At 47.1% G+C, this 71706-nt stretch overlaps 2 protein-coding genes across 3 annotated transcripts; one reads left to right on the top strand and one right to left on the bottom strand.

Moving 5' to 3' along the window:
- Positions 1–23456: 23456 nt before the first annotated feature.
- Positions 23457–27871, bottom strand: PROK1 (prokineticin 1). The gene is given in 3 exon segments (XM_032646673.1): positions 23457–23576; positions 25109–25234; positions 27800–27871. Coding segments are annotated over 3 exon segments (318 nt in total).
- A 37567-nt stretch (positions 27872–65438) lies between these two features.
- On the top strand, positions 65439–71265 carry LAMTOR5 (late endosomal/lysosomal adaptor, MAPK and MTOR activator 5). 2 transcript variants are annotated; one of them, XR_004346810.1, is made up of 5 exons: positions 65445–65502; positions 65582–67059; positions 67924–67985; positions 69880–69997; positions 70925–71260. XR_004346810.1 is itself a non-coding variant. In XM_032612135.1 (4 exons), the coding sequence occupies exons 1-4, from the start codon at positions 67025–67027 to the stop codon at positions 70983–70985; spliced, it is 276 nt and encodes a 91-aa protein (XP_032468026.1). In that variant the 5' UTR covers positions 65439–67024; the 3' UTR covers positions 70986–71265. The 2 variants fall into 2 exon arrangements, 1 of the variants encoding a protein (XP_032468026.1); XM_032612135.1 differs by having other exon boundaries at positions 65439–67059; positions 70925–71265.
- The last annotated feature ends 441 nt before the right edge of the window (positions 71266–71706 follow it).

Raw genomic sequence — 71706 nt, 5'->3', positions numbered from 1 at the left:
TTCTCCCCTCCTGCCCGCAAAGTGATCCCTGTGAGTGATATACTGGCCGGTCCTCCAGCCATGGTCAGCAGAAATTTGGGGGGAGACCAGCACCCAGCCTCCAAACCCATAACTCTGTTTGTTCTGCATCAAGTGACCTGAGCCCTGGGAATGTCTGCCCAATGCCTCATGGAATTGCCAGATCCTCTTGGGAGAAGGGTGGGGTTAGGGACCCTGCCCTGCACACACAGGAGAGCACATTGTGAGTTATGGGAAACAGCAACAGGGAAGCCCATTCCATGCTGAGCACAAGGACAGCTGTGCTTTCAGAATGGGAGGCAGAAAGGGGAGGATGGGAGAGAGGGAAGGGTCAAGGCAATCCCCAGCCCCGATGCAGAACTCGGGGCCACCGGCAAACCAAGTCTCCAGATCACTGGTTCATGCACCTTGAGATCATGTTTTGCTTTATAAATACAGTGTTAAGGAATCACTAAATAGTTGGGGAACAGGACTTGGTCAAAAACTAATAGTATTGTATCGATGTCAGTTTCCTGGCTTTGATATTTGTACTGATTTTGATTTTAATATTTATAAGGAAATGTCCTTGATTTCGGGAGATATACTGAAGTAAAGGAGCATTGTGTCTGTAACTTACTCTCTAAGAGATCAGAAAAAAAATATATATATATATATGTATATATATACAGAGGGAGAGAGAATAAAGCAGGTGTGGTCAGGTATCAACATTTGGGATATCTGGGTGAAGGTCTCAGGAATTCTTTATATTTCTGTAAATTTGAAATTATTTGTAAATAAAAAGTTTTTAAAGATTGAGATAATCTAAAGACCTCTCCAAATAAATTCCTTATTTATAACTTTGACATCCAGCATATTCAGAAGGAAGAGGATGGAAACCAAACAGCAAAAGAACCAGCTACTCAGCACCCAGGGCCCTGGTCCAGGGGAAAGCCATTCAGCTAAGGCTTTGGGAAGCAGGGCTGGCAGCTTCCTAAATCCCATTTGGGACTGTTTTTTAAGCAGGGAGTTGAAAAGAGGAAGAAAAGTGGGGTGGAAGAGAGGAAGAAAAGGATGGGAAAATTCTCTGGTAGAAATCAGGTCCCTCCCAACTGTGCCTCCAGCTTCACAAGATGCCCACATCATGACCGGACAAAGCAGGGCTAAAAGGGGACAATAAAGGTGGACAGGGAGAACACGAGCCACTGCAGGACGATGAAACAGAATCTGTGTCACGCATCTTGAGATCATGAATGTTTGCTTTATAAATAAAGTTTTAAAGAATCACTAGATAGTTGGGGAGAAGAATTGGATCCAAACTTTCAACTTCAAAAGCTTCATGACATTGGATTTGACAATGATTTCTTGGATATGATGCCAAAAACACAGGCAACAAAACATAAACTACAACAAAACAAAAAACGTTGTGTATCAAAGGACACTATCCACAGAGTGAAAATCTAACCCACAGAATGGGAGAAAATACTTGCAAACAAACCAAATATCTGATAAGGGGTTAACATCCAGAATACATAAAGACTTCCTGCAACTAAACAACACACGCCAAAAAAAAAACAAGTAACCCGAGTACAAGATGGGCAAAGGACTTGAATAGACATTTTTTCAAAGAAGATGTACAAATGGCCAGGAAGCATATGAAAAGATGCTCAACATCACTAATCATTAAGGAAATGAAAATAAAACCACAGGGAGATATTAGCTCACAGCCATTAGGATGGCTATCAAAATAAATAAATAGATAAAACAAACCCCAGAAAATAACAAAGGTTGGCAAAAATACAGAGAAATTGGAACACTTCTATATTGTTGGTGGGAATGTAAAATGGTGCAGCCACGATGGAGATCAGTGTAGCAGTTCCTCAAAAAATTAAACAGAATTATCATGATACAGCAATTACATAACCAAAAGAATTGAAAGTAAAATCTCAAAAAGATATTTGTATGCCCATGTTTGTAGCAGCAGCAGCATCATTCACAATAACCAAAAGATGGAAGCAACCTAAGGTTAGATGGATGAATGGGTAAACACAATGTGGTAGATACATACAGTGGAAGATTATTCAGGCTTAGAAAGAAAGGAAATTCCTTACAATTTGGTGGCCATTAATTTAACTTTGGGCTTTTTGGTGTATGCTAATTTAGTCAGATTTCAAGAAGATACATAGACATTTCAGTCCTCATTAATTAAATGAGGATATTTTAAGAAGTTGAAAGAGAATTTGATTTCAAGTTGAGAGTGTATTCTCTTTTAAAACCCACCTGATTATTAAATAGCTTCAACTTTATTTTTAAAAGCTGTGACTGGTTGAGTAGATGGTCCTGAAAGTACAAGTGAGATATCAACAGGCTGTGTATACAATTAAATGGTTTTATTTTCAGTTTTGCAGCACAAAACACTGATTAGTATAAGAAACAATCCACACCATTATTGGATTTTGGTTTTTGCCTGATTCAGGTGTCCCTTGAGTGATATCCCTTAAATGTTCGGGGCTGGGAGTCAGAACCAGTTTACTGGCTTCTCTTGTCCATTGCTTAGGTTTGTTCTTGTTGTCAAAACTGCTCCCCGGGGCTTCCCTGGTGGCGCAGTGGTTGAGGGTCCGCCTGCCGATGCAGGGGACACGGGTTCGTTCCCCGGTCCGGGAGGATCCCACATGCCGCGGAGCGGCTGGGCCCGTGAGCCATGGCCGCTGAGCCTGCGCGTCCAGAGCCTGTGCTCTGCAACGGGAGAGGCCACAACAGTGAGAGGCCCGCGTAAAGAAAAAAAAAAAAAAAAAAAAAAAAACTGCTCCCCGCCCCCCGTCAATGGTGTGACACATGCTCATGTACATTATGTTAAAATGAGTACAGCCTTGTATTTGTATTTTCAACATTGCCAAGGTGCTATGGGAAATTAACACAAAATTAGAAAAAACTAAACTTATTAAGAAGCAAAAAAAAAAAAAAAAGGAAGGAAGGAAATTCTGACACATGCTACAACGTGCATGAAACTTGAAGACATTATGCCAAGTGAAATAAGCCAGTTTCAAAAGGACAAATACTGTGTAATTCCACTTATATGGGGCACTTAGAGTAGTCAGATTCATAAAGACAGTAAGCAGAATGGTGGTTGCCAGGATGTGGGAGGAGGAAGGAAATGGGGAGTTATTGTTCAATGGGTATAAATTTTTCAGTTTTGCAAGAAGAAAAGAGTTATGGAGATGGATGGTTGATGGCTGCACGACAATGTGAATGTACTTAATGCCACTGAACTGTACACTTAAAAATGGTTAAAATGCTAAATTTATGTTATGTGCGTTTTACCACAATTTAAAAAATTAAAGTTCACTTGTAACTAAAAAGAAACACACGAGGAGAGGAACCAAGATGGCGGAGTAGAAGGACGTGCTCTCACTCCCTCTTGCGAGAACACCAGAATCACAACTAGCTGCTGGACAATCATCGACAGGAAGACACTGGAACTCACCAAAAAAGATACCCGACATCCAAAGACAAAGGAGAAGCCACAATGAGAAGGTAGGAGGGGTGCAATCACAGTAAAATCAAATCCCATAACTGCTGGGTGGGTGACTCACAGACTGGAGAACACTTATACCACGGAAGTCCACCCACTGGAGTGAAGATTCTGAGGCCCACGTCAGGCTTCCGAACCTGGGGGTTGGCAATGGGAGGAGGAATTCCTAGAGAATCAGACTTTGAAGGACAGTGAGATTTGATTGCAGGACTTTGACAGGACTGGGGGAAACAGAGACTCCACTCTTGGAGGGCACACACAAAGTAGTGTGCACATCGGGACACAGGGGGAAGGAGCAGTGACTCCATAGGAGTGACTCCATAGGAGACTTGCTGGTGTTGGAGGGTCTCCTGCAGAGGCGGGGGGTGGCTGTGGCTCACCGTGGGGACAAGGACACTGGCAGCAGAAGTTCTGGGAAGTACTCCCTGGTGTGAGCCCTCCCAGAGTCTGTCATTAGCCCCACCAAAGAGCCCAGGTAGGCTCCAGTGTTGGGTTGCCTCAGGCCAAACAAGCAACAGGGAGGGAACCCAGCTCCACCCATCAACAGTCAAGCGAATTAAAGTTTTACTGAGCTCTGCCCACCAGAGCAACAGTCAGCTCTACCCACCACCAGTCCCTCACATCAGGAAATTTACACAAGCCTCTTAGATAGCTTCATCCACCAGTGGGCAGAGAGCAGAAGCAAGAAGAACTACAATCCTGCAGCCTGTGGAACAAAAACCACATTCACAGAAAGATAGACAAGATGAAAAGGCAGAGGGCTATGTACCACATGAAGGAACAAGATAAAACCCCAGAAAAACAACTAAATGAAGTGGATGGATATAGGCAACCTTCCAGAAGAAGAATTCAGAATAATGATAGTGAAGATGATCCAGGACCTCGGAAAAAGAATGGAGGCAAAGGTCGAGAAGATGCAAGAAAGGTTTAACAAAGACCTAGAAGAATTAAAGAAAAAAAAAAACAGAGATGAACAATACAATAACTGAAATGAAAACTACACTAGAAGGAATAGCAGAATAACTGAGGCAGAAGAATGGATGAATGATCTGGAAGACAGAAAGGTGGAATTCACTGCCATGGAACAGAATAAAGAAAAAAGAATGAAAAGAAATGAAGACAGCCAAAGAGCCCTTTGGGACAACATTAAATGCAACAACATTCGCATGATAGGGGTCCCAGAAGGAGAAGAGAGAGAGAAAGGAACAGAGAAAATATTTGAAGAGATTATAGTTGATAAATTCCCTAACATGGGAAAGGAAATAGCCACCTGAGTCCAGGAAGTGCAGCGAGTCCCATACAGGATAAACCTGAGGAGAAACATGCCGAGACACATAGTAATCAAATTGGCAAAAATTAAAGACGAAGAAAAATTATTGAAAGCAGCAAGGGAAAATGACAAATAACATACAAGGGAACTCCCATAAGGTTAACAGCTGATTTCTCAACACAAACTCTACAAGCCAGAAGGGAGTGGCGTGATATAATTAAAATGATGAAAGGGAAGAACCTACAACCAAGATTACTCTACCTGGCAAGGATCTCATTCAGATTTGATTGAGAAATCAAAAGCTTTACAGACAAGCAAAAGCTAAGAGAATTCAGCACCACCAAACCAGCTCTACAACAAATGCTAAAGCAACTTCTCTAAGTGGGAAACACAAGAGAAGAAAAGGATCTACAAAAACAAACCCAGAACAATTAAGAAAATGGTCATAGGAAGATACATATCGATAATTACCTTAAACATGAATGGATTAAATGCTCTAACCGAAAGACACAGACTTGCTGAATGGATACAGAAACAAGACCCATATATATGCTGTCTACAAGAGACCCACTTCAGACCTCGGGACACATACAGACTGAAAGTGAGGGGATGGAAAAAGATATTCCATGCAAATGGAAATCAAAAGAAAGCTGGAGGAGCAATACTCATATCAGATAAAATAGACTTTAAAATAAAGAATGTTACAAGAGACAAGGAAGGACACTACATAATGATCAAGGGATCAATCCAAGAAGAAGATATAACAATTATAAATATATATGCACCCAACATAGGAGCACCTCAATACATAAGGCAACTGCTAACCGCTCTAAAAGAGGAAATCGACAGTAACACAAAAATAGTGGGGAACTTTAACACCTCACTTACACCAATGGACAGATCATCCAGACAGAAAATTAATAAGGAAACATAAGCTTTAAATGACACAGTAGACCAGATAGATTTAATTGATATTTACAGGACATTCCGTCCAAAAACAGCAGATTACACTTCTCAAGTGCACACAGAACATTCTCAAGGATAGATCACATCTTGGGTCATAAATCAAGCCTCAGTAAATTTAAGAAAATTAAAATCATATCAAGCATCTTTTATGACCACAACGCTATGAGATTAGAAATGAATTACAGGGAAAAAAACGTAAAAAACGCAAACACCTGGAGGCTAAACAATACGTTACTAAATAACGAAGAGATCACTGAAGAAACCAAAGAGGAAATCAAAAAATACCTTGAGACAAATGACAATGAAAACACGACGAGCCAAAACCTATGGGAGGCAGAAAAAGCAGTTCTAAGAGGGAACTTTATAGCTATACAAGCCTACCTCAAGAAACAAGAAAAATCTCAAATAAACAATCTAACCTTACACCTAAAATAACTAGAGAAAGAAGAACAAACAAAACCCAAAGTTAGCAGAAGGAAAGAAATCATAAAGATCAGAGCAGAAATAAATGAAATAGAAACAAAGAAAACAATAGCAAAGATCAATAAAACTAAAAGCTGGTTCTTTGAGAAGATAAACAAAATTGATAAACCATTAGCCAGACTCATCAAGAAAAAGAGGGAGAGGACTCAAATCAATAAAATTAGAAATGAAAAAGGAGAAGTTACAACAGACACCGCAGAAATACAAAGCACCCTAAGAGACTACTACAAGCGACTCTATGCCAACAAAATGGACAACCTGGAAGAAATGGACAAATTCTTAGAAAAGTGTAACCTTCCAAGACTGAACCAAGAAGCAATAGAAAATATGAACAGACCAATCACAAGTAATGACATTGAAACTGTGATTTAAAATCTTCCAACAGGGCTTCCCTGGTGGCTCAGTGGTTGAGAGTCCGCCTGCTGATGCAGGGGACACGGGTTCGTGCCCCGGTCCAGGAAGATCCCACATGCCGCGGAGCAGCTGGGCCCATGAGCCATGGCCACTGAGCCTGTGTATCTGGAGCCTGTGCTCCGCAACGGGAGAGGCCACAACAGTGAGAGACCCACGTACCACAAAAAAAAAAAAAAACTTCCAACAAACAAAAGTCCAGGACCAGATGGCTTCACAGGTGAATTCTATCAAACAATTAGAGAAGAGCTACCACCCATCCTTTTCAAACTCTTCCAAACAATTGCAGAGGAAGGCACACTCCCAAACTCATTCTATGAGGCCACCATCACCCTGATACCAAAACCAGACAAAGATACTACAAAAAGAGAAAATTACAGACCAATATCACTGATGAATATAGATGCAAAGATCCTCAACAAAATACTAGCAAACAGAATCCAACAGCACATTAAAAGGATCATACACCATGATCAACTGGGATTTATCCCAGGGATGCAAGGATTCTTCAATATACGCAAATCGATCCATGTGATACACCATATTAACAAGTTGAAGAATAAAAACCATATGATCATCTCAGTAGATGCAGAAAAAGCTTTTAACAAAATTCAACACCCATTTATGATAAAAACTCTCCAGAAAGTGGGCAGAGAGGGAACCTACCTCAACATAATAAAGGCCATATAGGACAAATCCATAGCAAACATCATTCTCAATGGTGAAAAACTGAAAGCATTTCCTCTAATATCTGGAACAAGACAAGGATGTCCACTCTCACCACTATTATTCAACATAGTTTTGGAAGTCCTAGCCATGGCAATCATAGAAGAAAAAGAAATAAAAGTAATACAAATTGGAAAAGAAGAAGTAAAACTGTCACTGTTTGCAGATGACATGATACTATACATAGAGAATCCTAAAGATGCCACCAGAAAACTACTAGAGCTAATCAATGAATCTGGTAAAGTTGCAGGATACAAAATCAATGCACAGAAATCTCTTGCATTCCTATACACTAATGATGAAAAATCTGAAAGAGAAATTAAGGAAACACTCGCATTTACCACTGCAACGAAAAGAATAAGATACTTAGGAATAAACCTTCCTAGGGAGACAAAACACCTGTATGCAGAAAATTATAAGACACTGATGAAAGAAATTAAAGATGATACCAACAGATGGAGAGATATACCATGTTCTTGAATTGGAAGAATCAATATTGTGAAAATGACTATACTACCCAAAGCAATCTACAGATTCAATACAATCCCTATCAAATTACCAATGGCATTTTTTACAGAACTAGAAAAAAAAATCTTAAAATTTGTATGGAGACACAAAAGACCGCGAATAGCCAAAGCAGTCTCGAGGAAAAAAAATGGAGCTGGAGGAATCAGACTCCCTACTTCACACTATACTACAAAGCTACAGTAATCAAGAGAATATGGTACTGGCACAAAAACAGAAACATAGATCAATGGAACAGGATAGAGAGCCCAGAGATAAACCCACGCACCTATGGTCAACTAATCTATGACAAAGGAGGCAAGGATATAAATGGAGAAAAGACAGTCTCTTCAATAAGTGGTGCTGGGAAAACTGGACAGCTACATGTAAAAGTATAAAATTAGAACACTCCCTAACACCATACACAAAAATAAACTCAAAATAGATTAGAGACCTAAACGTAACAACGGACATTATAAAACTCTTAGAGGAAAACATAGGAAGAACACTCTTTGACATAAATCACAGCAAGATCTTTTTTGATCCACCTCCCAGAGTAATGGAAATGAAAACAAAAATAAACAAATGGGGCCTAATGAAACTTAAAAGCTTTTGCAAAGAAAAGGAAACTACAAACGACAGAAAGACAACCATCAGAATGAGAGAAAATATTTGCAAATGAATCAATGGACAAAGGATTAATCTCCAAAATATATAAACAGCTCATGCAGCTCATTATTTAAAAAAATCCCAATCAAAAAATGGGCAGAAGACCTAAACAGACATTTCTCCAAAGGAGACATACAGATGGCCAAGAAGCACATGAAAAGCTGCTCAACATCACTAATTATTAGAGAAATGCAAATCAAAACGACAATGAGGTGTCACCTCACACCAGTTAGAATGGGCATTATCAGAAAATCTACAAACAACAAATGCTGGAGAGAGTGTGGAGAAAAGGGAACCCTCTTGCACTGTTGGTGGGAATGTAAATTGATACAGCCACTATGGAGAACAGTATGGAGGTTTCTTAAAAAACTACAAATAGAATTACTATACCACCCAGCAATCCCACTACTGGGCATATACCCTGAGAAAACCATCATTCAAAAAGACTCATGCACCCCAATGTTCATTGCAGCACTATTTACAATAGCCAGGTCACGGAAGCAACCTAAAATGCACATCGACAGACAAATGGATAAAGAAGATGTGGTACATATATACAATGGAATATTACTCAGCCATAAAAGTGAATGAAATTGGGTCATTTGTTGAGATGTGGATGGATCCAGAGACTGTCATGCAGAGTGAAGTAAGTCAGAAAGAGAAAAACAAATATCGTATATTAATGCATGTATGTGGAACCTAGAAAAATGGTACAGATGAACCGGTTTTCAGGCCAGAAGTTGACACAGATGTAGAGAACAAATGTATGGACACCAAGGGGGGAAAGCCATGGGGGAGGGGGCGGGATGGTAGTGTGATGAATTGGGCGATTGGGATTTACATGTATACACTGATGTGTATAAAACTGATGACTAATAAGAACCTGCTATATAAAATAGCAATAAAATAAAATTCAAAAATTAAAACAAAATAAAAACAACTCTCTCATGAACCAAATATAAAACGTGATATACTTCTCTTTAAAACTCACAATGTAAAAGATGGACAACTCCACATGTTACATCCTCTCTTTGAACATCTGGAAAACTAGCCCCTCCCTGGAGTGGCTCCCCAGGGACCAGCACCATTGTTAAAAAGGGAAGGACCCAGAGTCTGAGTCATGGGGTTTCCAGAACTGGAGGAGACTGACACAGCCCTCAGTCCTTGAGTGCTCACTTGGTGTCAGGTGCCCCAGACTTACCCTTGGTCATGTGATCCCCACTCCTCCAAACCTCATCATCCTCATCTGTAAACATCTACCTTGTGGGGTTTTTGTGATGATAACTGAGCCTATGTCAGGTGCCTGGTTGACAGTAGGCATTCAATAAATGTACGCTCTTATTATTATTCTCCTCTCTTCTAATAACCACCAAAGGCATACAGAGTGGATATCATTACCCATATTTTACAAATGAGAAAAATGAAGTTTAACGAAGTTAAGTCACTTACCCAGCTCCCAGATCAGAATACGGTGGTGCCAGGATTTCAATCCAGGACCCCTTTGACTCCAAAACCTGTGATTTTTCTACTCCACCCTACTTGGGCTTCATTTCATGGATGAGAAACCTGAGGATTAGTGACCCTGGGCAAAAGGAGCAAGCTCAGAAGCCCACAGGGGCCAGGCAGGTAATGCAAAAGAGTATGACAGACAGTGTAAGGAAAATCATCTGCCAGAGATTCTACAAAGAATCTTTGCTTTAACTAAATTATGGGTTAAGCATGTAACATAATATGAGTCTATAGGGTACTAGAGATTGTGTTTCCAATTCTAATTTGTAAAGTAAATATCAAAAAATAGAAATACACAATTAATTTAATTCTCTTCCAAACTTTTAAGCATGATGTATTCAACACTGTGTGGACCAAACAAATTATTTGCAGGTCAGATGCGAATCCCAGCCACACAGTGGCCACCCTGAGGCAGGTGTGGTGGAGACCCGGACATGTGTGTGGTGGGTTCAGGTGTGTCTAAACCACTACCGAACTGCCACAAAAGCAGAAATATAGATCAATGGAACAGGATAGAAAGCCCAGAGATAAACCCACACACATATGGCCACCTTGTCTTTGATAAAGGAGGCAAGAATATACAATGGAGAAAAGACAGCCTCTTCAATAAGTGGTGCTGGGAAAACTGGACAGCTACATGTAAAAGAATGAAATTAGAACACTCCCTAACACCATACATGAAAATAAACTCAAAATGGATTGAAGACCTAAATGTAAGGCCAGACATTATCAAACTCTTAGAGGAAAACATAGGCAGAACACTCTATGACATACATCACAGCAAGATCCTTTTTGACCCACCTCCTAGAGAAGTGGAAATAAAAACAAGAATAAACGAATGGGACCTAGTGAAACTTCAAAGCTTTTGCACAGCAAAGGAAACCATAAACAAGATGAAAAGACAACCCGCAGAATGGGAGAAAATATTTGCAAACAAAGCAACTGACAAAGGATTAATCTCCAATATATACAGGCAACTCATGCAGCTCAATATCAAAAAAACAAACAACCCAATCCAAAAATGGGCAGAAGACCTAAATAGACATTTATCCAAAGAAGATATACAGATTGCCAACAAACACATAAAAGAATGTTCAACATCATTAATCATTAGAGAAATGCAGATCAAAACAACAATGAGGTATCATCTCACACCAGTCAGAATGGCCATCATCAAAAAATCTACAAACAATAAATGCTGGAGAGGGTGTGGAGAAAAGGGAACTCTCTTGCACTGTTGGTGGGAATGGAAATTGATACAGCCACTATGGAGAACAGTATGGAGGTTCCTTAAAAAATTAAAAATAGAACTACCATACGACCCAGCATTCCCACTACTGGGCATACACCCTGAGAAAACCATAATTCAAAAAGAGTCATGTACCACAATGTTCATCACAGCACTGTTTACAATAGCCAGGACATGGAACCAACCTAAGTGTCCATCAACAGATGAATGGATAAAGAAGATGTGGCACATACATACAATGGAATATTACTCAGCCATAAAAAGAAACGAAATTGAGTTATTTGTAGTGAGGTAGATGGACCTAGAGTCTGTCATACAGAGTGAAGTCAGAAAGAGAAAAACAAATACCATATGCTAACACATATATATGGAATCTAAAACAAATACTGTATGCTAACACATATATATGGAATCTATTTTTTCTAAAAAAAAAATGGTTCTGAAGAACCTAGGGGCAGGACAGGAATAAAGACGCAGATGTAGAGAATGAACTTGAGGACACAGGGAGGGGGAAGGGTAAGCTGGGACAAAGAGAGTGGCATGGACATATATACACTACCAAATGTAAAATAGATAGCTAGTGGGAAGCAGCCGCATGGCACAGGGAGATCAGCTCGGTGCTTTGTGACCACCTGGAGGGGTGGGATAGGGAGGGTGGGAGGGAGATGCAAGAGGGAGGAGATATGGGGATACATGTATATGTATAGCTGGTTCACTTTGTTATGCAGCAGAAACCAACACACCATTGTAAAGCAGTTATACTCCAATAAAGATGTTAAAAAGCAAAAAAATAAACCACTACAGACAGCTGGCTACCACTCCCACCAGTTAGTGTCACTGTGGGAACCCAATGGGATGCCACAGACTTCCCATTTTCTAAGAGATACAGGAAATGCAGCTTTGGGGGGAAATATACCAACTTTTAAATACAGGTAACCATTTATTTTTTACACTGTGCAGACAAAATAAGACAGGTCTGCAGGCAGCCGCCAGCGTCGGTCTCCACGATGAGCCACTTCACTCACGGGCAGAGCCCAAAGTCAAGAAAAGTCTCTGACTCCCGGGCCATGATGGAACCAACCAGTGGTTTCTCCAGCCCAGACCAGCCCAGAACTGAAGCAGGAGGCACGGAGGAGAAAGGATGGGCTGAGCGAAGGGAGTGCAGGATGCCCAAGCCTGACACAATCCGCCTGAAGAGGCAGGTCTACAGAGAATCTGACTTCAGAGCTCACTTCTTTTCTCTGTCAGTCAGATCTTTGCCTGAAGCTACGCACAAAGATTTCTGGCAACCCCTCGTCAGTGGGAGGACTGCACAACATCCGGCCACACTAAGTAAAGAGGGTCTTTTCCTCTGAGATGAATGTGTGTTAAAAATATCAAGTATTAATCACTGGCAACATTCATTTATAATAATGCTTGTCTCCCTTTCAGCTTCCAAGTCGACACCTGGCGTGACTGCTTTGAAACTGACACCCGTTCCATCGTGGGAATTATAAATAGCCCGAGTTAAAATTTTCATTTTGAACTGAATAGACTGACTCCATGTGATGGTTTATGGAATGAAGGGACTACATTGGGCACTAAAGTCCCGGGTGGGTCTATTTGAGGTGGTGTTTAAAATGTTAAAAAAAAAAAAAAAGAAAGAAAGAAAGAAAGAAGAAAGACAGCAATGGTAGACTGGGAGGGAGGGTCCTAGAGTAGCTCTGACCTGCTTCCTCCCTGTGGGAGGTCAGCCTCCCTCCCACCTGGCCCATTTCATGATGGGTCAGAGGAGGGAGGGCACATAGGCTGTCTCATCCCATCTTGACTAAGTTCACAGTCCAGTTTCTATACTTGCTCTTGGTGACTGATTGGTGCAGACACCATCCTTTACTGAAGGGGCACAAAGCTCACTTTATATGAACAGAAGGAAAATCCCTCTATCGGCCTACAGAGCACTGTCAGTGCATGAGCTCACTGTGCCCAAGGTTGGCACCATCTCATTCTGGGCCCTCAAAAACCCTGCAAGGGAAGTCCCAGTGGGAATGCCATTTCACAGAGGAGGAAACTGAGGTTAAAAATTAGCTGCTTCCCCGAGGTCCTCCAGGTAGCAAGTGGGCAGAGTCAGGATCTGACCAAGAAGAGGGAGTCGCTGGGGTCTCCTTGCTTAATCCCTTTCCATTGTTTTTCAAGCAGCTAAAACCCCAGGCCCCCCTTTCCAGGAATTTGGATCCAGCAGCTCTGGGACAGAGCACAGGACTCTGGGTACCTAACGAGCACCCTCAAGTGATGTCCACCACCAAGGAGGGTTGGGCAGCATTGCTGTGGGGTCCACCTCATTACAACCCGGTGAGGTGGCAGAAGTCACTGTCCCCAAGTAGCAGAGGTGAAAACAGACTCTGAGAACCCCTGACCCCTCAGGGAGCTGAGTTGAGAATCTGAACCTTTGGTTCCAGTGCCACCAGGAGGGACTGGACAACCAGACAGAAGGTGGGGGTGGGGAGGGACAGAGCACCCCGTGGAGGGGAGAAAGCAGGTAGGAGGTGGGGAAAGCAGCGTCTGGGAAGAAGGGCGGGAGATGATGGTGACAGCATATGGCCCCATTTCTGATTGTCCCCAGCTCCCCAGGAGCTCAGGGCATCCCTGGGGCAACCAGCGAAGGCCTTCCTGGCCCACAGACTGCAGTCTCCATGGGTCTCCCCTGGTCCGGGGCTCCTAGGAGGGTGCAGGCTGTCCAGCGGCGTGGTGGCCACAGGAGGCCTTTCCCATGATCAGAGGTGCCCACAGGCCCTAAGGAAAGGAAGGACCAAATACCCCGGGAGCAGACTACTGACAGACCACCACTAAGTGACCTCACAGCTACCCGTTGCCAGTTAGGGCCCTGGGGCCATCTTGTCCACCGGAGGCTCTTCAGGGAGCCCAGCTGGGGCTCAGTGCCCTGCTGGGGCCAAATCCTCCCAAGAGCGTAGTCTCCCCATCCCCTACCCCCTGAGACAATCCTCCCTCTGCCCCTCCCCATGAGGCCTCCCCCAGGCGCCTTCTCAGTGTCCCTCCCTGGAGGCTAGTGAGGCCAGATAAGGCATCCTGACCTGCGCTCTCAGATGTGTGATTCCCCTCCCCTCACCTGGGAGTGAGCTGTGGGCTACCTCTGCCCCTGGGGCTCCTTACGGAGATTCCCGTCCCCAGCAGGCTCCTGGGGCGGGACAACCCCAAGCCGAGGGGCCTGGACCTTATTTTCTGCTGCCCTGACTCCCCAGCACCCCCAGCTGACACCGAGCATCCGTTTGGCAGCTCAGAGGCGGGTCTCTTGCAGCTGGGCCCCAGATGGGGGCCTGGGAGCCTATGTGGGACACGTGTTCGCCTCCTAGCGGGGGCCTTGGGGCACCAGTGCTGCCGCCTCACCTGCAGGTCTTCCTAGCACCCAGGTGGGGCCCCAGCAGTCCGCCTTCAAGTGACCGAAAATTATAGCCTTTTGGGGGGGGCCCTCTCTTTGTGTTCCTCTTCCGCCTTCGCCACTTGGGTGACTAAGGTTTTCCCAGGGACAGTCACACCCACTTTGAAATCTAATTCTGGATGGACACAGACCCAGGCCCAGCCTCTACCCCGTTCTCCCTGCCTTCTCTCCTGTCTTGCCCATCCTTGTTTTAATATAAAGGCCACACTCTAGATTTCCTAATGGAAAGTAGTCTCTCAGTCCCTTGGGGGAAAAAGTAGCATTTTCATTATATGTTTAATTTTTTTCCTCCAAAGGTTGGGGTGACAGACAGGGTAGGGCAACGTTTCTCAGGGGGTGGAGGTGCAGGGACCACCTGCATCAGTCACAGCTGGAGGGGGCTTGTTAAAGGCTCCACTGAATCTGGGTCTCTGGAGGTAACCCAGGAACCAGCATTTAACATCATGCTTTGGGCTTCTGTGCACTGAGGCTTGGAAACTGCAGGTCTATGGGGTGAATGACATTTCCTAGTTACTGGGGCCACCAGCCACCGAGATGCCTATCTCAGGGGACACACATGCTTTGGCAGGTTTAATTTGAACACAATCTGGGAAGAACCAGAATAAAATTCAGAGCCCACTCTCCTTATGCTTTTTCTAGAAAAAAAAATTGAATAACGCAGTATTAAGATCATAGCCCATATTGAGCAAACATTCCTTTGTACTTGGAAACAGTGACTCATGTGTATAAGCAGGGTATTAAGAAGCTCTTAGATAAGATTTGTGTATCTATGTTCCCAAATGGAGTGTTATTGAGCTTTTCCCACATAAGCCTGTGCTTTTATTTTTTTAATTTTTTTATATTTATTTATTTATTTTGGCCACACCAGGTCTTAGTTGCATCACGCGGGATCTTCGTTGTGGCATGCGGAATCATTTTTAGTTGCGGCATGCAAACTCTGAGCTGCGGCATGCAAACTCTGATTTGCGACATGCGTGCGGGATCTAGTTCCCCGACCAGGATCGAACCTGGGCCCCTTGCACTGGGAGCACAGGGTCTTACCCACTGGACCACAAGGGAAGTCCCAAACCTGTGCTTTTAAACGACATAATAATAATGGAGCGTGATCCTGACAAACCAGGATTTCTTCCTACCGTGTTCAAATTCTGGGGAAGGAAAACGCATCCAAGAGCAGGTTTTTGTTTCTTCCTGGCAGTTTTATGAGTTTACCTCACTGAGGAGATGCCCCAGGTAACACTGCCTTAGTGTGTCAGGCAGAAAGATCCCAGTACTGACTGTCTGAGACGTCTTCATAAATAAACAAAAAAATGTATAAAACATTCCCACAATGCTGCCAAGGGCCAGGGCTATCCTAAGCACTTTGCGTGCACTGACATTTAATCCTCACAGTACCCCTAAGAGGTAGGTAGTATTGTTACGTAACCAAACTTGGGTCTCCTTGCCTGTGCTCAGTAAAGCCAGTCTCTACCGACGCCAGTCTACTTCACCAGGTTGTGGTGAAGGAAAGTGCAGTGTTTATTGCAGGGAGTCCGGGCAGTTAAGACTCAAAGGATGCAAACTCCCCAGTGGCTTTCAGGGAAAGGTTTTTAAAGACAGAGTGAGGGAGAGGGTTGTGGGGTGTGTGATCAGCTCATGGACGTTCTTCTGATTGGTTGGTGGTGAGGTAAAGGGGGGGGTCAGCATCATCAGCCTTCCGGTTCCAACCGGTCTGGGGTCTACGTGCTTGTAGGCAGCACACAGTTAACTTCTCCCACCTGCTGGGGGTTTCAGTATCTGCAGAACTGCTCAGAGAACATGGCTCAGGCTATTATCTCCAGTGCTTGACTTTGTTTAATGGCTAAACTATTATTATTTTGTCTTGCTTGACTGTTTTCCTTTCTGCATTTTCTCACTTCTCTGATTTTACCTTTATTCTCTGGAACTCAGGGAAGGCCTAGGAGGCTAAAGTTTTTGTACAAACAAGAAGCAGGCGGGGGCTTCCCTGGTGGCGCAGTGGTTGAGAGTCCGCCTGCCGATGCAGGGGACATGGGTTCGTGCCCTGGTCTGGGAAGATCCCACATGTCGCAGAGCGGCTGGTCCCGTGAGCCATGGCCGCTGAGCCTGCACGTCCGGAGCCTGTGCTCTGCAACGGGAGAGGCCACAACAGTGAGAGGCCCGCGTACCGCAAAAAAAAAAAAAAAAAAAAAAAAAAAAGAAGCAGGTGGAGGACATGAGGAGATTTGTCCCGGGAAGACCCCATGGGGTGCTGCTCAGTTACCCTATTACTAGTATCGGCATTTTACAGACAGGGAAACTGAGGCAGAGAAGCTGAGTAAATTGCCCACAGTCCCTTTCTAATTAGCAGCCTGACCAGGGTTCAACGTCACACAGTCTTGTGCTGTTAACCACTGTGTCACCCCAGTAGCAAGGCAACTTTGCTGCTAATTCCGTGAGATTCGCCAACAGAGCAAAATGCAAAATGACAAGAAAATGTCAAGCTGCCATTTGACAGAGTTGTGTACTTGTTCCTCGGGACTTAGTTTCGTGACGGAATCTCACAGGCTCCTCTCTGCCTTGTCTCTTGTCAGAACTGTGCCCGTGCCTTCGTATTCATCAGCGTTTCTCTCTGCTTAGGCCCAGTTAATCCTCCTCACTAATCTTCAGCCCCCAGATAGAGGCCCCTCTGTCCTCACTAGGTCGGGAGCTTTTTCCTGCCCAGGATGAGGCAAGGCCCTCCGGGGGCTCTGATCCCTTTTAAGAACCACACCTATGTTTTTCCTCCAAGATGCACTAACATTTAAACGAAACAAAAGTCCCTATGATCCATGGGCAGTGGAACCTTCCAAGTAGGGGGCTGAGACAAGAAAGAATCTTCTGGATGGAGGACCTCCTGTGGCCTGGGCCCAGTGGTCCTCCTGAGGCCCACACACTGTTCTCTCAGGCTCATGGCTGGCTGCAGGCTCCCATGAGGCCCTTTCTTTATAAACTTTGAGTGGAAGTCTTCAGTGGCAACTTGCAGAGGTCGAGAGGGGCTTCAGGGGGCCAAGGGGGAAGCCGAGTCTTTGCCAACCTAAAAGTTGTTCTCTGCAGTGACTCTACGGCTTTGAGCTTCTGAGGCTAGGGATGGCCCCCGACCAGGGTTGGAACAAGGAGTGGGTCATATTTCACCCTTATTCCTACCCAGGATCCTCTGCCCGGAGCCTCTGTCCTCTGGATGTGCAGCTGCTCCAGCCCGGGCCTCCACCATTCAACCCTGAGGACACAAACAGGACTCAGACACTGCCCTTCCTTCTCCCGCGGTGGAGGCTGACCTAGACATGGATGCTTTCTAAGAGCAAGTACCAACTCGCTGTCTGCAGTGTGTCCTTCGTGTTGGTGGATGCGGTGGAGCTGGGGGATGCATTTGAGTTGACCTACAGGATACGTGGAAGTCACCAGAGATCAGAGGAAAGCAGGGCATTCCCCACAGAGGGAGCAACCTGGGCAAAGACAACGTGGCATCCTCCACAAACTGAGACAGTCCTGAGGCCGGGAAGCCTGGTGGGGAGGGTGGGAGAGACAGGGAGAGGGTGACAGGCCTGGACCACAAGGGGCTTTTCGCTCCCTGACTAGACTGGGCTTTCTCCTTTGTTGCTGAGAAGCCATTGGGGGAATTTTTCACGGGGAAAGAACCAGGGAAATGCGCTGCCTAGAAGGATGACTGGTGGACACACAGGGGTGGAAGTTAAGGGGAAACTGGAGGCAGAGAGAATAGGTGGAAGCAGTTGCCCCAGACCACACCAGGCAGGATGAGGGCTCAGACACAGCAACGGCTGGAGGGAGAAGGGGCAGGGTCGAGAGACGTTTAAGAGGTAATAGAAGCAGAATTTGGTGGCCAGTTGACAAGGAGCTCATGAAGAAAGGACAGTAGGAGACAGAAAAGTCTTAAGCTTCAGACTTGATACTAGGGGGCAGTGGAAGCACTAACCATCATGACCAGCAGAGAAAACGAAGATTTGGGGAGAGAGGCAGCTCTTCCTGTGCCGTGCCCTGGTGCATACAGACAGGCCAGTGGGGCATCCAGTCATCTTCCTCTGACCCCCATCCACCTCCACTCTCCTAATCCTGGAGAAGCCGTGAGAGGAGATGTCTTACAGGAAGATGACAGAGGCTTCCAGGAAAGAAGTTTTTAAGGTGGGACCAGACCCAAAGGGGCAATTAAGCATTTATCCTGCACTGCTTACTGTGGAAGCCCTCTTTACAGAGGTGGAAACATTGTCCCTCTAAACCTCTGATTGAATCTAACACTTGGAGTGTCTGGGGAGTGGTTCCCATCTGCTTTGAGAGGTTTCATCATTCTGATTGCTTCCGTCTTTCCCACCTCAGCTCTTCTGTGCCATCCCCATTTTAGCCAATAGATGGCACAAGACTCCACCAGTTGGGAAGGAAGGGTTGCAGCAAATAAGGGGAAGTCAGGCTGTCACTAAAGGGACCCACATCTTGAAGGGCTGCCCATTTACTTCACCTAATTCTAACTCTTAATTCGTCTAAAATATATTCTTATTATGGATATATTATTCTTATAATTTGATTCTTTTTATAACTATGTTTATGAAGAATATATCCTTGAATATAAAGAATTCTCACAAATATACTTTTCTTAGCCTCTGCAGCCTCCCCTGTGTTCTCTCCAGTCTTCAGGAAAAAATACCAGGGAACTGGAGCAGAGACCAATTATCCATTCCTTGAAATTCTGATACAGAAAGTGAGAATCGGTCCAGTTAGTGTAAAGGGAAGGTTCGGCCCATCCATGGGTCTGCAGATCTGCCAGCTCCCTGTGGAGATGGAGAGGGGGCCCCCTCGTGCCTGCAGCCACCCCGCCTCTCCGCTCCCTGCACTGAAGCCTGCAGCGATGCCCCACCCAGGTTGGCTCTGCTTGCAGAGGGCAGCAGGACTGGGAAAGGCCTCACACATAGCATGACCTGGCAGCAGCCAGTGGTTCCTGGAGATCCAAAGGACAGGATGGGCAAACTGGATTCCTGGATGTGGAAAGGAACTCTGTAGCCAGTACCTGAGCCTGAAAGTCAGGGGCAAGGAGACTCACGGGCTGGAAGAAGGGGACAAGTCCGCAGAGCAGGAGTCAGTATCTGTCAACAGAGCCAAACTGAAGAACACGCCCTGTGTGGAGCACAGGCCCAGCCTGGGTGGGTCCTGCAGTAAAGCCTGTCCTGAGTACACCCTGGGCAGATCTGTGACAGGGTCAAGGGCAAATAAGGGAAGCCAGGAGCCCCTGGACCTCAGAAACCAGTTTTCTCAGAGGCTTCTGAGAAACACAAGGACACAACGTGTTTTCATCTTTTTTTTTTTAACATCTTTATTGGAGTATAATTGCTTTACAATGGTGTGTTAGTTTCTGCTTTATAACAAAGTGAATCAGTTATACATATACATATGTTCCCATATCTCTTCCCTCTTACGTCTCCCTCCCTCCCACCATCCCTATCCCACCCCTCTAGGTGGTCACAAAGCACGGAGCTGATCTCCCTGTGCTATGAGGCTGCTTTCCACTAGCTATCTATTTTACGTTTGGTAGTGTATATATGTCCATGGCACTCTCTCACTTGGTCACAGCTTACCCTTCCCCTTCCCCATATCCTCAAGTCCATTCTCTAGTAGGTCTGTGTCTTTATTCCCGTCTTGCCCCTAGGTTCTTCATGACCATTTTTTTTTTCTTAGATTCCATATATATGTGTTAGCATACGGTATTTGTTTTCCTCTTTCTGACTTACTTCACTCTGTATGACAGACTCTAGGTCCCTCCACCCCACTACAAATAACTCAATTTCGTTTCTTTTTATGGCTGAGTAATATTCCATTGTATGTATGTGCCATATCTTCTTTATCCATTCATCTGTCGATGGACACTTAGGTTGCTTCCATGTCCTGGCTGTTGTAAATAGAGCTGCAATGAACATTTTGGTACATGTCTATTTTTGAATTATGGTTTTCTTAGGGTATATGCCCAGTAGTGGGATTGCTGGGTCATATGGTAGTTCAATTTTTAGTTTTTTAAGGACGCTCCATACTGTTCTCCATAGTGACTGTGTCACTTTACATTCCCACCAACAGTGTAAGAGGGTTCCCTTTTCTCCACACCCTCTCCAGCATTTACTGTTTGTAGATTTTTTGATGATGGCTACTCTGACTGGTGTGAGGTGATACCTCATTGTAGTTTTGATCTGCATTTCTCTAATGATTAATGATGCTGAACATTCTTTCATGTGTTTGTTGGCAATCTGTATATCTTCTTTGGAGAAATATCTATTTAGGTCTTCTGCCCATTTTTGGATTGGGTTGTTTGTTTTTTTGATATTGAGCTGCATGAGCTGCTTGTAAATTTTGGAGATTAATCCTTTGTCAGTTGCTTCATTTGCAAATATTTTCTTCCATTCTGAGGGTTGTCTTTTCGTCTTGCTTATGGTTTCCTTTGCTGTACAAAAGCTTTTAAGTTTCATTAGGTCCCATTTGTTTATTTTTGTTTTTATTTCCATTTCTCTAGCAGGTGGGTCAAAAAGGATCTTGCTGTGATGTATGTCATAGAGTGTTCTGCCTATGTTTTCCTCTAAGAGTTTGATAATGTCTGGCCTTACATTTAGGTCTTTAATCCATTCTGAGTTTATTTTTGTGTATGGTGTTAGGGAGTGTTCTAATTTCATACTTTTACATGTAACTGTCCAGTTTTCCCAGCACCACTTATTGAAGAGGCTGTCTTTTCTCTGTTGTATATTCTTGCCTCCTTTATCAAAGATAAGGTGACCATATGTGTGTGGGTTTATCTCTGGGCTTTCTATCCTGTTCCACTGATCTATATTTCTGTTTTTGTGCCAGTACCATAATGTCTTGATTACTGTAGCTTTGTAGTATAGTCTGAAGTCAGGGAGCCTGATTCCTCCAGCTCCATTTTTCTTTCTCAAGATTGCTTTGGCTATTTGGGGTCTTTTGTGTTTCCATACAAATTGTGAAATTTTTTGTTCTAGTTCTGTGAAAAATGCCAGTGGTAGTTTGATAGGGATTGCATTGAATCTGTAGATTGCTTTGGGTAGTAGAGTCATTTTCACATGTTGATTCTTCCAATCCAAGAACATGGTATATCTTTCCATCTATTTGTGTCATCTTTAATTTCTTTCATCAGTGTCTTATAATTTTCTGCATACAGGTCTTCTGTCTCCTTAGGTAGGTTTATTCCTAGATATTTTATTTGTGTTTTCATCTTATGTTTTGCATTTTCCTAGACTAGGGATTGAGGTGAGAAGGCACCATGGGGATAGTAGCCTGGCACTTAGGAGATATTCCCAGCCCCTGGTTCAGACACAGGCTCAGGGCCTCACCAGCCCATCCTTGATATGGACTTTCTCACCCACACACGGTGAACTGAGTGGCATCAAGTATTTGACACTAAACAAAAGGGACTAAATTTCAGAAAAGGGAGCTGCCACCATCCTGAGCTCACTAATGGTCTTCCCACCCAGATGCCAGCTCATGGCCCCCGTCTGCATCCAATCCATCTGAACCACACCCTCTCTGCCCAGAGCCCACTGAGCTGCCTCAAGCCCTTCATTAAAAGAGACCCTGAATCCACTTTCTCCAAAAAATTGCCCCAACTGGGTGGAGGAACTCCAGTTGCATCTCTCTCCTACCTGTACACAGCCCAGTCCTGTCCCCTCCCCACATCCCCACACCAGTGCAGCAGGAACACCATGGCCACTCGTCCCTTTTTCATGCTTTTATTCTGCAACTAGTGGTCAGTGTGCACAGCTTCCGGCATCAACATGCTGACCTGGGCAAGCCTCGGGCAGGCGCCAGATGTGAGGTGCTGAGTGAGGCTGGTGTTTCAGAAGAGATGGAGGCCAGTGATATAACGCCCAGACAAACTGCTTTGAACTTCAGGCAGACCTCACTCTCTAGAGAAGATGACTTATCTAGACGAGGGGCACATGCAGCCTGGCTGTGGTCCTGGATAGTAATGCCTCCTGTGTCTGAAATCAGTGATCGGCCTGCCCCACCCCCGCTCCTGACCCCTCCCCAAGCTGGCCAGATGCCAGAGGCCTCCTCAAGGTCACAGACATGCTCTTGACCCTTGGAAGGAGCTGTCGAAGGTAACTCCCTCATTGCCACCTAAAATGTCAACAGCTGGTTTAGACTGAACCACCACCGTCTGCGTTTCATGGGGGGGTGATGGGACTGGGGGCATCACTGGGTAACTGGTAACTTGTGCTACGAGGGGCCTTGGAGGCCTGCAGTTCTGGCCTGGGGGGCAGGCCACAGGCTGGCCCCATAGAAGCCGTCTGGAGGCCGACTGACCTCCTGGCTCCCCACGCCTTCCTCGAGCTCACCGACTCAGGCAGAAGAGTACGTGCAGGACGGAGAGAGGCAGGGCAGGCAGCTGGAGACATGAGGAAGGAATACGTTCCTGCTACTTGCAGCCCCTCGGGCAGCCTGAGCAGCGCACACAGACTACTCCCAGGACCACAGCCACCAGCCTGGACCCTGCAGGTCACCCTGTGGCGTGTGTCTCGTGGGTGCACCTGTGTGCGCTAGGGAGGAGGGGGGTAGGTAGGCAGTGTGGGGAGTGGGAATGCGACAGCAGTGGGTTGCAGGATTGGGCCACAGGGCAGAAATAAAAGTCCAAGAGAGACCACCCCAGCCTGTGCTCAGGAAGAGGCCCGGTGGGTGTCCGGAGACCAGAAAACTCCTACAAGTTGATGTTCTTCAAGTCAGTGGAGCAGTGGTACCTGCCATCCTGGCCTCTGGAGCACAGCAGGCTGGGCAGGCAGGGGCAGGTGTGGTGCTGGTGTCTTCTGAAGAAAGGGACCTGGGGAGAGAAGGGAAGAGGGTGGCACCTTCACCAAAGGGAGATGGGCCCTCAGGGCAGGAGCCTCTGGCCGGCCCAGCCCTGGCCAATGTCTCTCTGCCACCACCCCAGCACAACAAAAACAGTTTTACAGAGGAGGAAACTGAGGCACAGAGTGGCTAAGCAACATGCCAAAATCACACAGCCAACTTGTGGAGGAGCCAGGATTTGAACGCAGGCAATCTGGCTGTGACACACTGGGATCAGCCACAGCCCTAAAACCCCACAGGCCCTCACACTGCCCACCCGGGGCCCCTCGCTGACCCAGCACACGTGATCACTCACAAACTCACACCTACATCCGTAATTGAATATCACTTATAGCTCACCCATTATACTCTCCATCCCGTGTCGGGGGCCGGGTATGTAGCTACACAGGACATGGTCGCTGCCGGGTGATTCATACCCAGAGGAGGGCGAAATCACTGAGCTTTCCTCAAAAGGGCTGAATAGGAGAGGTTCAGAGCATAGGTGCCTGGAGCCTGGGCTCCAGTCCTAGGTCTGCCACTTCCCAGCTGTGTGGCAACTGACAAGTTATTTAGCTTCTCTGTACCTCAATTTATTATCTGTAAAATGGATTAATAACAGAGGCCACCACCTATGGTTGTAAAGGGGTTTACACTATAAACCTAAAGAGGCTTAAACTCGCAAAGAGCACTTAATACCAAGGGTGGCACATAGCAAGCACTCCGCATTAGCTTGTATTACCTCTGCTGCCTGCTTTGGGAATATAGATCTGTGGCTGAACCCCCTGACACACCCCAAGGCCACGAGGACTGTGCTCTGTCCCGTCTGTCTCCCCCCACCTCCTCACTCCCAGGCAGACCCTGCCAGGGAGGACCACAGCCGGAGGATGTCCCTGGGTGCAGGTGTGCTCCCCAGAGGGGCTTGAAGGGTGTCCTGGAGCACAGGAAGCCCCGGGAAGGGTGTACAAGCCCACAGTAGCTGCTGCGTCCACCTCACGTTCAGAAGCGAAGGCCTTGTGGCCTTTCTGTGCCCTCTGGGCTGGGAGCTCCTGAGGGAGCAAGGCAGGCGCTGGGCACCTGGGGCACAGAAGGGTGAACCTCCTTAAAGTGTGTGCACCAGGGGCCTGGCCAGCCTCACCCTGCCCCTCCCCCACCCCAGGCCCTGGCTGGGAGCCCATTTTACAGTCTTCCCACGTCGTGTTCTCGAGGGAAGGATGCCGTGCAGCAAAGGGCATTCAGGGGCCTCTCAGAGCTGGAATTCATCAGATCAGCAACAAACATCAGACGTGTCAGTCTACTCCCCTCGTTGTATGCATGAGGTGACTGATGCCCAGGACCCTTCAGCAAATGAGGAGCTGGGGTCCCAGCCCCCAGGTCTAACAGGCTGTGTGATTGGGACCCCACTGCACCCCAGGCCACCCCCAAAGCAAGGAGGCAGTGAGATATTCCTAGAATGGAGTCAGAACACTGCGGTCCAGTGCCGGCTCTGGCTCGTGGCCTTGTGCCCTGAGCAAGTGTGGGCAGTACCTTGTGGCTGCCGGGGTAGCACTCCTCTCCTTCCCACCCCAGCGGGGTGCACACCCGCAGCCCACGCAGCTACAGGCTGACTGCACAGCAGGTGCCCGCCCCACACTGGACGTCCCGCTCGCAGGCCTGCGGGGTGGAAGACAAAGGGGTCGTTAGTGCCCATTAGGCCCATCCCAGAGAAACCAGAAGGGTCGCACATCCAAAAGCCCTTGAGAGAGGTGCTGGGAACAGCACCCAGGCCGCGGCCTTCCGGGACACCTAGGGCAACGCTGCCCCCACGCCTCTCTCGGCGGGATGCTCAGGGCTCAGCTGGGCAGCAGACCTGGATCGGAGGAGTCCCCAAGCTCCTTCGACGTCACTCGGTAGGGAGGCTGTCCTCTTCTGACGGGACTAGAGCTTAGGAGATGGAGCTTTTCTAGCACCAGGAGATGCTCAGTGGATGCTGGTGGGATTGAATTAATTCAAATCCTTAGACGGGGGAGGGCCCCAATGGCCTGCACCCCAGGGTGTCAGTGCTGAGTTTCTGTGGATGTGGACTCTCCAGCCCTCACCTGGCAGCACTCAGGGTTAGTGCCTCCCCTGCCCATGGTGTCCCCCTCGGTCCTCACTAGAAGCCCAGCCTCACCTGTGGGTTCAGCACCCCTTGACAGGTGTTTCCCCTGGGGCTTCTCTGCTGACCTGCCTGGCCCCCAGAGAGGGATGGACCCCTCTTGGGCTGGGCTCCCAGAGCAGGGGCTAAGTGACCTGGAAGGTGCCGTCTATATAGCCACACAAGCCCACTTTAAACAAAAGCCTGGATTGGGAAAGACAGAACTGAACGGCTCCAGACTCACAGGAGGCCACACTGGAGAAGCACCCAGGCTTTCCACTTCCAGAGAAGCTTTGCAGCTTTTCTGAGCCAAAATTGGGAGCGGGATTTGGGCTCTTATTTACCAACACAAGGCCATGGAGGGCCCTCTGGCTGCCTGTGGGGCAAGGCAGGAACTGTAAGACCCGCAATGTGCTCGGCCCCAGGAGGAAAGTGAGAGATGCCGGGGCTGCTCGTCACGCAGAGGAGGTGTAGGTGGCAGTCACCTTGCCACTCAGGTCTCCAGCCTAGTGAGGGCACTTCTCACACACCAGCCGGTCCCTGAAAGCTCAGGGTTAGGGCCGAGTAGATCCCACCTGACTCTTCCACCAGAGAGGTGGGGCATCGCTGTCGCCCTCTGGGAAGAGGGACCCCCCAGGCCTGCATTTGGGATGGTCACAGTCCTGGGAGCAGGGGAGTGCCGGGATGGTAGAACGCGGCCTCTTCCTAGGGTCAGACTCAGGGCAGCAGCAAGGCCTGGAGCACAGAGGGAACAGTTCTAACTACCTGTGGTCGGGTCTGTCATGTGTGTCCTCTTATCGCAGCTTCCTCTCCTTCTGTGCTTTGCAAAGTGTCAAACTGGAGCCTTTATTAGGAAGATATTTCCTCATGTCTCAGACCTGCCTCCCACGCCCCTCCGCTCCCCCATCCCAGGCCAGACTCAGGGTCAACCCGCTGCACCCGTCCCTCTCGACGGGGTAACCACGGCTTCTATCCTCTGCTCTTACCCTCCTGATCTCCAAGCTACACAATAGGAAGACAGCCTTTGGTGGTCTACATTCATTAGGTATAATTCTGCCCTGACAGTTGTATTTATGCTCTGGGTCTCCAAAGCATTGGCTTGCCTTTGATACTTGTTCTTCTTTGAAACTCAGTCTTTTTCCTCTAAAAGGGAGAAGAAAGAAATTTCCCTTTCTGTGAACATTAAAATTAATCCAATTCCAGGAATGGTTTGGCCTTTCTCTACATTTCCATTCTCTGTGTAAAAAGTTAGAGGAAGTTGAAACAAAAGTGAATGTCCCTCTTTTCTTTTTTTTCTGGTGGCTTTTATCTGGAAAATTCTCAGGTAAGCCATTACTTTCTGTTTTGGTAAGAATTGTCCCACCACTGTCACACAACATGTGCCCGTGTGAGGGTAGGTCCAGGTGAAGCCAAACTTCTGAGAGAGAACCACAGTTGGGGTGTCTCAAATACTATGATGTGCCCGCCTGGGTGTGCCCACAGTGAGACCGGATTTCTACTTGTTATCCGACACTTGCTTATGGGTCGCTCAGCCAGATGTTGGCGTCGCCCTTATTCTTATCAGACCTGGGCACCGAGTGAAAACACATAAACCACAAGGGAAAGAAAGAGTTTCAGGACAGGCTTTCTTTAAGAGTAGAGAAAGCAGAGATTAAACGTACCCAATAGAAGCTAAATAAGGTCACAGTCTTTAAGTCAAATTGCTACGTCAATTACACTTGACATGTGGTCTAGACCATATATGAAAACCAAAGTTTACACAAAAGATAGATTGGGGGTGCTAATCCACATTCTACAAGAAGTCATTATTACACAATAGGAATCTTCTTTTGACCAAAGTTCCAAACTTCAGAATTTGCAATGCTTTCCTAATGCACTGAGAGCAGAATTTGATTTACACACAGTTTCTCAAAAGCAGATCCCCTTTAGCAGAGTGAGGTCTAACTAACGTGAAAATTCTGTGAAATGCCTCTCGGAAGTGCTGTCTGGCGGCTGGTTCCCCACGCCCTTGGTTTGCCTCCTGTTCGGTTCCTGGCTCCCAACCCATGCAGACCCCGACGTCCTCCCAAAACCCAGGGAGTAGAGAATATTGGACGACTTACCCCTGTGATCATGGCACAGTCGGACATAGTCACAAGGAGAAGCATGACTGAGACTTGCGTGGTACCTCTCATGGTCACTTTGGGGTGATGGCAAACACTGCCGTCTCCGCTCAGCCTCAAGCCCGCCAGCTGGGAAGGCCAGGCTCTCCCCAGAGATTTATACCGTCCGATCCAGGCTGCCCATGGATGCCTGTCTCCTCTATTCTCTTCCTCTTCACACTGTTATTCAGATGATCTCAGAGATGGAGAGGAGACCTGAATCCCTAATGACATCAAATCACCACCAAAACCAATAAATGAACCATCGGCGGCAGTGACGGTTGCTCTGACTCTCAGGACGCAGAGATCCAGTCCGGCTCTGTGCATCGTACCCCACAGTACTCTCTGCCTCTGGGACATCCTTCTATTCTGCTTGGGGCGGGGTGGGGAGGGCTTTGGCAATAAATCAAGGGGATTTACAGCATCGCCATTTACCCTCCCCTGCGCCAAACCGTGTGACAGACGCTCAGATCATCGGTTCCGTCACACGCAAGCCAACAAGAATAATCTGGGCACTTAACTGTCCGCTCAGCACGAGCTGGGGGCTGAGAGCACACAGTGGGAAGGCAGTGTCCCTGGTGCCCTAGAAGGTTAAAATTCCAATGGGGAGACATGAGACAGTGAGAAAACAAGGCCAAGGCTTGTGGGGTTGATGTTCCTGAAAAAACTCACAAGGAATCGCCCTCTAAGAGGCTCAGGAACCAGAGGGCAAAGATAGCCAGGCCACAGGTCCCTGTGGAAAAGACGTGCTTGGGCTGGGCTGCAGCTAAAAGGTACCAGGAGCCACGCGCCTTCCTGCTTTATTGCGTTGAGCATGAGAGTGGCCTTATCCAAAGGCGAACAAACACCGTGGATGCAGAACACCAGTCCTGGGGAAGGTGACTCTGGGCACGGCCCCTCCTGCTGTGTGGGGAAGCGCCTAGCCCAGATCTCCCCATGCCAGCCGACTCAGAGAGCTCCCAGGGACCCTTTACCAGACAATCCCCGCTTCTCTCCACAGTGATAAAAGCCATTGGCACCCAAGTTACGTCCCCCAATATGCTAAAGGTGTTATGCACAGAAATACATGAACATAAGATTTCCACAGTTTGAAGCTCTGGGAAACACTGATTACACAGTTCAACTAGCTTTTTTACTGAAGGATTTTTCAGAGCCTTTCATATGCTAACAAACATTTGAAAAACCAAGCAGAGAAATGCAACTTGTAGTTATTTCCTAAACAGATCCATCCACCAAACGCTTTTTTCTTGGAGTGTCTCAGGGGACTAGGGCTCCCACATAGACACGCTGACAGGCATTTATGAGTGCAAAGAGAGAGGACCCAGCACAGCAGCTCAGATAAGACCCCAGAGACAGACTGGGGCATCGACTTCTTATCCCAGGGTCATTAGTTTTATGACCCTGAGAATAGCGAGAATCTCTCTAAGCCTCAGTTTTCTCATCTATAACATGGAGTTAAGAGTAGCACTTACATCATGGGGTTTTATGAGTATTCGTCCATTATTTATTCGTTGACTATATATTTCTTCACAACTACTATATTGAAGGCACTGTTCTTGGTGCTGGAAATAGAGCAGTGAACAAAACAAGGTCCCTGCCCTCATGTGGGGGAGACAGGTAATAGACAAATAAACAAATAGATTTGTAATAACATGGCTAGGTTTGTGGAGTGCTATTAAAAAGGAAGGCAGGCTTTGTTATATAACAGAAACTAACACAACATTGTAAAGCAATTATACTCCAATAAAGATGTTAAAAAAAAAAAAAAAAAGGAAGGCAGGGAAGACGACAGAGCGTGACACGGGTGATACTTTAGATGGGGTGAGGGTCTCTCCAAAAAGACACTTGAGAAGCCTGATGAAGTGAAGAAGTGAGCTGGGCAGAGCCTGGGGGGAAGAAGTGGTGCAAAGGCCCTGTGGCAGGCCCTTCTTGGCCAGTTCCGGGAGGCAGTAAGGAGCGTGGTGAACAGGGGAAGGGAGAGGAGGGGATACTGTTGAAGCAGGAGCCAGGGGTCATGCCATACCAGCCTTGTAGGACATGGTAGGGGCCTGACAACAAGTGTGACGGGTGCCCTTGGAGTGTCTGGAGCAGAGGAGGGGCAGGATGTGATTTATACTTTGAAGGATCCCTCTGGCTGCTTTTGGAGAGTTAAGTGAGATGATGCTTGTGAAGTTCTCAGCACAACGCTTGGCACACAGCAGAATTTGCAACTATTGGCAATTTCTATTGTAAAAAGATGGGCCTGTCTGCCTTCATATGAAATTTTCCTGCAAGGTGAGAATCAAAATGACAAGTGTCTACAGCCCATCCGTACACCGTGGCACTGAGCCAGGCACACGACAGGAGAACCAAGACACAACCACCTGCCAGCAACTTACCAAGGGAGAAGGCAGCATGGTGCCAGGCGCTGGGAGGGGACACAGAGGCAGCCCTGCGCGCTCGGGACGCCCCACACAGACTGCCTGCCTCACACAGGTCACATCCCAAGAGACAACGTTAGATGACAGCGATTATCAGGCTAACACCCCCATTCCGCCCTCACCTCCCATTCTCACCCCCTCCCTCGCTCCCCACAACCCCCCCAAACTAATTATCCCACACAATGGCATGAAGAATGGTAACAAGAAATACCGCTGCAAACAGATCCAATAACATTGATTGAAAGCACTTTATTTCTCTCGAATACTGGTGCTTGAGGAAAAGCCAGTTTAATTAGAGGAAGGCGAGGGATAGGCAGTGACTTGGTGGAAACCCCAGAGGAGACTCCAGGGAGCTTTGGAGTTTTGGGCCCAATAACTCATGTAAGCAGACGTTCACAGAGAGCCTTCCACAAGTCAGGGCCAGGAGCTCACGGCCGTCGGGTCTAATTTCCCTCCGGAACTGAGAGCTCTCCTGTCCTCTGCCAGGTGGATTTCAACAGTATGCTTGACATGTGTTAGCCAGATGAGGGTTACTTTTTGGCTGGCAGGTGTAGTGCAGAAAAGGAGAGTGGGAAGGAGAGAAGGGCCCTGAGCTAAGCCGGCAGGAACCGGAGACCGTAGCAGGAGGTCAGAGGTGAAGACAGTGGTGAAAGCGGGGAAATGGTGACAAGTGTTGACGCTGTACTTGCCTCCCTTGAGGGAGAGGAAAGCTGGGGAGAAGATGTGCTGGGCAAACCTTTCCCACCTCCTCCATGGCCAGAGGGAGTGAGGCGGGTGGGCGTTTGTAGGAGAGAGCTGCCTCGTGTCTGGGCCGGGCCCCTGCTTCTCTGCATTAGTGCTGTGGTGCCAGTGTCACCATTTTGCAGGACTGTTTTTACAGCCGTGTGAGTGTGTGTGTGTGTGTGTGTGTGTGTGTGTGTGTGGGGTGAGCAAGGGCCACTCACTCGCTCGGGCATAGGAAAAGCCTATGACGTAGGAAAGCCCTGGGACGGAGGTGCAGGCCCAGGTAGCCCTGACCTGGCACAGTCCCTGAGGTCGCTCACCCTCCTACATGGGATAAGTTTGGCTCCTAGAGGGTCCGAGGCCCTTTCCAGCTCTACCATGAGGCCATGGCTCTGCAAACTAGAAAGCGAGTACATGTCCAGGGGCCATACTGCTCCTGCCTGAGAGTGACACATGTGATCACTTTATCAGTGGTTCGTTAGTAGTTAATGATTAAATAAGAGCTGACTCTGACTCACTGAAGAAAGAAATAAGCAATCAGGGACTTCGCTGGTGGTCCAGTGGTTAGGACTCCACACTTCCACGGCAGGGGGCACGGGTTCAATCCCCGGTTGGGGAACTAGGATCCCGCAAGCCACGCAGTGTGGCCAAAACAAGAAATAAGCAATCAAACAATGGAAACTGGAGCATCCAGGCCAGAAGTTCTTAACCTGTGGTCACAGCTCCCCAAGCAGTTGATGAACAGAATTCAGAGGATCCATGAACTTGGGTAGAAAAAATAATTGCATCCTATTATCACTAACTGCTAACTGAATTGTAACACTTTCTTCTCTTCTAACCGTAGACCACAAACACAGAAGTATTAATAGTATCTGAGTTCTTGTGACCAAGAGAAATCACAGATCTTTTAATACCATATGGCTATTGTTGCACATGGCTCAAACTATTTCTGCTCATCACTGCATTGAAACCATGGTAGCTGTTAGTCTAGACTGTGTTATTTGATACGTTAATAAGGAAGCACATATATTACCACATCACAAATTTGTTTTTAATATAAATATTTATATATTTATATATTCAATATAAATATATTTATATATAAATATATATAATATATAATTCTTTCTAATCCTACATATTTTATTTTATACATTTTAAAACACTATTCTAAGTGGAAGTCACGGGCTTCCAAGGTGCCCATAGTACAAAAATACCTAAAAAACTCCTGAAGCAGAGCGAGGAGACTTAGAGAAGAGACTAGGTTTAGTGAGGTACAGGGTCATAAGTTCAGGCTAGCCAAACTTAGCTAGGACCTTAGGCTGGACGCATTCGGGGGAAAAGTTGTCAAAAAGAAACAGAAGCAGCTGAAGCGGCCAATTAGAGCAGGCAGAGTGCACTGCCTGGGGTCACACAGAACAACAGGACTAATGCTGTTAGTGGCCGTTCCCACAAGAAGGGGTCACAAGGTGAACCGGCTCCTGATCCGGATCCAGGTAGATTCCATCCTAGGCCCCTGAGTCTCCCTAACCCACAGACAACTTGTACCCCATCTACCTCATCTTCAGAACTCGCTGGATTTTTAAAAACCAAGGACCAGGTTCCCATCAGTCCTTGAATCTTGAGTCCCCACCAAGTTACTTCCATCCCAACTGTCTAACTGAGGTTCCAATGACTGATCACGAGACCTCTTTATTCTACAACTGGAAGACGTAGTTAAATGGAAAACATGATTACAATGTATCAGAGACTATCAAGTACCTAAGAAGAAACACCCCACAACCTGGACCCGTCACCCGCGGTCACCCTGACACTGTCCACGTCACAAGCTCTCGCTCACAGCCGCTGCCCTTGAACTTACCCTTGAACGCAGCCCTGCTCTCTGCTTCAGCTTGCACCTTGTTCCTCTCCTTCCCTACACAGTGAGCTTCTAGGTAGATAGACCACCTTCCTCTCCTCCTTTCCCCTCCTCAGCCCTCTCCAGCCTCACTTCTCTTCCTCCCCCACCAGTGAAACCACTTCCTCTAAGCTGCCCTTGTCCTCTAAATGCCAAATACACAGCAGAAATTAACACCATATTGTTAAGTCAACTATACTTCAATAAAATTTTTTAATTAAAAGATAAAAAATAGGGAATTCCCTGGTGGTCCAGTGGTTAAGACTCCACGTTCACTGCCGAGGGCCCAGGTTCAATCCCTGGTTGGGGATCTAAGATAGCACAAGCCATGAGGTGCGGCCAAAATAAATTAATTCAATAAAATATTTTTTAAAAAAATAAATAGGGGGCTTCCCTGGTGGCGCAGTGATTGAGAGTCTGCCTGCCGAGGCAGGGGACGCGGGTTCGTGCCCCGGTCCGGGAAGATCCCACATGCCGTGGAGCGGCTGGGCCCGTGAGCCATGGCCGCTGGGCCTGCGCTCCTGGAGCCTGTGCTCCACAACGGGAGAGGCCACAGCAGTGAGAGGCCTGCATATCGCAAAAAAAATAAATAAATAAATAAATAAATAAATAAATAGGGACTTCGCCAGTGGTCCAGCGGTTAAGACTCTGCACTCCCAATCCAGGGGGTGCGGGTTTGATCCTTGGTCAGGGAACTAAGATCCTGCATACCACATGGCCAAAAAAAAAAAAAGAAAGAAAAAAAATTAAATTAAAATAATAAAAAGGCCAAATACAAAGCGCCATTTTCAATCCACATCTGGCACACTTGCAGGTGTTGACACAGGCACCTACTCTTTCTTTAAATCCTTCTCTTACTTTTCATGACATCGTTTTCTCCAGGTCCCCCCACCCTTCTCAATCTCCTCCAGAGATGCCCTGGGGCTGCACTCCCACTAGCCCCCTGTCCCTCCACCCGCACCCAAGGGAGCTTCACAGCCACCTACGTTCTGATGACCGCCGACTTTTCTCCACCCCGACCACCCCAGCTCCTGCCTGTCTAGCCAGCAGCCCATTGGATCTCACACGCTGATAGCCGGGCACCTCACTTACACATGCCCCTTCCTCCAGCATCCTTTATCACTCTCACGCCTAAACCCACTCATATTGCTCAGGGTTCTTAGTTGCAAATAACAGAATCAGTCTGCTGGCTTAAGCAAAAGGGAATTAATAAAGATTAGTAAGTAGTTTACTGAATGGCTTGGGGTCTGGAGAAACAGGATGGAGCTTCACATCCAGGAACAGCGCCCAGAACCACACCACAGAATCAGCTAACAAGGAAAGTGTCTCTCCCCCGGGGCAGATCGGCTGACATCCAGGCCCCACGCAGAGCCACTTTCTTCCTGCTGCTTCGTTCCTACAGAAGGGAAGGCACGCGTGGGCTGGTTACAGGGCGCAGGTCCCACACGTGCCCTTCTGCAAGGACCCGGGGAAGTAATCAACTCATAACTGAACACAGGGAAGATGTTCAAAGCTCTCGCGCAGCTACAAAGCATGGGTGCCCGCCGTCCCATCCTTCCTGCTGTGTTCCCTTCTCCAATAGTGACACCGCAACACACTCAGTGGCCCAACCTGGGAGTTTCCTAGATTCCTGAATTTCCCTGCTTTCATCAGTCATGTCATCCTGTCACTCAGCCCTCCCCTGGACCTCAGACTCTACCACCATTTCCATCTTCACCACCAGCGTCTCCTAACATCTTCCTGACTGGCCCCCTCCTTCCAGGCTTACCCATCTTCCATACAGCCCAGAGAACTGGTCTTCACTCTCAGAGATTCAGAGTTCTCCAAGGAGTCCTCACCAACCTCAGGATCAAGCCCAAACTCCTCGGGCCGGCAGCCAAGGGTATGAATGGCCCAGCCCTGCTCCCCTTCCAGCTTCATCTCCATCACCCCCACCCTCACACATTCCCCTTTCCGGCAACACAAAACCGCTCACAGGTCCTCCCTGGGCCAATCCGCTTGGTTCCTCCATACCTTCCACATGCTGGTCTCCTTCCTTCTTGTCTGGGTGCATAAGCCCTAGGTTTCCAACCCAGTCCAGCCACTTACTGATGGGTATAAACTCGCACAAGTTATCACACCTCTCTGAACCTCAGTTTTCTCTTCTGAAAAATGAGAATGATACCCTCCTCCCAGGTGCATTGTGAAAAGTACATGACACAACCGGCCAGAGTGCTTAGACACTATTACAAGTTGAAAGGTGGCCCCCAAAAGACATGACCCCATCCCACTCCAACCTGTGAATGTGACCTTATTTGGAAAAAGGGTTTTTGCAAATGTAATTAAGTAGAGGATCTTGACATGAGATCATCCTGGGTTACCCAGTGAGTCCTAAGTCCAATGGCAAGTGTCCTTATTAGGGAGAAAAGAGGAGAAGGCCATGTGAAGATGGAGTTATGCTATCACAAGCCAAGGAATGCTAAGAGCTACCAGCAGCTAGAAGAGGCAAGGGAAGATTCTCCCCCAGAGCCTAGGAGGGCAAATGGCCCTGCCCAACACCTTGATTTCAGACCTCTGGCCTCCAGAACTGTGAGAGAATACATTCCTGTTGTTTTAAGCCATCAGGTTTGGGGCAACTTGTTAGGCAGCCGTAGGAAACTAGCACAGACACTCATGCAAAGGCTATCCATCTCTTTCTGTTCCTCATCTCTTCCAGCGGGGGTCTCATCAGGGATGCTCCTGGAATGGGGACCCACACGGCCAGGTTCTGGCCACTCGACAGCACATCAAAACACCCCATTTCCTCTACAAGCAATGGCCACAGAGATGGCCTCTCTGAAGAGCAAGTTTGAATAGAGGCATTGCTCTGCCCTCACCTCGGGAAGCGAACAGACTTCTCAGACGGTCCAGAGCAAGTGAACCCAGGGGACCAGAAATAAACAGATAGTCCACCAGCTTCACCGCTCAGGGGTCAGGCAGGATGACTAGTTCTCATTTATCTTGGCTTCTTGAAGACACCCCAGGAATTTACAGCTTATGTTTGTTTGTTTATTTGTTTTTCTTTTTTTTAATTTATTTATCTTATTTATTTATTTTTGGCTGGGTTTGGTCTTCATTGCTGCACGCAGTCTTTCTCCAGTTGCGGTGAGCAGGGGCTACTCTTCGTTGCAGTGTGCGGCCCTCTCATTGCGGTGGCTTCTCTTGTTGCGGAGCACAGGCTCCAGGCTCACAGGCTTCAGTAGTTGCGGCATGTGGGTTTCAGTAGTTGTGGCTCGCGGGCTCCAGAGCGCAGGCTCAGTAGTTGTGGCGTACAGGCTTAACTGCTCCACAGCATGTGGGATCTTCCCGGACCAGGGTTCAAACTCGTGTCCCCTGCATTGGCAGGCGGATTCCTAACCACTGTGCCACTAGGGAAGCCCCTGTTTGTTTATTTCTTAACCTCTTCTAAGGAAAAGGAACACTTTTTTCCTCATGGAAATCTGAGGGCCCGGTGGCATCTGATTATTTTGACTAAACTCCTCTATCAGGATTCCTCAGGGTCTACATAGGAGCTTAAAGTCCCAGGCATTGTAAGGACACTGGTGTCACTGCCCAGATTTATGATAGGCCCGGGCTGGCCAACAGCGTCTAGAAGAAGCCAGCTATGGGAAGGAGAGGCTTTTCGTTCCACTCTTGCCAGCATCCACTGTAGGTACCACTTGGCATTTTCACTCTCAAGTCTGAGTCCCAAGGCAACCTAGTGTCTCCCTACCTCCTCACTCCACAGAGAAGGAGCTCAGCTCAGAAGGGTTATGGAATCTCCTGAAGTCACATCGCAAGACAGCAGCAGAGCCCAAACTCTCCATCCAGCAATGGCAGAGGAAGAAGAGAAGGAGGTGTAGAATGAAGAAGCCTGGTTTTGGATCCTGGCTCCGCCACTTACATTAGCCAGGATTCCCTCACTCCTCCCCTCCCGTGTTTTTGAGACGCCCAAAGGGAGAGGGCGTGCTAACACACTTGCCAACTGTGATGTCTTTCCCGGAAGTGGGACATCGGTCCTCAGCCCAGAGGGAGCCCCCATCATTTAGGTCTAAAGTCGAAAACGACAGTAACATGACCATCTTCTCAGGTCTTGGGGTTGGGACTCTTGTTAAAGAAAATCCGTGTTGATTTGGCAGAAGCCTGGAAAGGAGGCGACCATGCCTGCCCATCATAAGGTGTGCTTGTACCGCCTCAGTGCCTGGCCAGCATCAGACCCAGGATGCGGGCTCGCTTGGGAACTGCCAGGCTGGCAGATCAGCCAGTAAGGACTGAAGAAGGGACACAGAGGAGATCAATAAACTCCACTGTCTTCTCCCAGCCCCACCACATTATTCCATCCCATGGCCCCTCCCCTGTCCCACCCACCCACAAAGCCAGGCTTATTGCTGTCCAGTCCAGCCCTTTCCCTGCTCCATGGAGGTTCATATTCGAGGGACTCTGGGGCACAAGAGGGACAGGACAGCAAGGGGCCTTGAGCCCAGAGGCTTGCTCCACGGTCTGGACTTGGGCAGAATGCCTGGGGGCCCTTCTCTCTTAGACTGTGTTCCCAAACTGTGGGGATCCCAGTTGAGTTTGAAGGTTAGATGATGGGCAGGACAGTTTCCTACCCCACATGCCTTACAGTCCTTGGGTCCCACCCAGAAGTGCTGCTTGCTAATGTCCTGACCACCTAGTCTCCCCAGACAGCCCATGGGTCGTCCCCTCTCCCACCACCCTCACCCCTCAGCTTCCAGACCCTCTAGCCCTAGATGGCAGAGTCCCAGAACCCGCGCTGGCTCCCTGTCTCACCACAGGCCCATTTGTAGCCAGAGGGGGAATGTGGGCTGTTTTAGGGCAGGTCTTGAAATGGCAACCAAGCAACCGAGTAAGGGAGAGGTGAGGGGGCTTTAGATGCTTAAGCCTGGAAAAGCAGGCAGGAAGGCGACCTCAGTAGCGCTCCATTACTGAGCCGTCTACAGTATCACCTGATTTAACGCTTACCACGGTCCTGAGGAGGTATCATTACCAACTTCATAGCTGAGAAAATGGAAGCTTGGTAATTATCCAAGTCAAACAGATGGCAAGTCACAGGGCTGGAATCTGACCCCAAGTCTGACTTTAAAGGCCTACTCCCGACCACCATGCTACACGACCTCTTACGTAGGAGAAAGGCTGCTAGAAGGAAGGTGGCTGAAGCTCACTCTGCGTTGCTTCAGAGGGCGAAAAGTGGGATGACAGTGTGGAAGTTACTGGGAGAAGTTTTGAGCCCGGGACAAGGAAGATGATTCCAGCAGGTAGAGATATGAGCTGCTCAGAGGCAGGGAGCCTCTTGTTTCCAGACGTGTTCAAAACAGGAACACGGCTTACCGTCTGGGAGAGAGGCAGAGACAATTCTTGCCTTTGGTAGCTTTTAAGATCTTAAGAGACTGAATATGCCAATGGGCAGTGGCCAGACCATATATAAAAAGAGAACTCTGACCGCCAATATCTGAAGCCACCAGCCCAGGAACTCACCCCTTAGCTAGAGTAACTGGCCCAGGAAGCCGGTTAGAAGTCAGGCTTGTAGGAAGCGTGCTTGCTGTCTCTAGCAATAGTCCAACGATAACCTGCGTAAACAATCAGCTCCAGATGCCCAGGATTGGATTAATAACGAACAGCTTCCCTAATTTTTGACCAACCAGAGAAAGTTAAATATACCCCCCTAGCCAATCACACAGGATGCCCCCTGTCGGCTCACCTACAGCTTCCCTCAGCCAGCGGTCTCCAAACAGGGCACACCTGAAGCCTTCTTTTTCCCACTATAGAGCTTTCCCACTCTTCTGCCTGCCTTTGTGTCCCTGCCAAAACCCAAGGCTGGTGGCTGACTCCCTTGCAATAGTAAGCTCAGAATAAATAGTCTCTGTTTTCCTCCTTTGGTCTTTGTTCATTTCCATAGTCCTTGCGAATGCTAAGGGTCAAATGTCTGAGTGTGTGTATGAGACAGGGAGAGAGATGTGTCTGTGATTTTATGTCTGTGTCCGATGGTGCACAGTCGGTTACATAGGCAGAAACCTCCTGTTATTCTTGCTTGGTGAGCCCTGCTCCTAGGCCCAGCTCACTGATTTTCTTGACCTTGGACAAGTCCCTCATAGCAGGCTCTGTTGGGGCCTCATGACGGATGTCACATCCCCTGGGCTTGTCTCTGATTTCAGGGTCAGCTGAGATGGAAAGTTCCACACGAGCTCAGATTTACCTGTGCTGACAGGGTCGGTCTCCGGAAGACCACTTCTTCCCATCTGAGACCCCAACATCTCCTCTGCCCTGCAGGAGCTCAGCCTGCAAGTACAGGGAGTTAATTTCCACCCAGTCCCAGGACACCTTCAACCAGGAGGGTGGGAGCCAGTCGATAAATGCTCCAACCAACCTAGAAGACCCTGGAAGAATCCAGGCTGCATCAGAGAGAACACATTTTTCATTAGCATTCCCTCCTCGCCTACCTCCTTTCCCCTACTCCTCACTCCTATTTTCTAGAATCACCCCCCAAATAAACCACCAGCAACCACATGTCTCAGCCTCTGTTTCTGGGGAAACCCAAGCCAGGTTGCCACTCACCATGTTCAGACGTCACCTGCATCCTCCACAAAATAGGAGTTTGCAGACGCTGTGCCTCAGGGACTCTCCTGGGGGAGGGGGAGCTCCCACGGCTAGTGAGGTCCAGCCAAGGGCCCCTATCCTGTCCCGCAGAGCAGCTACCCTCAGCCGTCACATCCTGGGGTTCCATGTCAGTTCACTTTTTCAAAGGACTTGTGCTTTGACTTGTTAAAAGACCACTGGGCAACTGGTCTTGAATTGTCCCTTAAAGCCGTAGAGGCAGTTCTAGAAAGGAGAGCCCAGTCCCCCAGGACACCTGCTGAGGTGGAGCCCCCCTCATCTGGGTGGCATTACTGAAGCCTCCTCTCCATGGACACGCTCAGAGCCCTCTGCCTGTCTCGTCATGAGGTTACATCAGAAATACTGTATGCTAACACATATATATGGAATCTAAAAAAAAAAAAAAGGAAAAAGATGCAGACGTAGACAATGAACTTGAGGAGGAAGGGTAAGCTGGGACGAAGTGAGAGAGTGGCACGGACATATATACACTACCAAATGTAAAATAGCTAGTAGGAAGCAGCTGCATAGCACAGGGAGATCAGCTAATGTTTTCCCTGTGGGGCGATCAGCCCACCGCATAGAGGGGTGGGATAGGGAGTGTGGGAGGGAGATGCAAGAGGGAGGGGATATGGGGGTATACATATACATATAGCTGATTCACTTTGTTATACAGCAGAAACTAACACACCACTGTAAAGCAATTATACTCCAATAAAGACGTTAAAAAAAAAAAAAAAGAGGAAGCATGGGGTTAGTATGTGCCCTTGGCTGGGTATTTCCAACAAATTTCTGAACATTCCTATCTGGGATGGATTTCTTCTTCCCATAAGAGTATCTCCCAGGCACCAGAAATCTCTCTGGTTCACGAACTGGTTGGTTCCCCTATGTCAAAGCCACCCGTCTATGGGAGCCTAGCAATGTCTTTGAAGTGGCAGCAGCCATAAACAGGCTTGAGCTGCCTTGCTAACAGCAGGGCAGGGAGGTCTGGGGGACAGTTGTGCGACTTCAGCCTGCTTGCCCTCTAATTACTCCCAACTCAGCAAGAGGATGGCCCAGAGGTGGAGGACAAGGAAGGCAATTGCTAACAGCCAGAGGCCCAGAAACAGGGAAACCTGTGGTGGGCCAGACCCCCTTTCCTGGGCAGCTGGAGAGATTTCCTCCCCTTTGTGCAGGTCAGAGCAGGGACCTCTGGAGAGGAAAACCCGGCGATCAGTACTCCCAGACAGTTCCCATCTGGTCCGGTCCACACAAGCAAATTCCTAGGCATAGATGGAGCTTGAGCCAAAGAAAACTCAGGGTCAGGAGGAAGGTGGGTAGAAAGCCCCTGAGTGGCTAGAGCCCCTAATCCTGCCCCTGAGTTCTCAGAGGGGGGTCTCCTATGGTCCTTGGTTTTCCATCCATGGAATGAGGTGGACGTCCCTCTGAAAGTCACAGACTGTTAGGATAGCAGCAGCTCAGAGGTCTTCCTTCACTTTGACAAGAGGCAGGGGACTTGCTGGGCTGGGCTGTGCTGGAAACTACAGTGAGGGCCGGGACTCCTGCCCCAGCCCGGCATGCCTCCGCCTCCCAGCATGGACCTTCCTGAGTCTGACTCTGCCGGCCAGCTTTCTTCTTGCCAGACTCCTGCTCAGCCGGCACTCCCAGGTCACTACCAAAAACCGGTTTCATGGCCCTTCTTGTTAACTCAAGGCATCTGCCCTAGCCTCTCATCACCTAGCCTCTCAGGTAGGTAGGTGACACCCAAACCAAGGGACAGCACTATTACAAACAGACCTCCTTAAAAAGCTATTTCGGAGGGCTTCCCTGGCGGCGCAGTGGTTGAGAGTCTGCCTGCCGATGCAGGGGACACGGGCTTGTGCCCCAGTCCGGGAAGATCCCACATGCCACAGAGTGGCTAGGCCCGTGAGCCATGGCCGCTGAGCCTGCGCGTCGGGAGCCTGTGCTCCGCGACAGGAGAGGCCACAACAGTGAGAGGCCTGCGTACCGCAAAAAAAAAAAAAAAAAAAAAGAAGCTATTTCTATGTGAAAAATGAATGGTGCTTTTATTTCACAATGTATACAAACATCAAATCATTACATGGTACACTTGAAACTAATATAATGTTATATGTCAATTATACCTTGAGAAAAAGAAGAAAGAAAGAAAGAAACAAAGAAAGAAACAAGAAAGAAAGGAAGAAAGAAAGAAAAAAGGAAAATGATCAGTGCTCTAGAGCAGTTTTTCAAACTGTTTTACCATGATCTACCTTAAGAAATAAATTATAGCCCAGCACCCACAACTATGGATGTATGTTTATATAAAATTGAAAGCTTTCATTCAGTAATACTCATTCTTGTCACATGCAATGCACTCTGATATTTTCTGATACTCTAGTCTGTTTCATCCTTTAATGCTTGTTGCAACTCTCTAGTCAGGGATCAGCAAACTTTTTCTGTAAAGGTCTAGTTAGTAACTGTTTAAGGCTTTGAGGACCATATAATCTCTGCTGCAAGTACTCAAGGTTTCCATTGTGGTGGGAAAGCTGCCATAGACGACAGAAAAGAAATGGGCCCTGCTGTGCTCCAGTAAAACTTTATTTACAAAAATAGGTGGTGGGCTGAATTTGGCCTGTGGGCCATAATCTAACCTGATTTCATGACCACCAATGGGTTAAACCATAGTTTGAAAAACACTGCTCTAGGAGACCATTTCCCACATCTTTCCTCCTAACAGAAACCAAATTTCGTTCAGTGTGTACCTCTTCTCCACGTAGCACAACCCCCAGGGAGCTTATAAACTGTGACTCAGGAAAGTGACGGTTACTCCTCGTACCAGCGCTGGGTATACATAGGTCAAATCAGCCCATCACGTCACTCATCCAGTAACCACTGTGGTTCCAGGGTGGATGCAGGACTTAAGATGGCCCAATCAGCCTAAAGAGAAGGATGTAAAGTCTGTGCTTGGAGAGTGTTTTCTTTCTCCCAGATGATACCCAGGAGCATGGTGCCTGTTTCTCCCGACATTGGGATTGGAGGATTGGGCCTATTGGGGTAACCAGTCTTCAGAAAAACCCAGTGCTGAGGAAGACAGAGCGGAAAGATGAAAAGACTCTGGATCCCTGATTTGACCACATGTTAAGTTGCTTTAAGTCAGTGCTTTCTATTTCTGGTGGCCAAAATTACCCTGACACCAGGGGGCTTGGGCCTCCATCCACAGATGGAACCTTGCTCCATTCCAAACAGGTTCAAGCTTCCTGCGAAAGATCCATCCTCGCTCTAAGCAGCTGAGGCCTCAAGCCTCCACATCCACGGACCAGTGCCCCTCTCCCCCGGCGGTACCCGCGCTACAGAAACCAGTGGCCTTCAGGGCGTTGTAGGTTCTGAGTCTTCCCTTACACATGCTGGGAAGAGTAGGTTGGCACACTCTGAAATCAGGACCAACTCACTTCAATTTTTTATTTGAAAAAATAAAAAGGCCTCCCATTAGCCTTCAGCTGATGAAAGACAGGCTCAGCAGGAAATTTACATCTATCAAATGGGCTATTATTGGGTAATTAGACAAGGAGGCCATTAGATTGGGGTGGTTCTGATGCCTTGGTAGCTACATAAACACCTCCAAGCCTAAGTCAGAATCGATGTACTCGAACCTGAGAAAATGACACTTAGGGACAACCGATCACAAACAGCCAACTGAGCTTTCCCAAGTGAGGCAACTGCTTCAGCTACAGCCAAGCAAATAATTCCTTCATTTTGCTTCAGCATCGTCTCTATAAAAAGTTTGCCCCTAGCTCCTGTCAGTGGTGTGCTCTGAACCACCTTTGGTCTTGTGCTGCCTGATTCGGATGGATATATGTTCAAATACGCTCGAAAATTTTTAATGTGCCTCAGCTTCTTTTTAACACGGAACGGAAACTCTTAATTTAAATGGGAGACATGGGACATCCAAGCTGACTCTCCCCTTTGACCCGGGAAAGAGTTTCTCATTCAGGCTGCTAAGAGCAAGGATAAAACAGAGTATTTAACACCACTGAATTGTGCATTCAAAAGTTAATCAAGGGGCTTCCCTGGTGGCGCAGTGATTAGGAGTCCGCCTGCCGATGCAGGGGACGCAGGTTCGTGCCCCGGTCCGGGAAGATCCCACATGCCGCGGAGCGGCTGGGCCCGTGAGCCATGGCCGCTGAGCCTGCGCGTCCGGAGCCTGTGCTCCGCAACGGGAGAGGCCACAACAGTGAGAGGCCCTCGTACCGGAAAAAAAAAAAAAAAAAAAAAAAAAAAAAAAGTTAATCAAAATGATAAATTTTATGTTATGTATATTTTACCACCAAAAAGGAAAAGGAGAAGCAGGGAAAAGAGATAAGTGAGGGGCTCTGAGGGCAGCAGGGCAGGGGGCAGCAGGGCAGGGAGAGAGCATGTTGACATCCTACATAACCTCCTTAGAAAGGCAGCCATGAAATACTCCTGTGAGTCTGTTGATGTGACTTCATTTCCAGGAAGGCCTGGGTGGGGACTGGCTCTGGGGACATTAGGCTGATGAACTGGAAATACGGGGAAAGGCCTGGGACTGAGTCAGTAGCAGCAACCAAAGCCAGACCCTTCCAGTAGGCCTCTTGCTCCCACGCCCCAGGCTTCCACATCACACCCCTACCCCTACCAACACTGCCATGAACTGGGAGGCCAGGAGGAGCATCCTTTTATTTATTCATGTATGTAGGTATGTATGTATTTTTATTGAAGTATAGTTGATTTTCTATGTTGTGTTAGATTCAGGTATACAACAAAGTGATTCAGACAGATAGATACATACATACATACATACTCTTTTTTCATATTCTTTTCCATTATAGTTTATTGCATGCTATTGAATATAGTTCCCTGTGCTATGCAGTAAGTCCTTGGTGAGTATCTGTTTTATATACAGTAGTGTGTATCTGTTACTAATCCCAAACTCTTAATTTATCCCTTCTCCCTCTTTCCCCTTTAGTAACTATAAATTTGCTTTCTATGTCAGCGCCTCTATTTCTGTTTTGTGAATAAGTTCATTTGTTTTGTTTTGTTTTGTTTTTTACATCTTTATTGGAGTATAATTGCTTTACAATGGTGTGTTAGTTTCTGCTTTATAACAAAGTGAATCAGTTATACATATACATATGTTCCCATGTCTCTTCCCTCTTGCGTCTCCCTCCCTCCCACCCTCCCTATCCCACCCCTCCAGGCGGTCACAAAGCACCGAGCTGATCTCCCCATGTATGCGGTTACTTCCCACTAGCTATCTATTTTACGTTTGGTAGTGTATATATGTCCATGCTTCTCTCTTGCTTTGTCACAGCTTACCATATTTTAGATTCCATCTATAAGTGGTATCATATGATTTTTGTGTTTCTCTTTCTGACTTACTTTACTTAGTATGATAATCTCTAGGTCCAGCCATGTTGCTGCAAATGGTATTATTTCATTCTTTTTTATGACTGAGTAGTATTCCATTGTATATGTATACCACATCTTCTTTATCCAGGAGAAACAATCTATTGGGAAATTACTGTCAGCAGGCGCCATGACAGGAAGGGCAGGGAGGATGGAGAGGACTAAGAAAAATGCCAGGCTCACCAAAGCCCTTGACTTGTTTCCACCTCTAACTTGCAGGTTCCTACTAGGGCCAGGAGGAGGGAAAGGAGGAAAAGGACTCTCATGTCCCAGCCATCTGAGGCAGGGGCTCTCTGGTTTCACTCAGATACTGATGCTTGTGAGGGACATCAGAAAAAAGGCACAATCTCCCCTCACTCCACCCAACAGCCCAGCCTGGCAAATGCGGGTCTCTAAGGGGATAGGCTCTGGTGTGCGAGCAGCGAGGCTGAGCTCAGGAAGCAGCTCCTCTCTGTTCTTGGTATTTGGGAGGAGGGAGGAGATGAGGTTAATAGCAGTTATCCCTTTCATCAGCTACATCCACACTAAGCAGGAGAAGGAGCCCTGTAATTCCCTATGTCCCCATAATGACCGGCTATCTGCTCCTTCCCTCAGCTTCTACAGGCTGAACTGTAGGGGTTTTCCCTAAAAATGAAATTCCACCACGTATTACAAAATATGGGAGGTGGTCGAGGTCTCTCAATGCTAGGCAAGTAGAGTCATGGAATTAAGGTGCCCTATTTCAGAAAGAAAGAAAAATAATTTTTCTGGTTCTGGGAAGGACCCATGTGGGATTTCCAAAGAAAGTAGGAATTTAGAGATAGAGTCGAGTGAGGCCAGAAGCTAGGCAAGACTGCTGGGGGGCAAGATCCATCTTCCTGCCCCTGATGGATAGCATCTCCTCAGCACGTTGACTCAAACACACACACACACACACACACACACACACACACACACACACACACACACACACACATAGACTCACCTGAAGTGCTGCCCGTCACTAACATTTTCAATTTCGGACCTGACAAGCCAGGCTTCCTGACAGCTGGCCCAGTATCCAATCTTCCTGACGGAGCTTCATCTCCGACTAGAGGCTCAGCAGTTTGTCCAGAAACGTACTTTAGGTGTGGGAGGCAGGAGACCAGAAGGACCAGGAGATGCACAGAAAATAAGAGATGAGATAGGGGGACTCCCAGCCTGGTCTCTCATTCATAACAGTATGTATTGAGCTCCTGCTGTGTTTCAGGCATTATCCCCAATAACCCCATGAAGTAGCTATTCTTGTGGGGAGCAGGGTACAGGGTGGTGGAAGGGGCGTAAGCTTGGGAATCAGCTCTTGGATTCAACTCCTGCTCTGCCATACATCAGGTGGAGAAGCTGGTGAGCAAACAGACGATCCATTCTAGGAAATGGACAGGCTATCATCAAAGCACTAGGTTCAGCGGCGGCCAAATGAACAGGCCCCTTGGAGGAGGGGGTGCTGGAGCCAGAGGCTGAGTGGAGTTCACTCAACAGACGTGGAGAGAAGAAGCTCCAGCCAGCACGAGTCATGTTTATGAAGGCAGAAAGACAGACAGAGCCCAGTGCATTTGGGGGCAGTGCACAGGGATACAGATTGGAAGTGACGAGCAGCAGGGGTGAGACTGGAGCCTGGTCAGGCATGCTGATACAGGTAGATTTCTTCTTGTGGATGATGAAGAACTATTATATTTGAAGGAATCTTCAGCAAGGACGAGATGGATGAGTGGAGTCAAGTGTGGAGATGCTCTGTCAACCAGTGAGGCTATGTCAATAGGTGGGGTGAGAGTGGAGAGAGCCCAGCCTTAGGTGACAGAGGTGGGGTGGGACCATGGGACAGACTTGAGAAACTTGTGGGTGTGAGAGTAGGGTGAAGGGGGAGGAAGAGTAGCAGATGATGGACATTTGGAGAAATGTGTAGGAGTCGATGTAATTCACCAGTTCAGGATGTGCAGGAGAAGGAACACGCATCTGTCAGGGTCCCCACAAGAAATGGGGAGGGACTCAAATTAGGACAGGCCAGAAGACAAGGGAGAAGACAGTTGCATAGACCAGAAGGAGAGAGCCACGTAGAGGAGTTCTCCTGAGAGGTTCTGCGACCTTCTGGCCAAGGGACTGCCAACCCAGGTGACCTCACCGGGAGCATGCCAGAGGAGTAAATGCCTAGTTCCATTTTCTTCCTTTCCTCCAGTGATGTGAGGGACCTACTAGCCAAAGCCAACTGGAGACCAGCCAGCACAGGAGCCCACGGATGCCATTCCCCAGGTCAGCCTCCAGGAGGCAAAGCAAGGCAAAGAAGTGGGAGAGTGGACCTGAGGAGCAAAGAGCAGATTAGAGGGGTGCAGCACTCTGCCTGAGAGCAAGCCCCATCTCTGCTGCTCGTCACTGTGTGGCCTCGGCCAAGTCACTGAACCTCTCTGATCCTCACACAGAGGTTGGGCCTGAATACTTAGGAGTCATCAGTGGAAAGGTAGACACCTTGGCGTGGCCGCCATTTCCTAGAGAATGTGTAGTAGGGGCAGAGAGACTGGGGACCTGGGGGAGGTTGAGGAAGGAGCCCAGGGAAGGACACTGGGAAGGAGCAATCAGAGAGTGGGCAGCGTCCTCCTCTGGCCTCCTCAGCGCTTACCCCTCAACCTCTCTCACTGGATTTTGTTGTCACTGTTTCCATGTGGCTCCAGTCAAAGTGTGAGCACCTTTGTCCCCACCCCCTGCCCAGCTAGGCTGACACCTACTCAGTCCTCGTGGGTTGAGTGGCTAAGTCAAAACACTGAAGAATCTGCTTCTGAGAACTGGGGGACTGGTCAGTGGGCTCCAGCAGAAGGTAGAAGACAACCTGAGGTTGGAGTCAGGATCTCAGGCTGAGGAATGACCCCAAGACCTTGCGTCCACTCGATGGACACCTACTAGGGATTGTGAAAAGGAAATCAAAATGGAGTCGGTTTTGGTAAGTGAGCTCTCTAAAACAGAGCCAGGAGGCCTCTGAGGAAGTGTGACTTATGCACGTCCCAGCCTGGGTGGAAGCTGAACTTTTGACCACTTAGTGTCCTGACAAAGACATCCAGAACTTCTGCCAGAAACTCAAGATGCTTATCGGACCCTAACCCTAAAACAACCCGTGATGGTCTATCCCTGAAGGACAAATATTTCCTTTCTTGTGTCAGAAGGCAGCCTCATGGCTCTTGCCTTTATAAGCCCCTGATTGTTATTTTTCCCCAGAACACTTTTTCAGTTTTACCCAAATCTTTCTCCCAAACTGCAATTCTTAAGACCCCAAATAAAGTTCTTTGTTCTTTGCAGCCTTGATACTGGTTATCGTGCAATAGGATTACCGCGTGACCGGCGCCGTGCTCAAGACTAGAGGCTCTGGCCTGTGCTCGGAGAGACGGCCACCAGGGTAAGTGTGACAGTTCCCCACAGCAGAGCCATCCACGTGGCCTCACTGAGCGCAGACCGCTGTTAGTGGGATGTGGGCCGGGGCCGGGTGGGGGGCGGGGGGTGGTATTAGGCAGGTTGGAAAGTGAGGGAAGTTGAAAAGCATCCTGGGAATGAGCAGAGCCTGATTTTGGAGGGAGGGGGGAGCGTGTGTGGGAATGTGCAGAAATGAACTCAGTTTAGTGTTGTTTAAAGTTTTTTTTAATTTAGTTAAAAATTCAATGCAAGAAGGAGTGAGAGACCAGATTCGGTGGGTAAGCAGGCAGGAGCTCATGAAGGAACTGAGTGCCCAAACTTGGACTTTTAATCAAGTTCAAGACAGTGGGGACCCCTGAAGGGTTTTGAGAGGAGAAGAACATAGTCAGGTGTGCTCTGGAGTGGCCTGCTGCAGGGGGAAGGTTAGCAAGCATCACCCAGATGGTCGTTATAACAACACGTACTGTGAAAAGCTTCTCTGAGTGCAGCTTTTGCACTTGCAGACGCTAGCAAGGTCCCAACCCACCTGGCTGGGATGCAAAGTCCAGGTCCCTGGTGAGGGCGAAAACACAAGGAAGAAAACATGAAACAGTTCGTCTTCTCCTACTAGGAACCCATCCACCTGGAAGAGCTAATATAAGTGCAAGACCCAACACAGCCCTCCTGCCCGCTCTGGGCTGTGCCATTAAAAACCCAAAAGGCTGTGGTCTGTGAGCTGCCGTGAGGAAGCAAATGGTTGTTTCCCAGTCCCCGGAAAAGAGTGAGCTCCACAGTCCCTCACACAGGATGAGCCATGGAAACACGTGGAAAGTAAAAACTCAGGGTGGTCCGAACACGGCGATGATGGAGCATCAGAGCAGACAGCTGCAGGAGCCACCTGCCCGCGCAGCCCGTGAGGACACAGAGGCAGGGCCTCACAGAAAGGAAGCAGGTATCATTTCCAGCCGGTGCTGACTGAACAATACAATAAATGGAAGCTGCTCTATATTGGGTCATAAATCTGAACTGGCCAATTTCCCACTGAAATAAGTCAGCTGCATCCTCCTGGAGCACCCCGGGGGGCCCCTGGCCCAGTTCAGGCCCTGCATTACTCTCTTCTTCTCATGAAAGAATAATCCTTCAATTTCTCAAGCCGCAGAGAGTATGTGGGTGATTGCTTTAATATTATTCTTCAACCCATGTTGAAATATTTCATTAAATAAAAGCAGTTAAATTAAAAACAAATAATTCTCTTGGTGGCATATTGGGGACCCTCTTCAGCCGAGGGACATTTTCTACTTTCTTCTATTTTTTTTTTCTCATGTAAGAGTTAGCAACTGGGGCTTCCCTGGTGGCGAGTGGTTGAGAGTCCGCCTGCTAATGCAGGGGACGTGGGTTCGTGTCCCGGTCCACGAAGATCCCACGTGCCGCGGAGCGGCTAGGCCCGTGAGCCATGGCCGCTGAGCCTGCGCGTCCAGAGCCTGTGCTCCACAACGGGAGAGGCCACAACAGTGAGAGGCCCGCATACCGCAAAAAATTAATAATAATAATAAGAGTTAGCAAATGAACATAACTTTTCTTGAGAACATCTTGAGATCAGCAGGGTATGGAGTGGCACAGTTGAATCCTTTAAAGTAGGGGGTCTTGGGAAGCACAGCCAGCCAGGGGTCACTACTCGACCCGAGGGCATGGGCCAGCTGCAAATCACCAGGGACAGAGCTCTGCCCCTTGCCTACCCTCAGGAAGAAGGAAACCCCAGCCCCGCTTCAAGCTGCCCTGCCTAGAGATGGAAAAAGTCCTAGGGCTGGATGAGGAGCAGGCAGGAGCAGAGGCTGCCTGTGGCAACGTGAGAAGAGTCATATCAAGTCTTAAATCAGAAAATGGTAGGAGCAGAAAAAGACGCGTGGCTCTCCTTAACCCAACTTCCTCCATCTCCCTCCACCTTTCTGGGTTAGTTTCTGATGTACAGCAAGGTGTATACATATTCTTTTTCGTATCCTTTTCCATTATGGTTTACTACAGGATAGTGAATATAGTTCCCTGTGCTATACGGTAGGACCCTGTTGTTTATCTATTTTATATATAGTAGTGTGTATCTGTTTGTTAATCCCAAACTCCTAATTTATCCCTCCCCACTCTTTCCCCTTTGATAACCATAAATTTGTTTTCTATGTCTGTGCATCCGTTTCTGTTTTGTAAGTTCATTTGTATCATATGTTAGATTCCACATATAAGTGACATGTGATATTTGTCTTTCTCTTTCTGATTTTCTTCACTTAGCATGATCATCTCTAGGTCCATTCATGTCACCTCAAATGGCATTTTTCATTCTTTTTTTTAATGGCTAATAGTCCATTGTATACATGTCTAACATCTTCTTTATCCATTCATCTGTCGATGGACATTTAGGTTGCTTCCATGTCCTGGCTATTGTAAATAGTGCTGCTATGAACATTGGGGTACATGTACCTTTTTGAATTAGACTTTTCTCTGGATACCTACCCAGGAGTGGGATTGCTGTATCATATGGCAAATCTATTTTTAGTTTTTTAAGGAACCTCTATACTCTGCCCTCATTCTTATTGGGAAAAACAAACAGACAAACAAAAAAGGAAATCCTGCCTATGATTATAAACTAATTCAGGAAAGTCAAATGATTTCATTCCATACGCCAATGCTGATTGATTATAATGGCTGCCTAGAGGAATGTGTTGAGACTGGGTCTGAAGTCATCTCTGGGCTCCGTGGGAGAGAGCGCCAGCACTGACTGGTGATGTCTGTCATGCGTACAGGATGGGAAACTGTTGGCACACGTGCCATGTATTTTCTAATCACGGGACTGTGCTCAGAAATAATCCATTTATACTGGATTTATCCTTGAAAATATCAATGAGATAACAGCCGAAGGCTCAGGATCAAGGGAGTTTCAACTCCTAGTAGGAGGCCCCAGTTACGTTTTTGTCTCTAATCACAGAAGTGAATTCTATTCTAGCAGTGCATTTAGCCTCCTGGTTCAGGTCAACGAGTTGGAATTACGGTTCTTCCTTTGAGAGCTATAGGTTGTTGGTGCGGGGAATGGGGTTATGACTCATCAACGTTTTCCCCAGCTCTAGTGGTTCATGAAATAAACTGCTTAAAACAAACAAACAGGGCTTCCCTGGTGGCGCAGTGGTTGAGAGTCCGCCTGTCGATGCAGGGGATGCGGGTTCATGCCCCGGTCTGGGAAGATCCCACACGCCACGGAGCGGCTGGGCCCGTGAGCCATGGCCGCTGAGCCTGCGCGTCCGGAGCCTGTGCTCCGCAATGGGAGAGGCCACGACAGCGAGAGGCCCGCGTACCGCAAACAAACAAACAAACGAACAAAAACACCTTTTGGCAAAGAGGTCAGGGCTGAACCTTGGAAAGGCTGCCCAGGAACATTGCCTCCTGGACTGCCAATCCTTTCTAAGGACGTGGCCCCCCTGGGTGGCCACCCTGGGCGGAGGCCAGGTGACACATAAACATGGGCCAGGATAATTCCCGTAGGCTCAGAGGATTCACCACAAAGTGAAATACTCTTCTTTTCCCTCAGTTAATGGTTCATTTCAGCTGAAAATAAGACCTAGCATGTGCAGGTCTCATGGTCAACAGTTCCTACCATGTCCATGCAACAGTCCTTTGAGAATTCTTTCCCCGAGGCCAACAATTAATTCCCTTTAGGAAACAGGACTGGAGTGGCTGGAAGGGGGTCAGCCATCCTAACAGGGGTGGGCCCCATTCTCTGCTCTTGCTGTTCTGGTTCCAAATCCAGTATGGACAGAGGGGTGTGTGCACACAGTCTTGGAGCATCCTTGTGGGAAAGGCGCTCTCTCTCTCTCTCTCTCATAGGATTTGAACAAGATAACAGGCCCATCCTGAACACAGTTCGATAGATTTACAGACAAAAGGAGTATGTGTCACTTGCAAAGCAAGCCCCTCAGTACCAAAAAGCTCAGTCTGCTGGAAAAGGCTCCGTGTCCCCCTGGGGTGCAGCCCAGAGAGGAGGCATATGGCTGGACACAGAAGAAAACAAAGTTGGGCAGAACATGCCTTGGATGAGTTAATGAGCCCAGGACTGAAGCTCCTTTATTGATGTGGGGAAATGTTAACATTATATGGCTAAGTGGAAAAAGCCGGAAACAAAAAAGAATATACAATGTAATCCCCATTTTACATGTGTGTCTGTGTGTGTGTGTGTGTGTGTGTGTGTGTGTGTGAAGGCATGGACACACACAAAGAACAAGATGGAAAAGAGAGGAACTAAAATGTTCACATTTTATCTTGGCAAGGAGGAACTGCTAATGACCCTGGGTTTGGTTTATTTGTCTTGGTGGTTCTTTTGTCTTCATACGTTTCTACATTTTCTGTTTTCTATTTGCGCACACGTTCTTTCGGTAATAGAAAATGAAGTAAGTGTTACTTTAGAATAATTATAAAAGAGTGGGAAAGGGAATAATAAAAAAGAACATGAGTATTGGAATTATTTAGAACTAATAATAATCCTCATTCTGTCCCATCTTAGCTGGTATCCTTGGACAAATTATCCTCCCTGGCCTCTGGTGCTCTCCCTAAAGCACCTACACAGTACATGCTTAGACAGAGAAGGCAGACCTACTGTTTTTATGGTGGTTGGTTATTGTTTTCAGAGCAAGGGTGCTTAGCAGCCAGCAAAAGATGATTGTGGTGCTAGGGAGAGATTTTTGGTTTCCCCTGCTGAGACCGAGAGACGGTCTAGAGTGGACGTGAGGCAGCCTGGTGGATGCCAGGAAATGGTGCAGCTGGGAGGTGCCCACACTCACCATCCAAACCCTCCGCAGTGCCTCCAACCCAAGCATGGGGAGTGCAGACCAGCAGAGACCTTTGGGACCTGGTCAGCAAGATTCCAGCCGCATCCGTGGCCATGACTAATGTGAGCTGACATTCAAGAGTCTGGGACACAGCCAGCAGACATTTTCTTTGTGAAATACTGTGTAAGTGCTTATGAGTAGGGGGCCAAGCCAGGCTGGGAGGGGGGATAGATGGATTCACCTGCAAGTTGTTGAGACCCACAGCCAAGTAAAGTGGCTGGATCTCCATGGCAGAGGCACGAGGGACACAGGGGATACCAGGATGGGGCTGAGCATGGCTCCAAGGGCTTTGGGGACATCGTGCAACGTGGGAAAGATCATCCACAGTGGCCCAGCAGCTTCTGCCAAAAGGAGCAGTCCCAGGTCCATTCTGCCGTGTAAATCTGGCTCCAAAACGCTCAATTTCAGCAAGAGCTCCCCAGAGTTCCCAACTGGGCACATAATTTCACCTTCTTAATAAATCACCGGGAGTCCTCCTGTCCTAAGAAAAACAAGAAGAGGAACAGCCAGAATCTGTCAAGAAATTAATTGAAAACAGCAAAATAAGACAATATAATTCCTTTCTCAAGGGCAGCCTTGGAAGTCGGGTACTGTCCCTCTGAGGCCTGCTAACCCAGGGGCCCCCAGCTGCTGGGAGGAGGTGCTCCGGCCTCCAGCAAACTGTAGCTCTTCCCTCTCTAGCAAAGCTACAAACAGCACATCTTTGTGCACCTCCCAACCCAGGAGCCAGGGCCACAGATATCATGTGGCATCAAGAATGGCTCTTCTAAGAAAAGCTAGAAAAAAATGCCTCTGTGTATTATGTGCACCTGAAAAAGGCGCTTGTGTGTGTTCATTATATGTTTCATTTATGTGTTTGCATCCTTTCTTGTGTGATGATGACCAAACTAGGATCCGAGCAACTTAAAGCTGGACGGAAACCCTGAGATTAGACAGCACCCCCAGTGCCCAGCATTGCACCCAGGACTCAGGTGCCATGTCCTCATTTGATGGGTGAGACTATGGTCATGGTCACAGACACAGTTAAATGCAGGTCTTCTGCTCCCAAGTGGCTCTATCCCATTGGTCCTTCTTCAGTTCCATTCAGCAAACCAGAGCACACAGTGAGAAGGCAAAGCTGAATAAGACAGAGCCCCTACCCTCGAGGGGCTGGTGGGAAAAACAAGGATGTACATGACTGTGATGATAAGAAATAATACTAATAATTCAAAACCTGGAAATAAGGCCACAAGAGGACAGTAAGTCCTTCCAATGTCATTTGGTCATTGTTTCGCAAGTCCACCCAAGGATTATTTAATCACCCAGGGGAAGGTATCTTTGTTTAATGGCTATTTACCATAAATTAAGGGCTCAGACTCTGTGAAGTTACATGTTAACTTGTAGATCATGTCCAGTAAAGATATAAATAATGTCTATTCAATAGAAAGCATAACATTAAAGACTGATTTTTTTAACTGCCTTGTAAGACATTAACCAGTTGTTTTGTTTTTAATTGGGGTAAAATACACATAACATAAAATTTTACCATCTTAACCATTTCTAAGTGTACAGCTGTGTCATTAACTATATTCACATTGTGACCATCACCGCCGTCCATCTCAAGCACCCTTTTCATCCTGCAACACTGACACTCTACACCCATTAAACATAACTCCCCATTCTCCCCTCCCACCAGCACCTGGCAACCAAAGTCTACTTTCGGTCTCTATGAATTTGACTATGCTACGTATCTCATATTAGTGGAATCGTGCAGTACTTGTCCATGAGACTGGTTTATTTCACTTAGTATAATGTCCTTAAGTTTCATTCACATTGTAGCATGTGTCAGAGTTTCTTTCCTTTTTAAGGCTGAATCATATCTCATTGTACATATACACCACATTTTGCTCATCCATTCGTCTGTCCATGGACACTTGGGCTGCTTCCACCTTTTGGCTGTTGTGAATAATACTCCTATAAACTTGGGTGTTCAAACATCTGTTGAGACTCTGCTTTCCGTTCTTATGTGGATATATATCCAGAAGTGGAATTGATGGATCATATAATAACTCGACGTCTAATTTTTTGTGGAACTACCATACTGTTTTCCACAGTGGCTGTCCTGTTTTACATTCCCACCAACAGTGCACAAAGGTTCCGATTTCTCCGGATCCTTCCCAACACTTGCTACTTTTTGGTTTTTTTATTCTAATGGGTATATGGTATCTCATTGTGGTTTTGATTTGTACTTCCCCAGTGATTAGTGATGTTGAGTATCTTTTCATGTGCTTATTGGCCATTTGTATATCTTCTTTGGAGAAATGTCAATTCAAGTCCTATGCCCATTTTTTAAACCAGGTTGTTTGGGTTTTTTGTTGTTGAGTTGCAGGAGTTCTTTTATATAGTCTGGATATTAACCCCTTATCTGATACATGATTTGCGAATGTTTTCTCCCATTCCATGGGCTGTCTTTTCACTCTGTTGATAGTGTGTTTCCATGCACAAAAGTTTTTAATTTTGATATAGTCCAACTTATCCATTTTTTTCTTTTGCTTCCTGTGCTTTTGGTGTCATATCCAAGAAATCATTGCCAAATCCAACGTCATCAAGTTTTTCCCTTATGCTTTCTTCTGAGTTTGATAGCTTTCGCTTTTCCATTTAGGTCTTTTGATCTGCTTAGAGTTAACTTTAGTACATGGTATGAGGTAAGAATTCAACTTCATTCTTTTACACATGGGTGTTCCACTTTCCCAGCACCAGTTGTTAAAAAAGACCATCTTTTCCCCATTGAATGGTCTTGGCGTGCTTGCCAAAAATCATTTGACCATACATGTGAGGGCAACCAGTTTTGTTCTCAACCTAGATATTTTACTTGAACATTTCCTTTTAAGTGCTTGTAAATACCCAGTTCCTCAAAATGCTCTTTGAACCAGCTTTGCCAACTTATTGGTTCCCTCATTCATGAATTACTAAATCTTTGACACCTGCCCATTCCACATTTTATGAGAGCCATGTTTTTAAATGTGTGAACATTATGCTTTGCCAGTAACATACAAAGTGCTGTGGGTGTCGGGGTGAAGATCGTCTCTAATCGAGGGATCCAGACACCTTTTCACTTTTGAAATCAGCCTGATGATTAATGGGTAGACTTTTGCCAGATAGACATGGTGGTTTGGAGCGAACATTAAAGACCGCGGAAACAGCAGGAAGAGTGTTTTCCTTCCTGTTTGCTTCCTTTCTTGTGTGTCTTAGCCAACAAAGTCTATTGGCCAACACAGATGTGACACTTCCCATGAGAAAGCCTTAGGGGAAAAAAAGCCTCTTGCCTCTTTCATATGTCATTTCTCTTCAGGACAGCTCCCTGCTACAGCTCCAAGTCCTCTCAAGCCTCCACCTCCACCGCACCCCCTTCCCCTACCTGACAAGAGGCTAGAAAGGGCCTAGGCCTTTCCATCCATACTTTAGATTCATCTCTGATTCTGCCTGAACTAGGGAATTGCATTTCCTGGCTGTCTCCATCCCACCACATGGGGCCTCCATGAAATATCTCCCTGACAGACTCTAAAGGTTACCAGCATCAATCACAGGGATAAACAGCAAACAAGCCCGAGACAGAGCAGCCACCTCTGTCTGATCCAAAGTGGTATTAATTAGAAACCTTAACTTCTGGCCACAGAGGATAAGAACTGCCGCCCTCAAGTGACCTTTGCCTTGGCAGAGTGTCCCCAGCCACGGCTGGCGGCAAAGCCCCTCTCTGTGGGGATCTTTACTCTGCAGGGTGCTTCTGTCCCGCTTGAACTTAACGCTGAGACTTGTGTTCCCTGAGGATCTCAGGTGTGCACATCCCTCCTTGGGTTTTTTTTTTGTGTGTGTTACGCGGGCCTCTCACTGTTGTGGCCTCTCCCGTAGCGGAGCACAGGCTCCAGACACGCAGGCTCAGCGGCCATGGCTTATGGGCCCAGACGCTCCGTGGCATGTGGGATCCCTCCCAGACCGGGGCACTAACCCGTGTCCCCTGCATCGGCAGGCGGACTCCCAACCACTGTGCCACCAGGGAAGCCCCCTCCTTGGGTTTTTGAGATCACATTGTTGTGGCCCCCAGGCCATTCCCACCTGAGCTTCCTAGCCCATGGCCGTGGCATTTCCTCAGGCTCTCGGCGGCCACAGCAGCCTGTACGGTGGCTTGACACTGGATGTCCCAGCTTCTGGCTTGCTGAGAGGCTGTCGCTGACCTCCCCCTCCTCCACGGGAACCCATGCACAGCGGTAACCCAGAGGAGCCTCAGCAGAGCCTGTGCCTTGCGTGCTGCTGAGACCCATGGCCTTGGGCCTGCCCACTCCTCTACCGCTCCCAGAGCCTCAGCTGTCCAGACACCCTGACTGAGGCCTCCAGGCATCCCAGCCCCTCAGACTTGGCTCAGCCTCTACCACTGGTAAAGACACCTCCCCGCTGGGGTCAGCAGGGCTCCCTAAGGGGCTGACCAAGGAAGGAGTGAGTGGAGTGAAGACTCAGTGATCTCGAAGCAGGGCTGCTGGGCTACTTTCCTGGCTGGGTAACCAGTGTGTTCTCTGAGTGGTTGAGGGCAGACTCAGGGTGAGCCAGCCTCCACCCTTTCACCCTTCACTAGCTGAGCAACCTTGGGCAAATCACTCAACTTCTCTGAGCCTCAGTTTCCACATCCGTAAAATGGTGCTCATAATAACACCTCAGAAAGCTGCTCGATAGTAAATATAAAACACTTAGTACAGCACCTGGCACTAATCAATCCTCAACAAATGTTAACTATTTCTTGGGGGTCAGGGGTGGGTTTTGTCCCACTTGTGCAGTTGTGTGTACACAAAGAACACGAAGTCCTAGGGGAAGGACAAGTGGAACAAAGGCCAGAGATCGTGCAATTCATTTCTCCAGGCCTTCTCTTTGCTGACCAATGTTTCTACCAACTCATAGAGAAGGCTGTCCTACTTTCATATTTGCTTGTCCAGAGAGTGATAAACTGTTATCTCCTTAAAGTCATCCAGCCTGCGTTCAGACGGGCCCTTCTCCACCTTGACAGATGGGATTACATTCATCCCCCCTCCCCTTTGGCAACTGGAAAGATCAATGAGACATTAATCTCCCTGACTCTGACTTTCTCCTGGGGGAAATGCTGACAGTCCAGAATTAATGTGTCAATTGATTTACTCCTGGTGTCTAAAGGAGTAGACAAGACAAGTCCTCCCACTGCTGGGAGGGGAGATGGGGAGAGAGCAGCCTCTGGCCACTTTCTGGGTCCGGCTCACAGGCCTGTGCTGTCTGGACAGGTTGAGGAGACAGTTGCAGAGAGACTGATTCACCTGGGATCTACATCCTGGAGACTGGCCGGCCCTAGCTCTGGAGTCCCAAAGCCATGGACACTCTCAAGTTCTACAGCCTTGACAAGCTATAGACCCCTCCAGACCTCAGTTACTTCATCCACAAAATGAGGATGGAGATCCCTGATGGGATGACTGTGGAATTAACAAGAGATAATGTGTGTGAAGAGATGTGCTTTGTAAATGTTAATTTTTTATCTTTAAGTACAAGAGTAAATGCAATGTTCTTGAGTGAGAAACCAACCAAGTTTACAGATATTAAAACTGAGGCCTAGAGAGATGAAATCCATTTTCTTTTTTTTTTTTTGCGGTACGTGGGCCTCTCATCGTTGTGGCCTCTCCCGTCGCGGAGCACAGGCTCCGGACGCGCAGGCTCAGTGGCCATGGCTCACAGGCCCAGCCGCTCCGCAGCATGTGGGATCTTCCCGGACCGGGGCACGAACCCGTGTCTCCTGCATCGGCAGGTGGACTCTCAACCACTCCACCACCAGGGAAGCCCTGAAATCCATTTTCAGTCAGGTAAGTTATGAAGACTGTCCACTGCCTTCACTGCTTTTGACACTGTGATTGCGTCCCTGCCCCCACTTTCTACTGGTTCCTTAGGAGCTAGAATAATGGACAGATGAAGGGTTGGAGAGGGTCACTTTCCTGAGATTTTCAAAGGGATTCCCCGCCTAACAGAACATTTGCCGGACACTTTCTGTGTGCTAGATGCTTTTCTAGGGACCGTGGAGGGCAAAGACAACACACTCAAGTTCTGATAAGCCCTTGACCTTGAGGGTTTGGTGTTTCTCTTTTCATCCTTCTCTCTCTCACTCACTCGTTCGTGTGTCTTCTCCCTCCCAGAAGCAGCCCTGCCTGCCCCACTGAGTCCTTTCCTTACAATGTGGCCCCAGACTCGGGTCTGGGCCAGACACTCAGGTAATGATCATTGGTTCGAACAGCTTCTCTTACCCAAAATAAAACTTGGGTTTTGTTTTGTTTTTTTCCATGATCTCTAGCTTATTTACTGTATAGAACATAAACTCCTTGAGTGAGGAAGCTCTGCCTGGTTTATTACTACTACCCACATAGAATTTGGCAAACTAGGAGTGAGAAATCAATTTTAAAAAATGAAACTACAGATCTACAGTGAGGACACGGCACGAAACTGGCGGACATACATACTCTGAGATGCATTTCATGGCCCTTATCTCTAGAAGCACAAAGCAAAATGACCAACCTCTCGAATTCCATATTCTTATACTCAAGCAGAAGAAAGGGCAGATAGCTCTCCCCTCCCCTTGCCAGGGCGTGGAACTTTGCCCGGTAAAGTTGCTCTCTGAGGTATGGAAGGAGCCGTGTGTGCCTCACCTAAGAGCTCTCCCTCACGCAAAGAAGGAAGCCCCCTCCCTGTAGGAGACACTTGAAATGCTCTCTCGCCGCCCAGCCCCAGGTGAATACCTTTGCTTTCCTCAGGCACTTGCAGAACAGATATAGAAAGCAGACATTTCCTCTTCAGCCTCCTTTGCAACTAAAGCCAGGGATGTGATCCAGGCTGCATTGCTTAAACTTACCCACACAAGACTTCAATTCAGAGGCTCTGGGAAAATTCCACTTTGCTGGCAAGGGCAGCAGCAGGGGGGGTCTGGCCTCGGGGGCGTAGCGGGCATAGGGTTAGGTTCCTGCCACAGTAATGGCCTTGGTGCCGCAAGCTGTTGTGGGCTGCTGCAAGACCAGTGGCAGGGGTGGCATGGTGGGCTTGGAGCTTTGTCACTGGAAGCTTAGACTGAGCTCTCCAGCCCTCCCAACAATTGGGGAACCGTGAGCTACCCAGTGTCATTTTAAAATTTCCTTTCCTACTCTATAAGCCAAAGTCAGCTTCTGTTGCTTGCAACTAAGAGCCCTGAATGACGGTCTAGTTCAACTTTGCCTCAGCTGTCATTTCCTGAGGTCCTGGCAACAATAGCAGCTCTCACCTGTTCACCGTCTGCGGTGGCCCCAGAGACTGTGTGAGGGCCTTCACATGCATCGTCTCATGGAGTTCCCACACCACTGCTATGAGGTGGATACTATTCTTATCTTCAGGGAGAATTGAAAAAAATCTGAGATATCAAGGCATTAGAGGACTTGTCCAAGGTCTTACAAGAGGGTAATTCAGTGTTGTAACAATAGGTAAGCTCCCGAAGCTAAATTGAGATTCCAAGAGAGATGGTGGCAGCCAACAAAAAAGCTTCTCGCTCCGCTCTTCATGGCAGGATGTGCAGAACTAGATGGGTCATCTTGTCTTCACGACATTCTCTACTCTGAAGTAAGGACCAGTAACACTTCACTAAGTTCGTAGACGCTGAAATAAAGACACGAAGATATTTCACTGCCCAAGAAGGATTTTTCCAGGACAGTGGCAGACATGATTGACAAGGGAACACATTGTTACCCCACAAGCATGTTTTCTGAAACTCCCCAGGGGCTAAGGGAGTCCATGCTGGGTAGACAGTGAGGGGTAGCCAAAGAAGCTGAAAGCCTGCATTTAACTAAAAGCATCAGTGTGCAGGTCGGCACTGCAAATACATTTTAATACAAGTAATTTCTTTCCCATTCATTTTCAAGCACTTATTTCATTTACACAATCCCAAGGGCCAATAAATCTTGGCATTAAGGCTGATTTGATGTGTGATGCAGACAGTCTAATTAAGGATAGGGTATTTTATCAGCTCCTCTAAATTTCCTTTTCTCTAGTCTACAATTTTTTATACTGGGCTGATCTTTTTTTTATTCATAAGGGTCTCATTCCCATTTGTCATCGCTGCATCAACTGGGCATCTAATGAAGACTTGGATATGGAAGTCTGCATCTCATCTGTCCTCAGTAGCAAAATTAATAAAGCAGCAGGAAAACAGCTTCCTGAACTGAAATGTCCTTGGCCCACCCTGAGTCATCTAAAATATATTTTGCTTGGGGCAAAATTGGGGCTTAGCTATAAACTTTAGGAGGCAGTGCTCAATTTCAACTTCCATCCACTGATAGCCTGTACCCTACTCCCCTGCCCAACCCATTGCTTGGAGAGGCTTGGACCAGAGTGGCCAGAAGCCTATTTTCCCACTATCCCCTCTGCACACATTTATTGAGCACCTTTTATAGGCCAGGCTCAGGGAGATATAAAACAGGCTCTAGAAGGCCACAGTCAAATGGGTCATGCCACCACTGTTGGCCAATGCAAGAAAAACATCTTAGTTAGCCAAGTATCAAGGCTGGGAGCAAGCTGGAATGATTATCTGCCCTACCCTTTTGCCTCTGAGAGGGTGAGCCTCCCAACCAGTTTCTCTATAATTAAGGGCTGCCAAACGCCTGTGATCACAGACATTGACTTGTAGACTTTATGGATATATGAGTATATTGGTTTCCCAGGGCTGTCATAACACAGTACCACAAACTGAATGGCTTAAACAACAGAAAGTTATTGCCTCACAGTTGTGGAGTCTAGATGTTCAAATTCAAGGTGTCCTTCTGAGGGCTGTGAGGGAGGGATCTGCTCCAGGCCTCTCTCATTGGCTTGGAGATGGCTGTCTTCTCCCTCTGTCTTTTTACATTGTCTTCCCTCTATGAATGTCTGTGTCCAAATTTCTTTTTATAAGGACATCAGTCATAGCGAATTAGGGCCCATCCTTATGACCTCATTTTACCTTGATTACCTCTGTAAAGACCCTGTTTCCAAATAAGGTGACATTCTGAAGTACTGGGGGCTAGGACTTCAACATATGAATTTTGGGGAGACACAATTCAACACGAGTGTCTCTAAAATTGGTTTAACTGGGCTTCCCTGGTGGCGCAGTGGTTGAGAGTCCGCCTGCCGATGCAGGGGATGCGGGTTCGTGCCTCGGTCTGGGAAGATCCCACATGCTGCGGAGCGGCTGGGCCTGTGAGCCATGGCCACTGAGCCTGCGCGTCCGGAGCCTGTGCTCCGCAACGGGAGAGGCCACAACAGTGAGAGGCCCGCGTACTGCAAAAAAAAAAAAAAGAAAATTGGTTTAACTAAAGCTCTAAAACAACCTGTAGCAACACAATATAGTTAGAACACTGCATGGAGGGTTAAGAATTCCATGTTCAAGTTCTAAATTAGCCACTTCCCCTCTCTGAGCCTCAGATTTCTTCTCTAGAGAATAAGAGAGCTGGACTGGGCCTCCAGAACCCTCTCACGTCGCCGGGATTGTGTTGCTGATGACGTAAGAGAAGTTGAGGCAGCACAGGGGGCAGGTTAATGGTGAGGCTCCACCACTCACAAGCAGGCTGGTCCTGAGCAAGGATGGATCTTCTGAGTCTCAGGGAGTTTTTTTAACTCTTAAATGAGGACAGCGACAATAGCTACTTCAAAAAGGTTCTCGGGACTAATGAGGCCTGTGAAACGCCCGGCACGCAGCTGTCCCTCCATGTGTACGAACTGCTAAGGGTATTACTGCTCTTATTACTATCAGGAGTTAGGCTTTGGATCTAGCACTCAGCTCTCAGGCAGTGTCCACGATCGGAAGACAGGGGTCTGCACCCCAGTGTCCTATCCAGTAGCTCGTGTGGAGTGAGAGGCTTTAGCTGGCAGGACTCTTGTGAACCTTGTGACATGCCTTTCGCCATCTCCACCTTCCAAATCCCATCCCATTCCATTTGGCTTTTCACATTCATGTCATTAGGGTTAGGGCTAGGATTTCAGGTGATTTTTTTTTCTCACTGTTTTATTAACTTTACACACCCTAGAAAAGTATAATAACACATATTTCATCATCTCATTTAAATGCAGCCCTGCGACCTCACACCCATATGAACACTAGATTGCTTGAGGTCTGTAGTGGTCATTCGGCTCTTATCGTCTTTGAACTGTTAGTTATTTGCTCATGTGTGTCCTCGCCTAGACTGTAAGCAACTTGAGGAGACATATGGGTCTTCTTACTGAGATTTAGCAAACCTTATTGATTGGCTCCCACAAAGCACCGGCCCTCTTACATGAAAAATCTCATATCAACCTCCCCACAACCTGATGAGGCAGGTAATGGTGTTACCATGTCACAGATGAGCCCCTGAGGCTTGGGGGTCACATGTGTAGGCAGTGGCTAAGCCAGGATCCAATTCTACATCGCCTGACTCCAAGGCCACCAATCTAGCCTAGTGCTGTCCTCAGCAAGCTGTACCAGCTCAGGAGGCTCGTGGGTCCCTGTAACTCACTTAGGATGCTCCAGCCTGAGCAGAGTTTTCCATGGCCTTGGTGCCCCCTGGTGGCATGTGAGGGCTCGTTCCCAGCCCGGCTTCAGGCTCATTCCACTGCAGGCCTGCGACCCCTAAGCACTTGAAAGAGTGACCAAGGGGGCTGGCCCTGGCACAGCAGGGCCCTCTGCACCCAGGGAAGGGCTAGTGACACTAGAGTGTCACTTTTTAAATGGACTGCCCCCGCCCTGAGGATTCTGCTCCTGATAGGTCAAAGAAGAGCGCTTAGGGTCTCAGGCCAACAGCCGTGAGATGACCTACAAGGTTTGGTTCACACCACCCAGCTTCTCATCTCCCCTTTCCCAGTCAGGACATGTGGGCATGGGCAATCTCTGCAGCACCCTCCTGGGATTTCCATTTTCCAAGAGCTTGCTTATGGAGTGGGGGAGGGAGAAGAGGATAAAGGTGGTTAAAGCTGAGGACTTAAACGCTTCTTTACATAACACAGTCTTTTTCTCAAAAAACCCATCAAGATTCTTCGGTAAATATTACTGGAGTCCTATTGTGCTCCACAGCGCTCAGGATGCAGAAATGGAGAAAACACCCCTTCTGTCTTGAAAAGTAAACATATAAAAAATTACAATGCAATGAGGCAAGTACTCTGATATGGGTGTCCTGGGACTTCTCCTGTCACACCCAAGATGGTTATCAGTACTCAAAACTGAGAATAAAGAATCATCAAATACCTCACAAGCTGAAGTAGAAAACAATTAGGGGTCAGACACCTTGTCCAACTAACCATCACTCCAGCCAACAGCACTTCCCCAGCTTATATAAGCCACCGCTCCTTCTGCAGGGACAAAACAGCAAGAAGACACAGAAAGAGGGGGTGGTGTGGAATAGCCTGCCTTCCCACCTCCGGAGCAACAAGGATGTTTGAGCCAGCGGTCATCCTCTTCCTACGTGCTCATTTTCCCCTTGGAGGCCTTCCTTAGCGCGTAAAAAGTGATCACCAAGCTTTTCCGGGAATCCTATAATCACTGATCTGGCTTTGAGATAATCACAGATATCCTAGAGCTGCATTAACCAATGGTAGCCACCCATCACACACACAGCTATTGAGCACTTGAAATGTGGCTAGTCTGAATTGAAACACGCTGCTAGTGTGAAATATACACCGGATTTTGAAGACTTAGTCCGGGGTGGGGCAGGGGAATGCAAAACATCTCTGTATTTTAAAACTCGATTACATGTTGAAATGATAATATTTTGGACATAGTATTTGGATAAATAAAATATATTATTAAAATTAATTTCACCTGTTTTACTTTTTTTTAGCGTGGCTACCAGGCCATTTAAAATTACAGCTGTGGGGCTTCCCTGGTGGCGCAGTGGTTGAGAGTCTGTCTGCTGATGCAGGGGACGCGGGTTCGTGCCCCGGTCCGGGAGGATCCCACATGCTGTGGAGCGGCTGGGCCCGTGAGCCATGGCCGCTGAGCCTGCGTGTTCGGAGCCTGTGCTCCGCAACGGGAGAAGCCATAGCAGTGAGAGGTCCACGTACCGGAAAATAAATAAAAATAAATAAATAAATAAAAAATAAAAAGAAGGATAATAAAAAAATAAATAAATAAAAATAAATAAATAAATAAAATTACAGCTGTGGGTGGCTCACATTCCGTTGCTATTGGACGTCGCTGCCCTGAGGGTTAGAAAGCCCGAGCTGAGATGCCCCAGTCCAGCAAAGCTTACACCACATTGGGACCACAAGGGGGCGGTACTGTGGTGCCGAGCTGCCTGGGGCAGGACTTCAGCAGCAAGCAGGCCGGCTCCTCACATTTTCTGATGCTACCTTTTAAGGGTAGTTTTAAACAGCTTTTTCTAAAATTTAAATGGCCCATATTATGTGACCCCGAGGTTAATATAAATCATTTCTCTAGGGCAGGAGTCTAAAACTCCTGAATTACAATATTCAAGACTGGAATTTTAAGGCAGCTGCAAGTTTCTCACCATCACAGCTAGGGAATGAAGAGGGACTGTGAATTCAAGTCGAGAGAAGCCTTAAAGCTGGGCCCCAGAACAGAAGGTGGACTGTGAGTAAAAGCTGGAGGTAAGAGGGTTGGAGAAAAGGTAGCTCCAGGAGTGATGTTAGGAGGACTTAAGCACAAGGAGTGGGTATTGGCTTATGGGCGATGGGTGACCTCTGGACATACTCCCATTTTCATCAAAATGCTACCAATCTGAGTGTAAATTGTTACCACCTTTCTTCGGGGCAATTTGTAAGTGTATTTTAAAAGCCTTAAAAATGTCAATATCCTTTGACCCAATAATTCCATTCTAGTAACTCATAAGGAAAATTTTAAACTGCACAAATATTTGGCTATAAGGATATTCATCCAGCATTTGTAATAGCCAAAGAACCCAAAATAACAATAAAACTATAAGCAACCTAACTACACATTGATATGGGTTGGTTAAATCAATTAACAGTTATAATATGGACTATTTTGTAAGTGTTACAGAGGTTGTGTAAATGAATACTTACTGACATGAAAAGACATTTATGCTAAATTCTGTGAAAAGGGTCAGCTACAGAATTGTATGTCCAGTATGTGTGTCAATTTTGCTTAAAAAAGAAACAACATTAAAAGCATACATCTGCAAAGACAATTGGCTGAAAGAATATTCTCCAAGGGATTAATAGTCATCTCTGGACAGAGGCTATGGGTGGGCTTTCTTTCCTTATTTTTTAAAACTGCTTTTATAATTAACTTTTTAAAAGATTATTTATTTATCACAAGTGACACGTTCTTTCCCAAGCCCTCCCCAAAGGGGAAGAACCAACGTTTTCGTTAAAATCCCGACACTTTCCCCATACCTATTAGCATTGTTCCATCTCGTCCTCTAGTCCCTGTGTCCAGTCTTTTCCCCTATAAGCCTGGGGACCCTTCACCGGGGTCCTGTGTCTCTCTTGTCTCTCTCTGCCCCACCGCCTGTATGAGACCCCGTCGGACCGCCCGGGTTGTTGTAAAACTTCAACAGGGTCTGGCCCGACTTCTTGGAGTCGGTGGAATTGTAATCCAAAGGTCTGTATGGAGGAGACAAAGGGACAGGCCAGGAGGGCGGCTCCGAGGGACGACTGCAGACCTCCCTCCCACGGCGGCATTCCGCGCCGTCCCCTCGCCTGTTGCACAGGCAGCAGAACCTCCGCCCGGCTCGCGGTGGCGGGCGCGTAAAGATGTCATCCTGGACACAACGCGAAGGCTGCGCCACGAAGTTTGTCCCTTTGGAGGCACCGTTCCTGCCCACGGCCCGCTCGCGTCATGTGAACGACCGAGGGGCACCCGAGACCAGCGGCGGAGAAGGAGGCGACTCGCGGCGGTATGGAGGCAACTTTAGAGCAGCACTTGGAGGATACGTGAGTAGTATTCTCGTCGGCGTGTCCTGGGGTCGCGGCTGGGGGATTTGAACGGGACAGAGGGCGCGAGCTGCGAGCGCCGGCCAGGCGTCTTGGGGACGCCCTGTCCCGGGGCCTCCGGTGTGGGTGCGGAATGACCCGGAATTAAATCCCGCCGGGGCTCCGCACACTCCCTCCAGAGCGGGTCTCTGCGGCCCGAGCCCAAACCCGACTCTCGTGCTGAAATTGCCCGGACAGGGTCGTTCTTCGGGAATTTTAGGAACCGGGTTCGTTTGGGAGAAGGAAGTACCACTTGTGCAGAGCCCTGCCTTATAAACATAAACACACACAGCGTATTTCCTTCCGGGTGTAACCAGTTACTTGCTGAAAAGCATCCGTTAAACTTTTCGAATGAGTAATATCTACGGAAAATCCAAAGTTGGAAAAATAGAAGGCGTACAGGGAAACACCTCCCTCGCATCAGTGCCCCTCAGCTTCCCACTACTCCTCCAGGAGGCAGCCCGTGTTACTTAAGAGTTTTTCAACAGTTGTTTCAAGTGAGTTAGTATGTTAACATATGCATTTTTAACGAAGGCAACAAAATCCCGACTGTTGCAATGTTTGTGGCCCTCCAGAGCTCAACAGTACCTGGGCACGGTCTTTATTCTCATGAGAGAGAAACTGGTTTAACTATTTAAATCAGTTAATTGTAATTTAATTTTTCTTGGGACGTGGCGGGGGGGGGGGGGGCGATAGTGAAAAAAGATTAACACATTTCAAGCACTACAACAATGCCTGGTACAGAGAAAGCATATTTGTGTTATAATTATTTAAATTCATTTTCCCACATCATTTGCTTTCTTCTTCCTGCGTTCCTGGAATTAGAATGAAGAATCCATCCATTGTTGGAGTCCTGTGCACAGATTCACAAGGACTCAATTTGGGCTGTAAGTATCTCACATCAACCCTTTGGTGGATTGCACAGCATTTGATGTTGACTGGGAGCCTAGTGTGCTATTATTCTCTAGTTTTTATTTCCTGTTACGCTGCCACTTTCTGGGGACTTTTGCAAGCGTAGAGATCAAAATTAGGAAATTGAAACTTCTCTATAAAGGGAGAAATGTTCCTTGCAGTTCTAGCACTACAGAGTCGTTTCTACTAAAGTAGTATTTAAATCATTTTAAATTGGGTCTAGAAAGGACTTCAGACAATGACAGAAGTTACCATTTATTGAATTTATGCCATATGGTGGGACTGTGAAGCTTTGTATACATTATCTCTAATTTTCACAATAACCCTGCTAGATGGGTGGTGTTACTTTTTAGTCCGACGTCACTTAAGAGTAAGTGAGTAGGTAGTAAAAATGGGGCCTGCAGGGTTGGACACACCTAGCTTCAACCCCTTGCTCTTCCACTTACTAGTGGTGTCAGCTTGGACCAAAAAGAACCTTTCTGAGCCTCAGTTTCTTTACTGAGTTGTTGCCTAATAAGAATTATTATTATGGAATTGAATTTATTGAGCTCTTACTATGTGCCAGGCACCGTTCTAAGTGCTTTGTGTATACTAAGTCATTTAATCCTCATAACAACCCTGTTAGGCAGATAAAGAAATGGAGGCACAGAGGTTCACTAACTTGCCTAAGGCCATACAGCTAGTAAGTAGTTGAGCTAGGATTTGAGTCTGGCTCAGAAGCCTCTTAATCAGAATACTATAAAATTATATATGTAAAGCACTCAGCACAGAACCCAGACATAATGCTCAATAAATGGTAACAATTACTGATGAGAAAATAAATCCAGAAAGGTAACAATGGAAGCCTTCAGCTAAGTAATGTCAGAACTAGTAAACCCAGGACACCTTGCTCCTTACTCCTCTGTACTGCAGGACTTTTTAAAGCTCTCAATTTTTGCTGGGAGGGTAATTGAAGGAAGTAGTCTGTAACTCAGGTTTTACACACAAATCAGTTTAGTTGGAAGAAAAAAGGCAGATTTTTTTTGAGGCACTTGCCAGGCTCACAAAGGAAAGGCTGAAATTCAAGTGCAGAAATGTAAAACTAAATGTACTCCTTCAAGAAAACTTCGCCCAAAAGACTGCACTGTGTGTCCAGTTAATGTTTTATGTAACAACAGTAAATGCACCAACTCTGCCATACTGGCATGTCTATTACCTGAGTTAGTTTCAGGCAGATGGGCTTGTGTTGCCTTTATATACAGAAAGATATTGTAAACTTAGTAATTACGTTTTGTACCTGACATCCAAGATTTAGTTATTATCTACAGGCTAAAACAAACATTAGTAAAAAGCCAATTCTGTTGCTATTTGAAAAACCAGTTTATTCTAGTGGAAATAATTGCTCACAGAATATTTATACATGCTGTTAAGGTGATCTTACAGCCAAACTCCTGAGTAAAGATCTTTATATCCTTTGAGGTTGATCTCAGTAAAAGGAAATCAGATTTTCCATGAGGAATTAATTAGTTTCAACAAGTCTCTTGCCCTTACTGGTTTTTGTCAGTCTCACCTATGAATTTCTTCGTTTCAGTTTGCTTTCAGATTGACTTGAATTACAGCTTCCTTATATGCTTGAGAAGGTGTTTAGAGATGGTGATGGGAATGACTTGGAAAATTGAGTGTTATGGCCTTTTACTGACTTAAAAGCTGTTATTGGCTTTCTCACTGATGTAACCACTGAGTATCAGGGCAGAATCATTATATGTCAGTACCTAACCTAAGAGACCATGAGCTGAACCTTCTTTTTGTGAATAATTCAATTCAGTTCTACTATACGTCTATACTCATTTTTGGACAGTCAGGCAACGTGATATCATCTCTGTCTTCCAGGCCGCGGAACCCTGTCAGATGAGCATGCTGGGGTGATATCTGTTTTAGCCCAGCAAGCAGCTAAGCTAACCTCAGACCCCACTGATATTCCTGTGGTGTGTCTAGAATCAGATAATGGGTGAGTAGATGGCAGCAGATCCCTTCCTTTCCTTTTCATTCAGAAAAATCAATCCCTGGGAAACTTGACTGGGGCTTGCCCTGTGTTCATCAGTGATTTCTCAAAGTATGTGGAGGAAGGTTCCACCCTTTGGACCACAGGAGCAGATGGATTGATCTCTAAAGCTAATGTGCTTTCACACCACAAAGACATTTAAATGAAGAGTAAGAGTCGTCACGAACTATCAATAAAAGAAGCAATAAATAACACAGAGGAAGACTAAACAAAGAACAGAAACAATGTCTGTAGTAATAGAAATACCAAAGACATTCCAAGTGAGGGTCCTCAGAATAATAGTAAATGAAAAAAGCAGAACTATGCACAGGGACTTCCCTGGTGGTCCAGTGGTTAAGAATCCACCTTCCAATGCAGGGGATGCGGTTCGATCCCTGGTCAGGAAACTAAGATCCCACATGCCGCAGAGCAACTAAGCCTGCACGCTGCAACTACTGAGCCCACGTGCCACAACCAGAGAGCCTGTGTGCCGCAATGAAGAACCTTCGTGCTGCCATGAAAGATCCCACTGTGCTGCAACTAAGACCTGACACAGCCAAAAATAAATAAAAATTTTAAATAAATAAACTATGCACATTATGATCACAGTTCTGTAAAGTGAGAAAAAATGTATATATGGTATACATGCATATTAAAAAAGGAAAATATTAATAGTGGTTGTCTTTGAGTGATAGGATTATAGAATTAATTTCGTTTTTATATTTTATACTTTTCTGTATTTCCCAAATGTTTTATTGTATTTAGATATTGCTTTCATACATAGAAAAGTAAGTATTATTTATTTAGTTGTGTCCTAAACCAAACAGCATCTTTAATCTTACGTCGACTCCCGCTTGCAACACTTTACTGAATATCTTCCACTTTGCCTTTCAGGAACATTATGATCCAGAAACACGATGGCATCACAGTGGCAGTGCACAAAATGGCCTCTTGACATCTTGTATCAGTTCTCCAGCAGCTTGTCACGGGGACTCGATCGTACCTTATGTTAATTATCTTATAGAGCTATTAGAGTTCCAGTAATTAGGCCATTCATGTAATGTGCATTAGGCACTTTTCTATTAATTTTAGAGTAAGCTGCTTTTTGACACTCTGACTTATCAAAATTGACTTATCAAAATACTAGTTAAGGGAAGTATGTTTTGAAGCAAGTGTAGGTCACTTTGTATACAGAATTTCGTTATGTTTAATAAAACTGGTTGGAGGAAAGCTTGGATCTTTTCTGAATTCTTTAAACTCGTATCAAATGTTTATTTTTTCAATTATCAAATTGTAATTTTTCTTAAAAAGGTAACTGCTCCAAACCATTCTGTTTCGGAAGCTCCTGAAATACATAGATTCTCACAGAAACATCCATGGATATATAAAACAAGTCAAGCGTACTCCTACCCCATAATAAAAACATAATAGTAGATATCATAAGTACTTACTATATGCCAGGAACACATTCAGTTCTCGTTAACAACCCTATATGGGTTCTCAATAGCAGAGAGGTGGAAGCAACTCAAATGTCTGTTGATGGGTGAATGAATAAACAAAATGTATATACATACCATGGAATATTATTCAGTGTTAAAAAAGGAAAGAGATTTTGACACGTGCTATAGCATGGAGGACTCTATATGCTAAGTAAAATAAGCCAGTCACAAAAAGAC

The sequence above is a fragment of the Phocoena sinus genome, chromosome 1 (assembly GCF_008692025.1).
Source record: "Phocoena sinus isolate mPhoSin1 chromosome 1, mPhoSin1.pri, whole genome shotgun sequence".
NCBI lineage: Eukaryota > Metazoa > Chordata > Mammalia > Artiodactyla > Phocoenidae > Phocoena > Phocoena sinus.
Note: the sequence above shows the minus strand (reverse complement) of the source record. Positions and strands in the feature narration are given on the sequence as shown.

Excerpts from the sequence above, each read along its gene's own strand:
- LAMTOR5 (XM_032612135.1), top strand. The coding sequence starts at position 67,025 with ATGGAGGCAACTTTAGAGCAGCACTTGGAGGATAC. Across the intron at positions 67,060-67,923 it reads GAGCAGCACTTGGAGGATAC|AATGAAGAATCCATCCATTG; the intron begins GTGAGTAGTATT and ends TCCTGGAATTAG. Across the intron at positions 69,998-70,924 it reads TGTCTAGAATCAGATAATGG|GAACATTATGATCCAGAAAC; the intron begins GTGAGTAGATGG and ends TTTGCCTTTCAG.